Source organism: Malania oleifera, chromosome 7, assembly GCF_029873635.1.
Source record: "Malania oleifera isolate guangnan ecotype guangnan chromosome 7, ASM2987363v1, whole genome shotgun sequence".
Lineage (NCBI taxonomy): Eukaryota > Viridiplantae > Streptophyta > Magnoliopsida > Santalales > Ximeniaceae > Malania > Malania oleifera.
In genome coordinates this window covers 26529037-26601125 of record NC_080423.1, presented here as the reverse complement: position 1 = coordinate 26601125, position 72089 = coordinate 26529037, and the positions used below count along the sequence as shown (strand labels likewise).

Genomic DNA, 72089 nt, shown 5'->3' with positions numbered 1-72089 from the left:
CAAATCTAAAAGTACAAAAACGAGCTCTTAAAGACGACCGGGAATCTTCTACTGTATTCCTTGAATACGTTGTTGGCTTTTTGAGTCCGATCTTTATTTTGATGCTGAAAAACACAAGTGTCTTTTATGTGTGTGTTTTAGTGCGTGAACAAGTATAATTCAGGTCACACATAAGATAAAAAGTACATGGAAGCTAAGACAGGACTTAAAGCTCAAATTTGGCTTATTTCATGATGTCAAAGAGCAAAGGAAAAGAAGAAGACATAATATTTCCTTTGTAATTATATTTATTTTTATTATTTCGTTTGTAATAATGCATGCATTTACATGATATGGATGAATGTTCAGATCGACCGTAGATAGACCCTAGGGACCAGCACATTTCACCAAAAAACCTTTTTTCTAAAAAGATCAAAATTATACAAAGTTTTTAGAATAATTTTATGGTCAAAATTGGGGGCAAAAAGAAAGTCTTCGGTCTACTGACGCTAGGTTTTTGGGCTTAATTAAAAGTCTCGATCGATCAACCATCGCAAGGTCATTTGACCTTGGTCAACCGAACTGAAAAAGTTGACCAAAGTCAAAAATTCGGTCGACCGAACAGCTCAGAAGTCAACTTGTTGACTTCGCTTAGTCGATCGAACGTATTATGAACGTATTTTCCATAGTCGACCGAATTGACACTTGTCTGACCCCCAACAACTCAGTCGACCGAACTCATAGGTCATTTTAGATTGTGTCGACTGAACTTAATGAGTAACCAACCAAATCTATGTAAAGTCGACCGAACCTCAAAGGGTTCGTAAATCGCCCTAAGTTAGTTGACCGAACTTATAGTTCAAATTTGACACAATCGATCGAACTCCCAAATATAGTCAATTGAACTCAAAATACAGTCGACTGAACCTCTCGGGTTGAAAATTTTTTAAATGACTAAAACGTCATTAACTTTTAATTAAATTTTTTCAAAATACCGAGCGTGTTCCCAACAGTCATAACTTTCGTAAAATCTATAAATACCTCCTCATAACTCCTAATTAGCAACTTTGATTAACTTTAAAATTAAACTTTTATTAATTAAAGTTCCCCCAAACCAATTTTTATTGCTAAAATCTCTTTTTTGGGGCAAAATCTTTCAAACAAAACTCTCCAACTCTCTTCCACTCTTTCATTTCAAAATTACTCTTGAAGAGAACATATTTCTTTTTGGGCATTTATTTTTACATGCTTACTCTCACTTATTATTTATTTTTGAAAATCTTTTTGAGAGTATGACTTTGGTTTCTCTTGGTTATTTCCTTGATAAATATTTCTGGGAGAAAGTTATTTATTACACAAATATTTTCTTGAACTTAATTCCTAGATTCACCAAATATTCTTTATTTGCAAAAATATTTATAGGAAAACAACAATGCACATTTTTCACATATATTTTATTTGTGCAAATATTATTTAGAGAAGCATCTTTACTCTACTGAGCATTATTGCATATCATATTAGAGTGTATGTATTTGAGTTTAATGTGTGCATCTCTGCTTATATTTTCATAAGCATGTTTTATGTACGAAAAATATTTTTATTGTATTGATTGGGTTTAGCCTGAAAATTGAACTAGAGAATCTCTGACTCACTTTAAAATGAGCTGCTTGGAAGCTATCCCAAGTATAGGAGTTCAATCATGTAATATTTAACCCAAGGGTCAGATCGTCTCCTCGGGGAATGTAGTTTAGTTCCAAATTTTACGTAATTCCAACCAAAAATAAGAAACAAAAAAGTTACTGAACATAGTTCAAATTCAGGTTTTCTAGTTTGTTTGAGATTTTCTTTTGACGATTAAAAGAACATGCAATTTAAATTCTAAAACCTAACGCGCATGAAATTTATCAGCGAGAAACGAAAATCCTATGCTTAGTAGACAAGAACTAAATCCTACATTGAACTTCGGACAAGGTAAACCTAAAAATGACAACTTTCCTATGTAGCTTAAGGCGCGATTAAAAAAAACTCAATCAAACTTAGCTTCAACAAGAGCCAAATTTTTTTTACGTAATCAAGAACTTAAACAAAAATTAAAAACTTAACAACTAAACAAAAAAGGAAATACCATAAAAAAATTGAACTTTAATAAAACTAAACTTAAACTAAAGAAAACCCAACACAATTTAATTCTAAAACAAAAACAGCAAATTTAAATCCTAAAGAAAATATTTTTTTTCTTTTTTTATTTTATTCCTTTTTTTTTAAAAGAAATCAAATCGAACTTAAATTAAGTAGAAATTAACTCAAGCAAAAAAAAAATCTAGTGATAATTAATAAGCCTCAACGATAATACCCAAACAAGATTAAAAATTAACACTTTAACTAAAAGTCTACCAAAACAAATAACAATTATTCAAATTTTAAAAAACAATAACAAAAGAAAACTAAAGGAAAAGAAAAGAAAGAAAAGAGAGAGAGAGAGAGAGAGAGAGAGAGAGAACTGGCCGTGTGGGGTTGTGGAGCAGCTGCACATCAACGAGGTGGAGCCTTCGGGTCTTCCTCCACAAAGCAACAACAAGTGAGCAGCAAAGCAGGGAGGTCTTCTCGAGTTGCAGAGTTGAGGCAGCACGTAGGGTCTTCTTTGGTTGCTTGGAACAACAGTAAGGACAACAGGAGAGGGGGGAATAAAGGGCAGCCGTAGCAGCTGCAACAGAGGGAGTTCATGGGCAGCAAGGGATCAGCAGCAGCTATAGGTTCATGGGCTTGCAGACAGCAAGAAAAGACTCAACAGCAGCAACAGCTATGGAGGAAAAGAAGAGTAAGGAGAAAGGGGAGAGAAGAGGGAAGAGGAGAGAAGGCCAAGGAAAGGGGAGAGAAGAGAGATCAAGAGTGGGAAAGAAGAGAGGAGAGTGAGAGGGGAGCTGGAGAGGGCACTGTTGGGAGAGAAGGACGAGAGAGGAGAGGGGAGAGCAAAGGAAGAGAGAGTTGGAGAGGGGAGTGGGTGTTGTTTTTTGTGAAGAGAGAAAAAAAAAAACGATTTAAGGGTTTTTGGTTCAGCCCTACCTAGCGCATGGAGGGAGAGGATGCAGCAACATGGCCGGGTCAAATCAAGGTAGGTTGTATATTTTATTTTATTTTTCTTTTTCTTGTTTCTTCTTTTCTTCTTTTCTATTTCCGAAAGAGCAAGCCCAGTTTTAACCCTTCTAGAGCCCGTATCTCTCAAAGTTTAAAACATGAAAGTCATAGATAATTTCCTCAGATTTCCATAACATTTTTAATTGTCTCGATCGGAGCTCAAACGAGAAAGTTACGTACATATTACGAAATGGTGTCGATTTTAGCTTCCTATACTTGCCCTACAATAAAAATACCAAAAATTCATAAATTACTCAATGAAACCCAAATATTATAAATAAGACATAATGTTAAATTATTGAGAGTAATTAGGTATTTAATTAAAAATATACGCCTCAATGCATGAATTAAAACACCTAATTCTGCAATTTAAGCGCACAATCACACCCTGTAACTAATGTTTTACTAGTCTCTAGCAAATTACATGAATGAATTCTAGGGCGATACTCATAAATACTAATTCTAACAAACATGAAATGAACGTACATGCAACACAACCATGTCATTTCACATATAGGAATATAACCAAATTTTACACAAACTCATCATATACAACACACACAACTCCAAAGTAAGTCATTCATCGAAGTTTCATCGTTATATAGCAGTTAAGAACAGTATACTCACATGAAGTTAACCAACAGTACAATTCAAAGTTAATGTAGTCATATAAATTTGGGTATAAATAGGATAAATCTCGAGGTATGTGTAATGTATATGACTCGTTACACCCAGGATACCAGTGGACACCTACAGAACGGTCGTTTTGACTTAACCTCATTGGTATACCCTAAAAAACACTCAAAAAAGATGGGTTCACTTGTCATATGTGAGGAGGCGTGTCGCGATCAAACATCCCACATATTGCAAGGAACAAACGCTAAATGTATGGAGTGTACTAGTCTGAAAAGGATCTAACCTATTTGTGAGGTTTCAGGTCCTTCACCCTAACATCTTCTCACCTACTCGTCATATCCAACCAAGGCCACCCTAGATCAATTTATTCACAAACCTAACATGAATACATTTGAAGCATTAAGTGGTTGAAGTTTCTTCATATGTGGAGAACATGTGTCGCGTCCTTGACTTTTTGTGCGTTTCTATGGAGCATGTATTAACCTTTCATTTCACATGCATTATTGTTTTTCTTATTCTTTTTTTTTTTTTTTTTTTGCTTATTCTTCAATTTCTGTCTTTTCATTGTCAATTAGGACAATCATTACACTTCTTTTATTGTCTTCATACCACCAATGGGAATTAAGCTCGAACAGTAATCCATGAAATAAGTCTATTTCTAAGGGTGGCTTAGTTTTCACATCTTAAGTAGGCTACAAGACCTAGGTTTCTATCTCTCAACTAGATGCCACCTCTAGGCTAGCAAGTCAAAAACCATAGACTAGTGCACAAAGAATCGTCTAGAAGAAAAGAGAACTGAGTTTCGTGAATTCTGATTTGATGTTAACACTCAAAAGGACGATAAATAGTTCAAGGATACCTCACTAAGTGTCATAGTCGCCACGGGTGTTCTCTTAGTGCTCACAAGGAACCCTAAGTGCAATGAATCACGTGAATAAAACTATTGAGATACCATATAAATACAAGAGTTTATATAGCCAAATTAACACGAGTGTACTACCAATCAATTTTTCATGGAGTTACAAAGTCATATAAAGAGAAGCTATACATAAATGACTCGAGTGTGTAATTCTTAGGTTATATACAAGTATGTGAAAGGTATAAGTCAGTGTTAATCATGGTATAATCATCTATCCTCAATACTCTTTCTTTTTTATTTATTTATTTATTTATTTATTTTTAATAACTTAGCAAGTGGACGTGCATAGTGTTAGCTTTACTGTGATCCCAAGAGGGGGGTGAATTGGTATTTTTAAAATTTAATCCCTAAGTCAATCTCCTAGTACCAGTGTATTCACAGCCCTATGGTCAATCTAGTGCAAGTAAAGTAAATGTATAATAGAAAGTAAATAAAGCAGTTTAATCAATCACACAAGCACCAGAAAGCAGTAAAGAGAGTGACACGCAGATATGTTATCGAGGTTCGACCAACTGCCTACGTCCCCGCCTTGGCTAACTAGCACAAGGATTACCACAATAACTTACTCACTTAAATGGGTGGAGCAAAACCTATACAAACTAGATCAATTAGCACAGGGCTGACCTCAACCTTTATACCAATCCTTATCGGGCTAAATTACCGCCCCCTTAAGCCACACCTGGAATCACTCAAATTTACAATCAAATGGTACAATATGAAAGTGCTTTCACGTAAAGCAGATTTGTACCCAAATGCGTTCAATCACATACACCACAGATGATTTAATATGTAAGTTTAGTGTGGTCTAAATAGTTCAACTCTCAAATGTATTTTCTATCAGTGTAGTGAGTACATGAGAGTGTCAATAACAATCTGTGTATCTCAAAATATTCAATCAAACGAGTTCACATGGAATATCAAGAGAGTTTCAAGTATGTCAATCAGTAGGATGTCTCAATCACGAATATAGTGTATATGCTTGGTTTGCAAAAGTTATACAATCTTTGTATTCAGCAAATAATATATACTTGAATAAATATTGCCACAAAGATTAATGTAACAAACACAAATATTTTTTCACAAATATATCAATATAAATTCCACAAGATATTTGAGTAAGTTTGAAAATATTTTTGCAAGCCAAAAATAAATACAAACTTCCTAAGTTATTGCAACGAGAATGCAACACTCGAAAATTCAACACAAGTCTTCTTAGGGTAGGCTTATTAGCAAACCCTCCTAAGAATACTTAGGTTATGCTCTAAAAAAAAATTGATTCAAACACTTAACAAATAAGAGCAAACCTCTAAATACCAACACTCAATACACTTACGGATGATATAGAGAAGTGAAGAAGGTAAGTTTGAGTGATACTAGAGAGAGTATAAGCAGTAGGATATATTTTGCTTGAGAGAAAATTTTGGATTTTTGGTTTGCTAATCAAGTTACTAATTTTCTTAAATGAATGGGTATAAATAGACACCCCATGAATTATGACTGTTGGGGACCTATTAGGAATTATTAGGAAAGTTTAATGACATTTCAAATATTTTAACCTTGTTTAAAATATGTTTAACCGCGGTAAAAATCAGGGCAACCCGAGAGGTCCGGTCGACCAGAACCAGTTCGATCGACCAGAGTTCATATGGTTCGGTCGACCATGACACTTTTGAACCGAAGACTCGATCGATCAAAAGTGCCTGTCCAAAGGGCAATTTTCCATTTTACCGAGGTTCGGTCGACCAGGCCATTTTAAACTAAATGGTTCGGTTGACCAGACGGTTGGGATTTCTCCCAAGGACCCTCGGTCGACTAGGTAGTTGGTATACATTTTTTACTCGATCAACCAGATGGTCAATTTGTTGACCTCAGGAGGTTTCGGTTGACCAGGGGATTTGAACTACATTGGTTCGGTCGACCGGGACCTTGGTCAACTGTTGACCCAGGTCAGTTTCGGTCGACTGGGGCAGAATGAACTGCCTTGGTCGGTCGACCGAAAGTGCACAATGTGTGCATTTTGGTCCTATTTTGAATCACACAACCCTATTCAAGTGTCTAACATTCATAGGTGCAAAGGTGTGTGTCCTAGGGTCATTTATGTCCAATTAAAGACACCGAAAAAGTCTGGCGTCAATCAATCGAAGGGTAAACCCTAAGGTCATTCCAAGGTCACTTTTAGTTTATGGTTGGTTTGAGCTTACCTATTAGATCATGCATGTGATGTGTGTGAGTTTATTACAAACCAAACCCTATATACTATTACAGACCCTCTGCATATGAATTATATTACAACATGAAATAGAGTACAATATGAATTGGGTCTTCCAACTTCAAGCTTTCACGTGCCATTAATATATCTGCTAATATAGACCTGCACATGAACTAGATATTCATTAAATACATGAGTATTTGTCATTATCAAAACTGGGTGTGACCTATAAGGTCAACATTCTCCCCCTTTTTGATGATGACAAATACGATTAGCAAAAATATAAGGTTAAGCCTAAGAAGGCTCCCCCTCTCAATATGCATCCAATGTATTTTTAAACAAAGTCCTTTTTCCCATTATTTTTGCCCTTTTTCATCTCCCCTTTTTGGCAATAGCAAAAAGGGCCATATGACTTAATAACCTAGGCAATGGGTAAGTATTATAGTTATACACGAAGAATTTTGAAAAGATTTAGAAAAATTTCAGCAGAGTGTCGTTTGTAAATTGGGACTTTCCAAAATAAATCCTGTATAATTGTAACCTATTTGAATTTAAATATGTCCTAACAGTTTATCCACAACTACTCAAACAGTTCAGTATGGTCCAATCAAGCAAATAAAATGTCAATACAATCATGAAGTGGACAAGTTGTGCATCATAAACAATAATCAATATAATCATGCAATAGAAATATAGATTGTGCACACAATCAATAATCAACTTTCACAAAGTCTAAAGTAAGAGGATAAGTCAACAATAGAATTAGTTGCTAAGACTTGGAAAGTTCTCATTTGAGAGCTCTCCCTAAATTTATGTAAGTTATGAGACATTTAAGCCTAAGAAGCTTCTCTACTATGCATTAAACCTAATTCACGTCTAATTTGTATAAACCTATCCTTGAGTAGTGGTTTAGTGAATATGTTGGCCCACTGTTCATTAGTGCATACAAACTCAAAAGCCACATCTCTTTTTTGCACATGATCATGAAGAAAATGATGTCTAATCTCAATGTGTTTAGTTCATGAATGTGAGACAGGATTTTTAGAGATGTTGATTACACTAGTATTATCACATTTAATCGGTATGGTTTCATAGTGCAATCCAAAATCCACAAGCTGTTGTTTCATATAAAGAGTTTGGGCATAACAACTTCCAGCCGCAATATATTCAGCTTCGACTGTGGATAAGGCAACTAAGTTTTGTTTCTTGGAGAACCAGGAAACAAGATATTGTAATAAATAATGACAAGTGTCGCTAGTACTTTTTCTATCAACCTTACCACCGGCAAAGTTAGCATTAGTATAACTAACAATCTCAAAGGTAGTATGCTTAGAGTACCACAATCCTACTTCAATAGTCCCAACTAGACACCTAAGGATTCGTTTAACAGCTTTAGATGAGATTCCTTAGGGGCAGCCTGAAATCTAGCACACATACACACACTAAACATAATATCAGGCCGACTAGCAATGAGATATAGGAGACTCCTAATCATGCCACGATACAATTTTACGTCAACAGGGATTCCTTGCTCATCTTTACCAAGTTTAATGGAAGAGTTCATAGGTGTACCAAGAATTTTACAATCTTCCATATTAAATTTATTTAGCAAGTCCCTAATGTATTTAGATTGGCATATGAAAGTTCCATGATTAGCTTACTTAATTTGTTCACCCATCATGCTCATTTCAAATTCACTTTGCATGCATTTGGCAAACTCATTACACAACTTATCATTAGTTGCTCCAAAAATGATAGCGTCCACATAAATTTGAACAAGGAGCATTTCATCATTTTTGGATTTGATGAAGAGTGAAGTGTCAATCTTGCCACAGGTAAACCCATTTTCTAGTAAAAAACCACTAAATCTCTCATACCAAGCTCTAGGAGCTTGTTTCAATCCATACAAGGCTTTAGATAACCGGTAAACATGATCGGGATATTTATGATTTTCAAAACCGGGTGGTTGTTCTATGTATACCTCTTCATTAATGTAGCCATTTAGAAAAGCGCTTTTAACATCCATTTGAAACAATTTAAAATTTTTAAAAGCGGCAAAGGCAAGTAGCATATGAATGGCTTCTAATCTTGCAACAGGAGCATATGTTTCATCAAAGTCAATCCTTTCCTGTTGGTTATACCCTTGGGCAACTAGTCTAACTTTATTCCTAGTTACTACCCCATTCTCATCTTTCTTATTTATGTATACCCATTTAGTTCCAATGATGGTGTGCTCATTAGGCCTAGAAACTAAGGTCCACACTTTGCTTCTTTCAAATTGATTAAGCTCTTCTTGCATGGACATTACCCAAGACTCATCTTCTATGACTTCTTTAATATTTTTAGGTTCTTCTTGGGATAAGAAAGCGGAATGATTCACTATATTTCTTAAGGAGGATCTTGTGGCTACTCCATGGGACGGTTCACCTATGATTTGATCTATAGGATAACTTCTAATGAATTTCCAATCTCTAGGTAACACCTGATTTCCATTTTCATTATCTTCAAGTGATTTTTCATTTGCTTCTTGATTTTCACTTGCATTGTTTTCAATAGACATTTTCTCTAAACATTTTCTAATATCAATATCATCTTCATCATCTTTATTAGAAAAATGGATTAGACTCATCAACCACAACATGAATAGATTCAATGATAGTTAAAGTTCTTTTATTGAAAACTCTATATGTTTTGCTATTTAATGCATATCCTAGGAAAGTACCTTCATCAGATTTGGAGTCAAACTTTCCTAGATGTTCATTATCTTTAAGCACAAAGCATTTACAACCAAACACATGAAAATAGGAAATATTAGGCTTATGGTTGTTCCACAATTCATAAGGGGTTTTATTAATTGATGGTCTAATCAACACCCTATTCATAACATAGCATGTAGTATTAATAGCCTCGGCCCAAAAATATTTAGATAAGTTATGCTCATTCAACATGGTTCTACTCATTTCTTGTAGTAACCTATTCTTTCTTTCTACTACACCATTTTGTTGAGGTGTCCTAGGTGTAGAGAAATTATGTGATATGCCCTCTAAGTCATAATATTTTTCTATGCTTTCATTTTTGAATTTCGTGCCTCTATCACTTCTTATGTGAGTGATTTTATATCCTTTTTCATTCTGAATTCTCCTACAAAGTTTGGCGAATTGTTCACATGATTCATTTTTATGTGCAAGAAATAATACTCATGTGAATAAAAAAAAGTCATCCACAATTACAAAAGCATAAGATTTACCACCAAGACTTTGCACAGAATTAGGTCCAAATAGATCTAGGTGAAGCATCTCCAAAGGTCTAGTAGTAGATATAAATTTTATTTTCTTAAAACTAGATTTTGTTTGCTTACCCATTTGACATGCATCACAAAAGACATCTTAGACAAGCCTTTAACTAAAGAAACTTCATTTACAGCAGAAAAACATGTTACTTGTTATGAAGCTAGATTATCAAGAGAGGTAGTATAAACATTTTCATGTCTGTTAGCAAGAAAAAGCACTTTGTGATCTGTTTTATTTTCTACTATGCACTTGTCATTTTCAAAAGATACTTTATATCATAAGTCACACAATTGACTTATGTTAAGTAGATTATGCTTCAGTTCATCAACTAACAAAACATTATCAACAGTAAGAGAGGAATCCTTACCAACCTTACCTACCCCGATGATGCGTCCTTTGGCATTGTCGCCAAATGTCACAGAGCCTTCATCCTTGGGAATAATTGAAGTGAATTTTTCCTTGTCACCAGTCATGTGCCGTGAGCATCCACTATCTAAGTACCACCGGTCCTTGGAGGAGGACGATCTTAGGCATACCTACAGAATAAGCTAAGTAACTGATACTGGTCCCCAAATTTTGTTGGGTCCATGGGGGTTAGTGGCAGGATCTCCCTTAACTACCCATACCTTCCTAATTCTAGCATGCTTATTCCTAAGTGGACAATCAAATTGAATGTGACCAATTTGTTTACATTTAAAACATCTTAATCTACACTTAGGTTCTTTAGAAGGAATATGAAATTTTGACTCACGTGTAAAGCATCCTAAGTAAAGATTAGGTCGTCTAACATTTTCAATACCATTAAAACCAAGACCCTCTTTACTTAAGAAGTTTCTTTGGGCACCAAGTAATTTTTCAAAATTTTCTTTGCCCTTAGTGAATTTAAAAATGACTTTGGAGCTCTCCTCCAATTTCCTCTCAAGCTCAACAATAGTAACATCTTTTTCTTTTAAAATAGAGACATGAGAGGTTTTTTCCATATTAAATAATTTTGACCAATTTTCACATTTCTTTTTCAAATCATTATTCTCTTTGGTCATTTTGCCTAACAATTTTGAAACATGAATATATTCAAACTGTAATTCTCTAAATGTAGGCATGCTGTCAGAATCGCAATCATTAGATGAATAATAAAAAGATGATGAACTAGAATACAATACCTCATACTTGTGTGCCATCAAGCATAGATTAGCGACCTCCGTGTCACTATGATTTGAATCTGAGTCGCTGCTACTGAATTGGTCCCATGAAGTTCCAGCCTTCATGGTTTTCTTCTTTTTCTTAGCCTCCTTTTTCAGCAATGGGCAGTCGGGTTTGATGTGCCCCACTTTGTTGCAGTTATAGCATGTAGGAGTATTTGATTTTTCTTTTCTTTTACTGGACTCTCCCTTCTCATTAGTAAAGTCTCTATATTTTTTAAATGGCTTCTTGTTCTTCCTGAAAAATCTTCTAAACTTTCTGGTTAGCATGGTCATTTCATCATCAGTGTCAAACTCACTGCACTCACTAGATGTGTTATTAGATGCTTTCAGTGCAGTCACTTTCTTAGACCTATTATGCTCATTAAGTCTTTCATTTATGGACACTTCGTAAGTAATCAAGGAACCTATCAATTCATCTAAGGTCGTGGCTTTAAGATCGATGCCCTCAGCAATGGCCGTAGCTTTGGCTTCCCAAACAGGAGGTAAGCCTCTAAGGATCTTCCTAATCATCTTGTATGTGGGATAGGTCTTTCCTAATGCATGCGTACAGTGAGTTTATGATGTGTGTGAATCTAGTGTACATACTCTAAATGGACTCACCTACATTCATCCTAAAGGCCTCATACTCACTGGTCAACATATCTATCCTATTGTCTTTCACATCTCTAGTACCCTCATATGTGACTTCTAACTTATCCCATATTTCTTTTGCAGTAGAACATGCCATAATCCTGTTAAATTCATTTACGGCGAGACTACAGTATAAAATATTCATGGCAGTGGCATTAAGACTAACAACTTTCATATCATCATCATCATATTCATCCTCAGTCTTAGGAACCCTAGCTGCACCCTCAGTTTTCATAGGGACATAGTTTCCCTTAGAGACAATCTTCCACACCTTCCAATCAGTATTCTGAAGGTAGATGCGCATCCTCTATTTCCAGAAGATGTAATTAATACCACTGAAAATAGGAGGTCATGTGGAAAATGGTCCCTTAGGGAAAGGGGTCATGGAGTTATGAGTCATATGTGATCTTTTTGCAAAATAACAACTAGTCTATGCTACGTGGCTCTGATACCAATTGTTAGCTTTACCGTGATCCCAATAGGGGGGTGAATTGGTATTTTTAAAATTTAATCCCTAAGTCAATCTCTTAGCACCAGTGTATTCACAATCCTATGGTCAATCTAGTGCAAGTAAAGTAAATGTATACCAGAAAGTAAATAAAACAGTTTAATCAATCACACAAGCACCAGAAAGTAATAAAGAGAGTGACATGTAGATATGTTATCGAAGTTCGGCCAACTGCGTACATCCCCGCCTTGGCTAACTAGCACAAGAATTACCACAATAACTTGTTCATTTAAACTTACTCTTTGAAAAACTAACCTTTACTGTTCTAAGACTTGAGTCTGAACCTTTCTCCGAAGAGGGATCTGTCTTACTATGGATCCAGTGATATGGTAATATTGTAGTATGTTGTACTTTCATGCAATTACCTATGGTTTTCTTCAAGCTTAATAGTGTCAATAAGTAAACTGCAACTTGTATTTTTCAGTGTAGAATATTTATTTCATAATTAATGTTACGAGTCATCGTTTTGTGCTTAGCAACTTCTGCATTTTTTCATGCTGATGAAATAATGGTTGAAATTGGTATTGTTTCCATTCCATGGTTGCCTCAATCAATTCTATGTTTTGATCAAATTGTAAATTTTACAAGTTTGAATTTTTATTGATGATTTTATGATAATGTTATAAATGTTCAAGAAACATCAAGACAATTAATTAAATTTCAATTCAGATATAAATTTTTGGAGTCTTGATTTATAGAATTCTCAATTTTAATATGGACTACAATTTCATTTAAAAAGAAATGATGGAAACCTATACAAATGATGGCAACCTTGAAAGAACTTTGGGAGATGTTAATGGGCATGATTATGCATAATTTGGATAAAAGATAAACTTAAAAAAAAAAATGTATTCAAGACTAGTATATAGTATTTATGGTATATAAATGTTAAGTGTCTAGCACGTGAAGAAGTAAAGAACATCCAAATCATTACAATAACCATCTTACATTCATTTGATTGTCCAAAATCATCATTATAAAATGTCAATCCTACTGTATCTTCTTGGTTGTTCAAAATCATTGTTCTTATCCCATTAACTTAGATATTGGTTTAGGGAAAATATTCAAAGTTGAAACAAACAATCCAAAAATTAGGAAAGGTAAACAAAACAGATATTTGAGACTTTCAAAAGGTGGGGGGAAAAAATACAATTTAAGGAGCCTTTCTCATGCTACACATCTCGCTACAGGGCTCTTGTAGGCAAACGATCTTAGAAGATGCGATATGGCTTCCCCATTGTACTCTTTAGGTACAAACACCTCACCTGATTTGCATTTACATCCAAAGAAAATTTCAGTTAAGGAACAAACTACAGATAAGTGACAAACATCTCAAAAATTATTAGAAGTGTAGTGCATAACTAGAAAAGAATGCACAACTAAAGTACTTGGGGGCGTCCACATATATTTCAATGAAACCACTACAAAATTGTTAAGAAAGCACAAAACAATGTTAATAAAGACATGTCTTAGCCTATGGGTGTAGACAACAAACAAACTCCAGCCCCAAAAGAAAGCCTAAAGAACCTTCCCTCTTTCCTAAACCCATCTTCTATTTAATAAAAATACCCAACCAATGCAGGAGTGGGCAATCTGAGTAGGTAGCAAAGCTTACACAAACACGTGAATCTTATTAAACATGACAAAACCAACTTCTGAGACCTATAGTTTTAGAAAACTCAAGAGTTGAGTTTGAGAGCACAAATTCTAAGGCCTTAGATTCGGATATCGAGTATTTGTTTCATAATTGCATTTAGTCCAATTCCACAAAAAACACAAAACTGAGGCTTGAATTCCAAGGTCCCAAATACAGGGAAAGCTTCAAATGGTGGTACTTAATAAGTACATTGAACTGCTTTGCTGAGTGAGTTATGGTTCAGATAACTCACATTCTGCCAATTTTTCTTCAACAATGAAACAAGGAAATTCACATTTAGTTGCACGTTTTGAAAAATTTGTTGCTCCTCCATGCTACAGTTTCCCACAACAACACCCATACAAAGAACCTTCTTGAGCTGTATTAATTTTCTGAATGATTTGACTTTATATGCTGTGTAGCAAGAGCTGTCATCTTATTGCATATGAAGATATGTCCATATTGAAGTATGTACTATGTGCTAGAGAATTGACAAAATGAATTAAGCTACTCATTGGCCACAAGCTTACAATTGTTGGGAGTATAGATAATTTGTCATGGTACAGAAGTAGGATGTTTGAGCTCACTATATAAAATCCACACATATAGGACCTACTTAACTACATATAAATATATAATTGATTAGGTTGAGCATTGATTCTATGGTAAGTGTGTAACATCCAAATCCGAAGTTCAAAAGTTTGGAAATCTCTCCAAGTGTGGAGATAAGATTGCACACATGATGTCTTGTGCTAGGTGTTGCACAACATATAATACATATATAGGTGTATACACACACAAATGTTTTTTATTGATATCTATAATTTTTATCTATTTCTCACTTTTGTTTTTAGTCAAAATATTTATTTTCTTTTCTCTTAAGTTCACTTTCATGAATCAATACTTTTTTTTTTTTTACGCATCTCTGAACCTTACTATAGAGTTTTTAAGACTAGTGAAATGACATTTCAGCTTTAGTTGAGGATAGAACCCTTGACCAAAATAGACTGCATGTGAACTTTAGAATAAAAAATGAGGTATTGAGTTACCCCCATAGTATCATTGTTGGGGTTAGTGGCCTACTAGATAATAGTTCACTGCCAAGTGGTTAAGAGGATGGCAGGTTACAATTTTAGAGTCATTTACATCATGTATTGATGCAGCGCATGCACACACTCAGGGTGAGCAACCCTTATTCAAAAATAATAAACTTAAATTCTATGGGTTTATAATGCATATAGTAGGTAAGTAATTCCCTAAAAATAAGGATACACACCTGCTTGAAATAACTAATTTGAAATAAAACTAAAAGAAAATAAATTAAAATCAGTATCTTGTAATGAAGCATCTCTCTTTCCCGCCATCAGGTAATATACATTCTAAAAATGTGCATGTGTGTGCTTGTTTATTTCTATTCATATGTTGAATTGTGAATTGTTGGGAGATACTGGAACTATATTGCATGCTTTTGTGACTTGCAGGTTTGGGAAATGTTCTATTTATAGACGGCATGTTGCCAAAAATTTGTTAAATTTCTCTCAAAATAACCAAAGTCATATACCATATTGGTAAGAATGATTATAGTGTGCTGAATGTTAAAACATTTTTGAAATGATGAGTCAAGTTCAAATGAATTTTGAACTTCATCTCTAAATTTACTTTTACATATGCTAAGTGAAAATTCTATCAATAATAGACTCATTTGCATTATTTGATTATTATAGTTGTTTTTGAGTCCTAAAGAAGCCATGTAAATCTCGGCATCACATTTTATTTTTTTCATAGAATTATAGTCTGATATAGATTGTTTGTGGAATGCATAAACACATTATATTATTTAATGTTGATTATATAAAGATCTTGTACATTAATTAAATTCATTAATTATTGGTTAGATTATTGTGAACTGTTTGTGCAAACACACAAGTTTCAAGCATATCTCTATGGAAAATGTCCTATATACGGGGAAAATGCTGTCAAAATTTCTCAAAACTGATAAAATTTAGCAATTTAAAATAGTATCATTTTTTTTAAACTTTGCTCCAGTCATTGAATATCTTGTGAATATACTGGATTGAGTTGATACTGGTAGTATAAATGTCATCTACATGGCTAATGCAGATTTGTGTATTGCATACTGGTAGTGAATCTAGGATTCTCGCATGCCCTTCTATATATATGAACTCCTTTTCTGGAGAAATATTTTTGGAAAATTGTTCAAATTACAGTTGGCATGCTATTGAAATTTTGTTAAACCTTTCTCAAAAATGAATAAGAAACGATTTTGGTAAAACAGTTTTTGAAAGGATGAGTGAAAATCCTTTATAGAATGTTGCATGCTTGAAATGATACACTTGCTATACACCTCTTATTCTAACATATTGTTTTATTGTTTTATTTTTGAACTTCATCTCTAATGAACTAATGCTTAAGAACTTATTATATTGCATGCTAGTCACAACTATTGCTCCAGTCATTGAATATCTTGTGAATATACTTGATTGAGTTGATACTGGTAGTATAAATGTCATCTGTATAGCTGATGCAGATTTGTGTATTGCATGCTAATAGTGAATTTAGGATTCTTGCATGCCCTTCTATATATATATATATGAACTCCTTTTTAGGTCAAATTTTTTTAGGAAATTGTTCAAATTACAGTCGACATGCTGTCGAAATTTTGTAAAACCTTTCTCAAAACTGAAATTAGAAATGATTTTGCTAAAACTGTTTTTGAAAGAATGAGTGAAAATCCTTTATAGAATGTTGCATGCTAGTCACAACTATTGCTCCAATGAATGAATATCTTGTGAATATACTAGATTGAGTTGATACTGGTAGTATAAATGTCATCTCCATGACTGATGCAGATTTGTGTGTTGCATGCTGGTAGTGAATTTAGGATTCTCGCATGCCCTTCTCTATATATATATATATATATATGAACTCCTTTTCAAGTCAAATTTTTTAGGAAATTGTTCAAATTACAGTCGGCATGTTGTTAAAATTTTATTAAATCTTTCTCAAAAATGAAATCAGAAATGATTTTGCTAAAACTATTTTTAAAAGGATGAGTGAAAATCCTTTATAGAATGTTGCATGCTAGTCACAACTATTGCTCCAGTCATTGAATATCTAGTGAATATACTGGATTGAGTTTATACTGGTAGTATAAATGTCATCTGCATAACTGATGCAGATTTGTCTGTTGCATGCTGGTAGTGAATCTAGGATTCTCGCATGCCCTTCTTTATATATATATAAACTCATTTTCAGGTCAAATTTTTTTAGGAAATTGTTCAAATTACAGTCAGCATGCAGCCAGAATTTTGTTAAACCTTTCTCAAAAATGAAATCAGAAATGATTTTGCTAAAACTGTTTTTGAAAGGATGAGTGAAAATCCTTTACAGAATGTTGCATGTTAGTCACAACTATTGCTCCAATCATTGAATATCTTGTAACTATATTGTATTGACCTTATAGGTCACGTCCGGTTTTGATTGTGACAAATACTCATTTTGACTAATGAGTGTTTGAGACCTTGTGCAGGAACTTAAATTGACAGATCATAATGCACAAAAACAAAGTGAAGTTGAAGACTCAAGTGTTATGTGTATTGTATTTAATATTTATGCAAGGGGTTTGTAATAATAACTAGGGCTTTTACTTGCAACAATCACACACGTCACATGCATGATCTGATTTGTAAGCTCAAACCGAACTCTCCTGAAAATCATAATAACCATAGAAAGACCTTAGGGAACACCCTTCGATCGACCGACACCAGATTTTTTCGGTGTCTTGAAAAAGGCTTTGAAATGACCCTAAGACACTCACTCATGCATACATATGATTGATCATTTGATTTGAGTGATTGCATGCTTGAAAAATGACAGAAATGTACAAGTTATGTACTTTCAGTTAACCGACCTAAATAGGTCATTTTCTCCTAGTTGACCGAAACCGGTCCGGGTCAACTAGTTGACCACTGTCCGATCGACCGAGCCACTGCAGCTCATTTGACCCTGGTCGACCGAACCACCTGAGAGTCAACGTTTTGACCTCCCGGTCGACCAAGAGATTTTTATATTACACCAACCTGGTCGACCGAATCCCCACATGTGGGATCCAACGGTCTGGTCGACCGACCAGTCTAATTCATTCTAGTCCTGGTCGACCGAACCTCGGGGAGTCAAAAAATTGCCTCTTTCCGGTCGACCAAGACTTTAGTTCATATTTACCCTAGTTGACCGAATCTCGATAATTTGGAAAAATCGTCTCGGACATACTGATCTGGTCGACTGAATTTGAAGTTCATTTTTGGCCTAGTCAACCGAACCATATAAACTTGGGTCGACCGAAAATGTTTCTGGTCGACCGATGCTCTCGGGTTATTTTGAAAAGTTTCCATATTTAACTATATTAATTACTAAAAACGGTATTATTCTTTTCTAATAATTCCGATCGTGTCCCCATCGAGCATCATTTATGGTATACCTATATATACCTGCTATTTAGAGAAATTAGATACTGATTGAAAATATACGATTAAGAATATTTCTCTAGAGCTTTTACCTTGCGACTTTGAATATCCATCCACTTATACTTACCTGCCACTATCGTCTAAACACGCTGTAAGTTGATTGAGTGTTTTTCTTGGAAAGGTTTGCTCTCCTTGGTTTGTTTGATTGACACGATTTTTTTGAGAGTCAAACCATAAAGGATTCTTAGGGAACTTTGCTAATAAGTTCATGCTAAGAAGACTTTATTTGATCTTCTAAGAATCGCACTTTCACTGTAACATCTTAAGAAGATTGTATTTGTTTTTTATTGCAAAATATTTTCAAAATACTTTCAAATATCTAGTGTGCTTTGTTTTGATAAATCTTTGAATAGATTTTTGTTTGTGTGATAAAAATTTTTGTGACAAACATTCATTGAGTTATATCTTTTATTGGATACAAAGATTAAAACCTTTTTGCAAACCAAACTTATACGGAACTTCATATACTTATATTGAGAGAACTTGTTAATTGAAATATATGAAGTGTGATTGACATCTTTGTGTGAACACGATTGCTTGAATATCTTGAGATACAAAGATTGTTTGTTGATACTCTCACACACTCATTACATTGATAGTAAACATACTTGAGAGTTAAAATATAAGGTCACATTAAGCTTACATATTGAATCATATTGTGGTGTATTTGACTGAGCTTATTTGGGTACATATCCGTTTTACATGAAAGCATTTTGATTGTACCATTTGATTGTAATTTTGAGTGTTCCAGGCATGGCCTGAGGGGGCGGTAATCCAGCCCGGTAAGGATTGTGTAGGTTGAGGTCAGCCCTGTAATAATTGACCTAATTGTAAAGGTTGAGGTCAGTCCTGTACTAATTTGACCTATTTTGTATAAGTGCCGCTCCACCCATTTAAGTGAGCAAGTTATAGTGGTAATCATTGTGCTTGTTAGACAAGGTGGGGACGTAGGCAATTGGCCGAACCTCGATAACATTTTTGTGTGTCACTCTTACTTTACTGCTTTTTGGTGCATGTATGTTTGATTAAATTGTTTTATCTACTTTCTGGTATACATTTACATTACTTGCACTAGATTGACCATAGGGTTGTGAATAACCAGTATTAGGTGATTAAGCTAGAGCTTAAAATTTAAAAATACCAATTCACCCCCCCCCCCTCTTGTGATCATGGTAAAGCTAACATATTGGATTGAGTTGATATTGGTAGTATAAATGTCATCTGCATGGCTGATGCAGATTTTTGTATTGCATGCTAGTAGTGAATCTAGGATTCTCGCATGCCCTTCTCTCTCTCTCTCTCTCTCTCTCTCTCTCTCTCTCTCTCTCTCTCCTCTCTCTCTCTCTCTCTCTCTCTCTCTCTATATATATATATATATATATATATTGTTAGAATGTCAAGCTTGATTAGTTGGAAAATCCAGGCCGTCTGTTTCGTTGGAGAGATCCAATGGCTGTAGCTTTTTTTTTTTTTTTTTAAAGGAGAGCAGTGATGTAATTTACCTCTCTTTGTATTGTAAATAATAAAAACAGCAGGGGCGGGGGTTTGAATTGGGCTGGAAACTTCAGAACAGGGGGTCTTCTGAATTTTCTGTTTGCAGCTTACTAGAGAGAATAGCACCGCACGCTGGAGAGAGCCGTCAACCGCGTGGGAGAGAAGAGGGGTTTCTTCTTGCTTGGTCTTCAGGTTTACAGCAGCGCAGAAGAGAGGTTTTCTTCTTCACCAGCCGCGAGATCCCTTCCCCGCCGAGAGAGAGCACCTACAGTTGAGAGAGATCCTTCACCTGTGCACGGGAGAGAAAGAGACGACAGAAGGGAGGTCGGCGGTGGGGATCTCCAGCGGAGGTTCACGCACTGGTAAGGCAAGGTAAAAACACAGATTTAGTTTCTTGGGAGGGATTTCTTGTAAGGAAATCAGGGAGGAATATAAGGAGAAACCTAGGGTTCTTCGTAGGTGCGAAGAGGGGGTTTCTTGGATTATTCTTGGGCTGATTTTCAGAGGAGATTGGTAAGACAAGAAAGGGTAAATCTGTGTGTACTTGTATTTATTTCCGCCGATTTAATATAATGTCTCTGGAGGTGAGTTTTTGCCATGGATGTAGGCCAATTTTTGGGTCGAACCACGTAAATGTGTTCTTGTGGATTGTGATCGTGTGATTGGCATGTTTATGTGTTACTGAATATTATTTGGTGAACATATATTTTTCTTGATCAGGCTTAGCACACAGACGCGTCAAAATAAACAGGTTTAAGTTTAGGTGTAATTGTGGTTGATGCTTGGACAAATTCAGATTATTATCGTGGCTTGCTTATAATTGATTGAGGTTTGAAAATTGGAATTAGCAATCAGCTGGTTATACACACAACATATATATATATATATATATATATATAACAATTTCCAAAAAAAAATTATATATATATATATATATATATGAACTCCTTTTCAGGTCAATTTTTTTTTGGAAATTGTTCAAATTACAGTCAGCATGCTATCGAAATTTTGTTAAACTTTTCTAAAAAATGAAATCAGAAATGATTTTGCCAAAATTATTTTTGGAAGAATGAGTGAAAATCCTTTATAGAATGTTGCATGCTTGAAATGAAATAATTGCTTGTTTAATTCTATTCATATATATATATATATATATATATATATATATATATATATATATGTTGAATTGTAACTTGATGGGAGATACTGGAACTGTACTGCTTGTACTGTTAAGACTTGATTTATCTTTTCTATAATTTCATATATGCATAGAAAAACCCTAGTTTGTGTACTATTGCTGCTGACTTAGCTAAACCTAGGAAGAATTTTTGTGACTTGCAGGTTTAGGAAATGTTCTATTTACAGAAGGCATGCTGCCAAAAACTTGTTAAATTCCAATGTTTTCTTAACCTCCTCCCAAATAAATCTTCTAAACACTAGCCTACAAGTAATACAGGAGCCTCCCAACTCCTTAACTGAAGATCTAACAACATTAAACTCCCAACTTAAGTTAGGGAAACGAAAATCAAAACTTCTATAATTTTGGAAAATCAAATCCTATAGACTTTCATGCATATCGTTGTCTTTATTTTTGATTCATTAGGTTGTCTTGAGCACACTGAGCATCTATATGATGCAAAAATCTTCTGAATTACATGCTTTTGTAACTTGCAGGTTTGGGAAATGTTCTATTTATAGACGGCATGCTATCGAAAATTTGTTAAATTTCTCCCAAAATAATCAAAGTCATATACCATAAAACTATAGTCTGATATAGATTGTTTGTGGGATGCATAAACACATTACATTATTTAATGTTGATTATATGAAGATCTTGTACACTCATAAAATTCATTAATTACTGGTTGGATTATTGTGAACTGTTTGTGTAAACACCCAGGTTTCAAACATATCTCTATGGAAAATGTCATATTTACAGGGGAAACATTGACAAAATTTCTCAAAACTGATAAAACTTAGCAATTTAAAATAGTTTCATTTTTTTTTAACTTTGTCCGAATATCCGGTTATTTTCCTATCAAATCATTGATACTTATAGTAAGCATATGGTCAAAAATCATATACTATTTTTTTTTTTTTTTTATAATTCTTAATTTGTAGGATTTGCGGTTATCATACCATCAACACCATCCCATGCACTACAGAAGGATGCAACTTTTGATCTTTTTTGTTTTTGTTTTTGTTTTTGTTTTTTTTCTTTTTTTTTCTTTTTTCTTTTTTTTTTTTGTTATCTGAACATATAAGATTCATGTATAAAACATTCAGAATTTGTATAATATATTTGATTTTTAATTAGAATTTTTAATAATTTATGAATCTTTTTAATAATTATGGTTTAATGTTATCTATACAAAAATGTAATTACAAATTTTTACAAGAATTAATGATTTAAAAAAATATTAATTTCAAATTAATCAGTGATGGTTTCTATATATATTAGTGAAGGATCAAAACCGTCACTAATACTCTATTATTAATGATGAATATTAATCCTTCACTAAAGGCCATTAGTGACAGTTTTTTATCCTTCACTAAAGCCCAACTATTAGTGACGAATTAGAATCCTTCACTAAAGGCAAATAAGTATTAGTCACGGTTTTGATCCTTCAATAATACTACACTATTAGTGACGAATTTAAAACCGTCACTAATACTATACTATTAGTAACGAATTATGATCATTCACTAAATGCTTACACGTATTAGTGACGGTTTTGATCATTTACTAATACTTTACTATTAGTGACAGTTTCAAGATTTGTCACTAATAGTAGAATATTAGTGACAATTTTGATCCTTTATTAATACTAAATTATTAGTGACGGTTACCCTACTATTAGTGACGAATTTGTGCCGATCCAATATAGAATTTATAGTCACGGTATTGGGGTTTTAGTGACGGTTATAATTCGTCACTAATACGACATTATTAGTGACGGTTTCAATATTTGTCACTAATAATTAGTACTAACAGCAGATATAGCAACAAATTTATAACCGTCACTAATACTCATAAATTTGTCAATAATAGTTTTGATCCTTCACTAATAACCTTATTTTTTGTAGTGAAAGAAAGAACCACCTACATGCTATAATTGCTAAAATCGAATTGTCCAAAACTTAAGAAAGGTTCCAAAAAGAAAAAGAAGAAGGCAATGAAAGCCACTACTTGGGACAATATGAGTACAAGTAGTTTTGATAACGAATCAAGTGACCAAGAGGTTGCTTATACTTGCTATATGACTTGGGATGATGAGGAAAGCTCCTCATCCAAATCAATTAATGATTCTTGCAGTGAGTCATCTAATGATTCCGATGATGAAAGTATGCCTTCTTATGAAAAGCTTCAAAATGAATTATTCAAGGTTCATAAGATCTTAGTTAATGTGACTAAACGATACACATCATTGAGAAACAAGAATGAAGGTGTAATGAAAGAATTAGAATCTTTAAAACTTATTGAAAGAGAAAAAGATTCAAAAATCAATAAATTAGAAAACAAGAATGAAGAGGTGATAAAAGAACTAGAAGACCTAAGATCTCAAAATCATAAGAAAGACATATATATTCATGAATTAGAAAGTAAAATCAGCAAGGTGTCTCAAAACCAAGAAAAGGTGCAAGAAAAGGATAAAAATACTCGAGACATAGAAATCAGTGATCTTAAAGGAAAATTTGAAGATCAAGCAAAAATAATTTACAATTTCACAAGAGGAAAAGAAAACTTTGATTGAATTATAGGTGCACAAAAAATGTCTTTAAATAAAGAGGACATAGGATTCAATGGAATTGAAAATAAAAAGAAAAGAACCTCAATATGGAGTACTTTACGAAAGCATCCAAAAACTATGCTAACACCTTTTCTTATGCCTATACTCACACTATATGCCACCTATGTTAAAAGAATGGACATATAAAATTTGAATGTCCATTAAAGAGGAAAGATGTTAAAATTAAACAAGTTTGAAAAGTAAAAGAAACATCTCTTGTTAAATCATCCGTACCCAAGAAAGTATGGGTACCAAGATGAAAGACTAGTTCATAAATAAATGACTCCATGGATTAAGTCATTTCCCTTTAAAAATTATGAAAGTCACTTAATTCATTTTTCAACAAATGGACTAGTTGAAATAGAAAATCTTAAAGATGAATTTAAGAGCTTATTGATAACTGTAACATTGAAACAAATACAAACAAAAATGGCATTGTTGGACAAAATCATAGGATGATTTGTACAAGGCTTAACTTTCTAAGGTTTGGAAAGCAATATTCTTATAAAATCAAAAGAAAGAAAATTTGAAGAAAAATTGAGCATATTAGATGAGTATTTTGATTAAGAGAAGATATTTAAGAACAAAAAATATTTAAGAAACATGAGAAACAATTTGAACAAAATACAATGCAATAATATGTTCCATGCTTATATGACATTCTGATATACATATGTGATGAGATACTAATATGAACTATATGGTGATATACATACTCCTATGCTGACATATATGATATCTATATTTTGCCAAAGAAATGATATTGACTTGATGTATATGAATGATCTTAAGGATCACTATACATTGCAAATTTGAGCATAAAATTATTGAACATGGTTACAAAGCATGAATCTTGGTATGATGTGATATTAGTATTGGTATCTATGAGTATGATAATCGATACTGTATCTTTGAGCATGTAATGATATTGATATGATATTGATATAAGAGTTGCTTTCATATAATCCGCGTGATTGTGTTTTCTATATATTTCACTGTTGGTTGTTGCATTGTGTGATTCAGGTTTCCATTACACATTCATTTGCACAAAACACATTTAATTTGGGATTTACTATTCCTGGAATTGAGGATTTCCATAATACACTGACTCTAGTTTGTGAGGGGATGGAAGTGAGATAAACTCTTTTCGTGTGTGAGAAGAGATGGTGAATTTTAATTTGAAAAATTCGTGCTCAAGAAATACCAATACCAACAGTATCTAATTACTTTAGATGAAGAAATGAACCAAATTCAGGATACCCTGTAAGTGGATGCACTCAGATTGATGCCAATAACTAATTTCTGTCCACCCTCCATGCAATGAATTGTAGATTTGCACATTTTTATGAAATATACATATTCAAATGAAGGGGAAGAAGAAGAATTATTACATTTAAACCCCTTTTGCTTAGAAAAATCAGCCCTCGAAACACAAGCTAATCCACCCTTTCAGACTAATGAAACAATACATCTGAACCCATTTTGCTTAGAGAAATCAGCCCCATAGCTCATTAAGGAAACGGAATCGGGTAGAGGACAGGGAAGAAGGTCGCTTACTTTAAGTTCCCTTCAAAACAAAGCTCAATTTGGGTTGCAAAATCCGATGTTCTATTAGAGCGTGGCCATAAAAAATATATATATACGTCAAGAGCTTATGCATACTAGCAATTTCCCTGTTGATTGATATTCCAACCGTGGGTCAATCAATGATTGCCCTATCCATTTGCATCACATGTCGCCCAATGTTTTGTTGAAAAAAACAATAATAAAATTGAGACATGCGACTGAATTTCTGGACCTCTAAAGTTCAAATTTTGAATCACATGGATCATAATTCTGTGCTCAACAAAAAGCAACAGGCATTAAAACATAGATTAATTGATTTTAGGTGTGCAAATCCTAAAAACAGTCTTCATTATACCAGCTGAAAGTCAAAGTTTTCCCATTAAATAATATGATCAGATATTCTGAGTCTAATAATTGCAATCATCCATTCAATAACAAGTCTATGCAAACGGTAGAAGCCTAACCACTCAATATAGGGATGAACGTCATCTAAAAGGCAGATAATGGATTTGCAGCAAAACGAAATTTAAGTGAAAATAAATGAAGAGATAGAAGACTTGAGCATTCTACCATATCATCTGACGAGCACAAACAGCCCAACTCTACACCAAAATCAACAAATCCATAGAGATGCAGATGTAGGCTTCTCCATATCTAGTATCCTGCAAGTTAGTGAATGCAAAAGTTCGAGCATTAACAAGGGTGACTCATCAACAAAGTGTGCTATCTTTCAGAGAAAAGCAATGGGCATGAAATTTCTCAGGCTGTGGAGGCACCAGTATCCTTGATGGATTCACGCCAGGCATATTCCCTTGCACCATCCTTGTCAACAATCTTGATCACAAAATTTGGAGGAGCCACAACCAGCCTTGACCGAATCTCAAGTATGCACTTATCCACCAAATCAATTGCTTCTTCCAAAGACATTCCGCTGTGGTAGTGTCTGTCCATCATTGAGAGGGAGAAATAGGACCCATAACCAAATGCTCCCTTCTCAATCTTGTGAAGTGTGGCAATGTAGTCAATGTAGTACATACATGGGCCTGTCTCCTTGTCATAGCCTGCCAGAAGGATGTTGACGGTGTATGGATTCTGAAAAACAATAAATGGTTGAGCCAATTCTGACATACAACTAACAAAATAGCAGATGCATGTTCAAATAACGAAGCATATTCACTGTTTCAAATTGCATAAATCAGGTGCTTGGTATTATGAAAAATAATCTATTGACATCTGCAGAGATGGGAATTATTTTCTTGAACATTCGTAAGTCACTTCTGATAGGTATGAACCAAAATCTACTCACAAAAAAATGATAGAAAAAGAAAAGAGGAGATGTTTCAAGGATACAACAACAACAACAACAACAAGCCTTTAATCCCACTAGATGGGGTCGGCTATGTGAATCCTTTTCCACCAATTCACCCGATCGAGAGTGTTTTCCTCTATTAGATTAAAAGCAAATCACTCTTCACTACCTCATTCAAGTTATTTTAGGCCTACTCCTACCCCTTTTCATGCCAAAAATAATAATTAACTCACTCCTCATAGGTGCTCTACTAGGTTTGTGTTTCAATTGCCCAAACCATCTAAAATGCCCCTCCCTTATCTTGTCTTTAGTCGGTGCTAAACCTAAATTAGTGTGTATATAATCGTTTCTTATTTTATCTTTTAATATTGTACCACTCATCCACCTTAACATTCGCATGTTAGCAACTTTTACTTTTTGTGCATATTGTTTCTTAGTTGCGAAGGGGAGGCTAGGCTCAACAGTAAAGTTGTCATTGTGTGACCTGGAGGTCATGAGTTCGAGGCGTGGAAACAGCCTCTTGCAAAAATACAAGGTAAGACTGCATATTATAAACTCATCGTGATCTGCCCCTTCCCCAAACACCGCATATCCAGGAGGTTTGTGCACCAGGCTGTCCTCTCTTCTTTTTTTCTCGTTTCTTAGTTGTCCAACATTCAGAACCATTAAGCATAACCGGCCTTATAGCCGTATTATAAAACTTTCGTTTTAATTTTAAAAATATTCTACGATCACAAAACACACCTAACGCACTCTTCTATTTTACCCAACCTATTTTAATTCTATATATTACATCTTCTTCAATTTCCCCTTCTGCTTGCATAAAAGATCCAAGATATCTAAATGTATTAGTGCTACTAATTTTTTATTATCAAGTTTAATCTTCTCTTCAATAGTACTCCTTATATTACTGAAATTACATTTCATATATTCTATCTTATTCCTACTTGTCCTAAAATCTTTAGACTCTAATGTGATTCTCCAAAGTACTACCTAAGATTCCACTCCGTTCCTACCATCATCAATCAACACAACATCATCTGCACCAAGGGATTTCCTTTTGGATATTCCTAGTAAGCTCATCAATCACTAAAGTAAAACGATAAGGACTCAAAGTAGAACCTTGATGTAAACCTATTGCGATTAGAAAATCACTAATGTTTCAAGGATGCATAACCATAAGAAATAAACTATACATTCCCTCAGGATTTAGCAGCAATTAATACCAAGACTTTACACTGCAGGTCCATGAAAGGTGTATAAAAAGAATATTCAATACTTCGCAAGGTATTTCTAGCAAAAGTAGGAATTCCAAACTAATAAAAATGTAACCTTTCACAAATCTAGTGCCATTATCATGGTTTTGGTCCCACCTTAAGGTAAAGAAGTTCTACTAGTCTACTATCAGGAGTCCAACCACAGTGAAATGGAGGTTTCATAATTAAACTCTATCCAATCCTCCCCCATCCATACATTTAGCATACTTGATGCAAGGAATACAGTTTATATTGGCAAAGCTAGCAACCAGAACTTTAAACATTTGAAGGAAAAGATAGGCAGGAATTCAGACTGGCTCCAATGATTTCACCAAGGCATGGAGGTTTGATAAATCAAACAGCTTATACAATCGCTTAAATTAGTAGAAATTGAGTACTTGAACAAAAATCATGATGTGGGATTCTGCACCATCATACAAGGATTAGGACATTGTAGACACTATTTAATTGGAAATATTTTTTTTTTTATAACAAAAGAAGATATCATTATTGGAAAGAGAATTTACAAGAGGAGAATGAGAAATCTCCCGAGACAAACAAAGACTCCAATACTAAACATAAACATCAAACATAAGAAATGTCCAAGAAAAAATTGAGTCAACGTATTCCTCCAATCTCTTGCAGCTCCTGAAAACTTGCCTCTCTAAAAAATACATACCCAACACACAGCAAAGAGGCCAATTTTTTTTTTTTTTCCAAACTAACATCTGATTTATATTTTTTCCAAAGAAAATATCCTAGAATTACATTCCACCCATAGACCCCATAATACTAAGAAAAAGCCACACTTCCATAAAGTTGTTCTGTCCTTTCTTCTGCCAAAACCTGTGAAGGATATAACCAAAACGTCTTCCACCAGGGAGGATAAACCCAGCCATTTTCAATTGGAAATATTCAATTTTCATATCCTTTCTTACGAACAAGCATTCATTTTCATTCATTAAACAAGCTAACTGCAAACATGCAAAGAGCACAATTACGAGAATTAAGTTTAATGTGATACATGCCCTACAGCTTAGGTAATTTAGTTGGTAGGCTAGACCCTCTACTGAAGCTTTAATATCTTTTTCACTTGTTTCCCCTTGTGTGTAGTTGAACCACAAACACAGAGGCACACAATAGAAAAGGAGTTGATTCTTCAAAAAGAAAACAAAAAAATATTGTTGATTGTCCAGTGAGGATGATAGATATAGTTAATCAGAAGCAGATAAAAACTGATTTTTGGTCATAACAGTCATCTATATGGGTGGGTGACAATCTGAGTAAAAACGTTTCAACACATATTTGAAAATAGAGAATTATTTTGTGCAAGAAAAGATGAAGATAACAGTTGAAGTAGGCCATGGCAAAGAAATATGACTCAAATCATGTAACACTGTTGCATGTTCTTGCCAAGATAAGAACGTGCAACAATGATCTGTACATAATTGTCAATGCCACAAAAATATGGAAAATCTTTGTTTCCTATGTCTTTAGGTCACATATCTGCTAAATATGAGCAAATTTTGAACACCATACTCCATGTTTTTCAGCCTATCAAGTATCAACACCAAAACAGCCGGACAAACTGACATGGTTCTACATTGCTTGTCAGGTAATCACATGACAACATTGAACCAGATATGCTCCCCACCCCCCCCCCCCCCCCCCCCCCCTCCCCCACGCGCGCTTATAAGCTCAACAATACTAGTTCAATGTATGGGACCAATTATCCAATACCCTTAAAAGGCTTGGACTAGGATTGAGGAAGAAGAAAAAAGAGCTTGCTTATTGACAAGGACATAGCAGTGAGAAGAATGATACGTGATGCCAATGGGCAGAGAAAGTTATCAGAGTTTGATAAGGGCGGCAAGGTCATCGTGCACAAACTAATGATACTTCCAGAAGTTCTGGAAATTTTGTTTTCCAATAGAAGTATAATTATATTAAATGGAGCCTAAAACAGCTGCCACACTGCCCATTGTAGATTCCTCATTCCAGTCCACATTTTTTAACTCAAAATCATTTTGGTTATTATTTTCAAGCCTGTGTAAGACTCAATTAACTTTAGGGCCCATATTCAAACTTACCCAATTTAAGCCCAATTACCCTTGGACCCATTATGATAAATCAATTTTTTTTAAAAAAAACATTTGCAATTTCTTCATCATACAAGGGTAGAGTTTGGGTCTAAAAAATAAGAGATTTGGGCAAAAATATGTTTTTCAAAATTGACAATAATCACCTAAAAGGATGAAGTCACACAAATATCTGTTCTGATCGCCACTGCAGCACTCAGTTTGGCACTGTGCAATGCATAGATATGCTCCAATCAAATGCATTGACTGGCATCCACTCTTTCCATACATCAATAGTCTCTGGGTCCCAACGCTGTCCTACATCAATTTTCCTAAGGAAGCCTTCCCCTCTGGTATCTCACAAGATCTTACCGTGTTGGTATGATCCTCCACAAACACAAACCATGGACATTTGCCTTCATCACCAACCATACACAAAGGCCTCAGCAGTACAGCTATCTTAAAGACTAACTTCTCTTTTTCATGACAGAACAGCAATGGATTGAACACCTCGACTTCATGACTGGATTCCCTTCTCTTCTTGTCACATTTCACTTATAGGGTGAAATTCAGAATAACAAATGAGACAGGTTTGTTAACATTTTTCTAGTCTGTGAAAGGATCAGAAGTTTCAAGGAAAATCCCTTTGCTGACCCACACTTGTCGGCACGTGACTAGATTAATACTAGAAAAAGTCTTTGTTATATTAACCATGTTAATCCAGACAAGCTACCACAAAACCTGTTCAACCCAGTTCATTTCCAAGATGACGAAAGGGCCAAAAATACTCATTACCCCATACTGTTCCCGCATTTTTATAGCATATATCTCACGAACAGGCTGGCACTTTACTATGTGGAACAGACAGGCACCAATGGAGGCATTGATGACCTAGAGGTCCTGGTAGTTTATCCTGAAGAAGAGGAAGAAGACTACAAAGCCAAACACAAGCCATAATCCGACCCCTGACATGATCACATGGCCGTTTATCTTGAGCTTTTGCTTTATGTCTTTGTCAATGTGGACTTTTTTGCTTTATGTCTTTGTCAGTGTGCAAGTGTTTGCTTTATGTCTTTGTCGGTGTGTAAGCTTTTGCTTTATCCAATTGTGAGCTTTACTTTAGAAAAAGCAAAAGGTGTGGTGTATATTGTTTTGACTTTTGTAAAGGAGGTAAAGGAAAAAGAATATGCCAAGATGCCAAGTCATATTCCTTCTCTCCTCATCTATATAAGGATATGGTTAGGAAGTTGAGAGGCAGAACCAGTCGGAGCTTCTAAGTCCATTGTAAGAAGTTCTCTAGTCTCCTCCCTTATAATCTCTCTTTCTGGTAAAGAAATAACTCTCAATGTGTTTGTTCTAAAATACTTTCTCTTCTACTCTATCTTGTTCACGATCCTACACTGAGTGCCCAATTGGTATCAGAGCCATGGCAGCTTAGAGACTCCTTCGGAGCCTTTATCACTCCCTCCTTCAGAGCCTCTATCACTCCTGGAATGATAGATCTCTTTGTTCACCTATAGAGATTCTAGTTCTACACTACGTATGCTTTGTGGTTGCCACATTTATGTGGATCCTCCATACCAAAACAATAATGAACAAAGCACCGGACACTTTGGTTCTATCCTAATACCCTTGTCTTGTTGATAATCTATCAGGAAGAAAGTATTGATTCTGTATAATTGATTTTATTTTGTTGAAATTATTAGGGAGTAGACGTAAGGTGCCCTTGACCTGTTGAAGGCCGTGAAGAGGCTATGTTTGGTCAGGCTTAATCGGCTTCTTTGGTAGTGAAAACAAAAGAGGAACACTTAGACGGAATCATTGCTTCATTTCTTGATGATAGACGCAAGACATAGCTATTAGGACTAAATATGTCCATCATATATACACAAAGGTGAGCAAAAGGTCTATCATTCAAAGGTTGTGAGAAGGGGTTCTGAGTTTGTCATTTGAGTAACCATGTCTTCTAAAACCATGCTCAGTCGATCTTCATCCTCTAGTTCTTCCCCAAGATTTTCGTCTTCAACCTTATTCCCTTCTAATCATTATGATTCTATGTATGAAGTAGATTGCCAACCAGAAAATCCAAAAACCAACCTTGTTCCCCAAACCAAAAATCCCAAAATCACAAACCCATACTTTGTCTATGACAAGACCAAGTATCCTTTGAATCTCCTGAAAAAGTTCACAGCAAAGACTGCAATACCAAAGGGAGTAAAGGAGCTTATTGAAGCTTCAAACTTTGATTCTCACCAGCTTATGGCAATTAAAGCAGAACAATTTGTGACTCTGAAATTTCCTTATGACTTCCAACGAAAATATCTCAACCAAGGATATACTCATATACACATGGGGGCCTTCAAGCTCTATTTAACCTTTCACAGGAGGAAAGGTCTTCCAATCAGTTCCAGAATTGCTTTACTATATTCCAATTTCTGCAAGTATGAGCGTGCTTGCATCGCTACTATGCAAACAATATTAAATGCAAGAACAGTGAGCTTCACGATCTTTCCAAACTACTGCATACCTCTGACTAATCCAAGTATGAGAACAACTCTCAAGGTCCAAATTCAAATTGTTGGAGCTCCACAGATCTTTGACTCTTGTGTGGCCACTTTTTATCACCAGATGGTTTATAAACTACAAAATCATTCCTTTAACCTAGTTGCACCAAGAGAAAATCAAGATGCACTTATGGTTAACTATGATACCAATCTCATTCCTAGTCATATCCATATTCCCAGACAGATATCCAGAGAAGAGCTCATCAAACTCCTCCAAAAGCCTGGATAACCAAATATGAACAACTCCATCATATCCCCAAACCAATCATCCTTCATGATCCCATTTACAAAACCATGCCAAATGGAGATGTCCTTGTACACTTTCCAAAAACTCATGAATCCACAACTGATTCCCAACCAGTCTTCCCTACCATGATGATTCAACCTTACCACAAACCACCCATCCATCCAGAAGAGCAAAAGGCAAAAATCAAACTATCATCCCATAATGTCAACTTGGCAAATCCAAAAGCATTGGGATCTAATATCCCAATTCCTTATTTCCATGGCGCTCCTGTGTATCAGCCCTACATAAAGGACAGACATAAATGGTTCGATGTAGATTGCACATGCAATGACTGCCTAATAAACCCCATTTATGTTTCTGAAGATAATCAGAAAAGAAAAATGGGAAAAGAAAACAAAAGAAAGAGAATTCTCAACAGCGGCTCAAAGAAAGATATGAAGAATGAGATCCAACAGTAGGCTTGTTGGGGGAACCATCCGGGAAGTTCAACTACTATGTCAACTACAGAGCTAGATGGCCATATGGATATCCAAAAGAACAGCAAGGCGATGATAGTAGGTATCCCTACAAAGGTGATAATGTTCCTCAGATCAATATGATCAGGACCTCAAACTATGAAAATGATTTTCCACCATTGGAGTATAAAGACCCAAGACTCAAAACAAGACATTCGTGGAAGATTAGAGACCCTAGCATCATCAATCCAGATGGATCCTCTAAGCAAATTTCTGCAGCTGAAGCCACCCTCAACTGGCAATCTGAAATGCCCTTGCCCAGAACAAAATGCTCCAGCAAATTGTTGACAATCAAAGGGAATTGGCAAATAAAGTTGACAACGGATTTGACACCACAACCATTCTTATCGATAAGTGCCAAAGCCAGATCCAAAGATTCCATGAAGAACTCATGCAGATAATTCAGCACACTTCAACCCTCTCACTTGCTTTTAAGAAAAAAGAAGCAGAAATGCAACATATCATAGCTCAATTGAATTTTCTCAAGCAAAGTTAGCAACAACAACATAGACAGACCAGGATTGACCTGTTATTCCCACTTACCAGCTTGGCATTCAACTCTCCTCAACCAAAGTTCCAACCAATATCAATGCAAGACATAAAGCAAAAGATTCCACATTGACAAGAACATAAAGCAAAAGCTAAAGATAAACGACCATGTGATCATGTCAAGGGTCGGATAAGGGCTTGTGTTTGGCTCTGTAGTCTTCTTCCTTTTCTTCAGGATAAACTACCAGAACCTCCAGGTCATCAATGCCTCCATTGGTGCTAGTCTGTTCCATGTAGTAAAGTGCCAACCTGTTCATGAGATGTATGCAATAAAAATGCGAGAACAGTATGATGTAATGAGTATTTTTTGGCCCTTCCGTCATCTTGGAAATGAACTGGGTTGAATAGGTCTTGTGGTAACTTGTCTAGAATACCATGGTTAATATAACAAAGGCTTTTTCTAGTATTAATCCAGTCACGTTCCGACAAGTGTGGGTCAGCAAAGGGATTTTCCTTGAAATTTTTTATCCTTTCACAGATTGGAAAAATGTTAACAAACCTGTCCCATTTGTTATTCTGAATTTCACCCTATAAGTGGAATGTGACAAGAAGATAAGGGAATCCAGTCATGAAGTCGAAGTGTTCAACCCATTGTTGTTCTGTCATGAAAAAGAGAAGCCAATCTTTAAGATAGTTGTACTACTGAGGCCTTTGTGTATGGTTGGTGATGAAGGCAAATGTCCATGGTTTGTAGAGGATCATACCAACACGGTAAGATCTTGTGAGATACCAAAGGAGAAGGAAGGCTTCTTTAGGAAAATTGATGCAGGACAGCGTTGGGACCCAGAGACCGTTGATGTATGGAAAGAGTGAATGTCAGTCAATGCATTTGATTGGAGCATTAACAAGTCCATATTTAGAAAGTAGGATGGACTGCAGACTCTAGATCATTTTTTTGTTACTTTTTCCTATTGTATGACGAAGAAGGTCGTCTTGGACTTCATTTGGGAGAGTTTAGACAAGGCTAGAAAGAGATTGGTTGGATGAAGATGCCATAAGGGAAAGGACTTGAGGATTGAATGGTCTAAAGAGGAAGTCACTAAGAACATTGCGCTTTCCTTTGATGTGCTTTACCTCAAATTTATACTACGAGAACCAGTTTGCCCACCTAAGCAATTAGCCTTGTGGTAAGATTTTCTGCTTGAATTGGATCATCTTTGGAAAAGATGACATATCCATTTCAACTGTAAAAGTATGGCCGATTAGATGGAACTCAAACTTTTCAATTTGTCTTTTTACTACCAAAATCTCTTTGAAAGTTGAGTGATAATGTAATTCCGATTTTTTGAAGGCACCGCTCTTGTAACCACAAACATGTCTAGTCCCATTTTCTTTTCTTCTATTAAAGCTACACCCCAATAGTAGTCACTGGCATCAGACTGAAGGATTCTTTTTCCTTTATCAAGAATCTGGAGTGGTGACAGCTTCATAGCCATTGCTTTTAAAGCGTGAACTGCTGTGGTATGCTTAGATTCCCATGATGGTGCATCCTTCTTTTTCAAAAGCTAGTGCAGAGGTATTGTGTATGTTGCCAGCGCATCAAAGAGACCCAAAAAGACAAAAGATGCTACATCTACAATCAAAAGGGGCATTATGCAAAAGATTGCCCAAAGAAGCAAAAACGAGTAAGACTTGTTCAGATGTTGCACAAGAACACAGACTGGGACTCTAACGACGACATTGAATCGGTATTCTCTCGATGATGATGATCAAAATAATGAGTCAATACTCGCATTCCAACAGATTTATAAGACAGATGGATCAACTGATATTTCAGACGATGAAGATGACAAGCTCGAAAGTTTCCAGATCTATGAATGCTCCAACATTCGACCCATCAAATATGATGATTGTCCCAACATAACAAAGGAGGATGAAATCCTCAACCTTTGTTCCATCCAAGAGACAATGGCAACTGAGTTCAAAAGAGAAAACCATATTACTCCAGCAGCTTCAGTGTGGGTACTGAAAAGTACTCAAAGCCTATCAAGGTCATTGCTCTTTTTGATACAGGGTCGGCATGCAGCTTCTTGGATCCCAACTTCCTACCCAAAGACAAATGGAAATCGTGTTCCCAAGGTTTCAAAACTGCCAATGGAGGAAATTTTGGCGTTCAGAGACGAAGTGTTCCAATCTACATCAGACTCTATCTTGGTCACTTAATTAAAGCCACATTTTATGGATTCAATTTGCTTGGCAAAGAATTGTTTATTGGATTTCGATATTATCCAACACATGGGCAAGATCCAGTGGACCGAACAAGGACTCAAGTTTCGAAACTATCTGCTCCAGTGGACAAGGACTCCAATGGTTTTTCATATCACTTAAACAATGGAAGAAATCAAGGCCTAGCTCATCCAATTTAACAGTGCAGAAAATCACAGTGAATTCCTGAAGAAATGCCCAAAGCCATTATGGAAACGCCCAGAATTCTTTGTCAACCTTCTTTTCAAGAAAAATGAAGATATTAACCCATCAAAGGCAAGTCACAGAGGAATGAGATCATTATGCATTGGCCCAAGCCGAACTGGCACAATTACATGATGAAGGGCTAATTGAGCCCACCAAATCACAATGGGCTTGCGAAGCCTTTTATGTCAATAAACGGGCTAAGCAAACGAGCGGAAAACTCAGGTTAGTCATCAACTACCAGCCACTCAACCACTTTCTTGCTGATGATAAATTCCCATTGCCAAATCGAGCTAGTCTTTTTTCACAACTTTTGGAGGCCCAAGTCTTCTCAAAGTTTGATCTCAAAGCTGGATTTTGGCAACTAGGCATTAGCCCAGAAGATAGGCCCAAAACAACGTTCTGCATTCCAAACTACCACTACCAAGGGACTGTCATGCCATTTGGGCTTAAAGTTGCTCCATCTTTCTTTTAGAAGGCAATGATCAGAATATTCCAGCCCATACTCCATCATGCCCTGTTTTACATTGATGATATCTTATTATTCTCAAAAGATGAGGAGACACATGGCAAACTTTTGAATGATTTTAAGACGCTAATCACACAATATGGGATTATGCTGTCTGAAAAGAAGATGATCATTGGAGTTAATGCTGTGGATTTTCTTGGTATGAAAATTAGCCAAGGAAAGTACGAACTCCAACCACATATGGCAACACAGCTCAGCACTTTTATGGACAACCAGATGACAAAGCAACTGCAACAATTTCTTGGTATTGTCAATTACATGGCAACATACACAGCACCTATGCACCAGCTTTTGAAAAAGGATGCACCATCATGGGAATCTAAGCATACCACAACAATTCACGCTTTAAAAGCAATGGCTATGAAGATGCCACCACTCCAAATTCTGATAAAGGAAAAAGAATCCTTCAGACTAATGCCAGTGACTACTATTGGGGTGCAGCTTTAATAGAAGAAAAGAAAGATGGGACTAGACATGTCTGTGGTTACAAGAGCGGTGCCTTCAAAGAATCGGAATTACATTATCACTCCACTTTCAAAAAGATTCTGGCAGTAAAAAGAGGAATTGAAAAGTTTGAGTTCCATCTAATCGGCAAGACTTTTACAGTCGAAATGGATATGTCATCTTTTCCAAAGATGATCCAATTTAGGCAGAAGATCTTACCACAAGACCAATTGCTTAGGTGGGCAAACTGGTTCTAGCAATATAAATTTAAGGTAAGCACATCAAAGGAAAGCACAATGTTCTTAGTGACTTCCTCTCCAGACCAGTCAATCCTCAAGTCCTTTTCCTTATGGCATCTTCATCCAACCAATCTCTTTCTAGCCTTGTCCAAACTCTCCCAAATGAAGTCCAAGACAATCTTTTTCATCATACAATAGGGAAAAGTAACAAAAAAATGATTCAGTCTACAATCCATCCGCACTACCAGGGGTGTCTGGCACTTCAGCAAACTAACACACAATTTCCTTTTTCACACATTTCCTTTGCATTTTTCTCTTTTTCAGTGCCTCAAGCAAAATAATGCCCTAATCTTGGACCATAGATATTTGAGGGCAATTTTGGGCCCTTGGATAGCCACCACGTCTCCAAAACAAAACGCTAACCCTGTGGCTCCCTGTTTTGCTTGTATATAAGATCATAGGGTGCCTTTTTTGGGCAAAGACAGAGAAAGTTATACTTTGACAAGTGCAAGAATTCAAGTAAGCAGACACAGCCAAAATTGTCATCAAACTAGGATTCAGGTTCCTTGAAGATTATTTTCCTCAAATAATAAGAGGTATGTCCTAGGAAATTGGGGACCGATGGGTTGGAGCATGCTTAGGATTTTATGTTAATGTTTCTTATGATGCAAGAATTATTTTCTATATTTTTTTTAATGATGGGAGGATGGATGAGTGATTTGAAAATAATTAAAATTTTGATGTATTATTGACTGATTGGTTTATAAAAGCATGCTCTTTGACTGATGTATGTTTTTTCTTTTTTATGGTTTTGGGCACCCCTTTTATAGAAGCTTTTGACCTAGTAAGGGCTGATACCCTATTCAAGAAAAGGATAAGTAGGTAAGTCGGGATTTTAAACCAAGTGCAAACACAGCCAAATCTCTTTTTTGTGAGTCAAATTAATATTTTGGTTTCACTTTTATTTTGGTTATCATTTGAGTTCCCATGATATGCTCAGCTTAAGCCTTCCAAAGAGGCTTAACTGCTTAAGCATCGAATTATGATCCATAAAATTGTTAAATTTTAATAATTATTATTTTATTCATGATTTGTTTCAACTTATAACCTTCCACAAGAGCATAGGTATTGAGCTATGGTCAAATTATGGATATATGTTGAGCTCATTAAGAAGTGTTTCTTTCATTATTTCTTGGAAATGTCTCAAGTCTTTGGATTTAATTTTATGAAATGAATAAAAATATCAATATGTCAAAAAGAAGATGAAAAAAGTGAATTGAGGTTCTCATGGACCCTCTGCAAGGTTCATTAACATCCTCAAATGGCAACTCCCAAACTCTAGACTTCCATGCAGAATACCTTTCTAAGTAGTGAAGTCAATGTTTGATTTTTTTTTTTTTTTTCCTTATTTTTCTTAAAATAATAAGATGGTGACTCTATTTTAAATTAAGATTCCTATTATTAAAAATTATATTAATTTTGAATGATAGCTAATTAGCCATAATTAAGGCACCTATGATCAACTTACACACTAGAGAGGTAATGATCCATTAGAATTCCTATCAACTTAGTATATGCATAACTAGAGTAGTTGTCCATTGTTGGGCTTCTACTACTTGACTCTTACTAGCTAGAGGTAATGGCACTCCAAACAAGTGTTACTTAAGTTCCCACAATAGTTTCTTTGTTTTTTTTTTATCTGTATTTTCCAGACTGTTAAGGAAATATCTTATTCTCATGGCTGTATATTCTCAATCTATTAATGAAATTCTTCTTTTACTATTAGGGGGAAAAAAAATTAAATTCCCACCATTCAAGTTAAATAAGTTGGAGATGATGGACCTATTCTAGATTCCTATCACTTGGCTTCAAGGATTGTGACTATTATTGGCCAGAGTTGCAAAAGAATGACAACCACCTTACTCCAACTTTTATAAGAAATAATTTTCAATAAAAGAAAAGCTCTCTAGAAGGCATACCCCAAATTCATTCTTTTCCAAAGAAATAATTTAAAAGTAAAGAAAATCAAAAGATCAAAAATATTTTTTGGGGGGTCCTATTACTGATTACTTTAGTTATTAAGCATTATTGTTGTGTGTTGCTGGTGTGTTAGTAACCGTGAGTTAGCATGATGGTCATTGTTATGACTTGGCATATTATCAATTGAGGGAGAGACCTATCATTGTGATTAGGTCTTCCAATTTACATGATACTCTTAACAAAGAACCAGAGGTATGGTTGCTAGGAGGTCCTAGGTTCTAGTCATGTTGCCCACATTTATTGGGTACTGGCTAAAACTTATCTTATGCTTTGTAATGGGTGTCATTTATCATTTGTTCATATCTCCACATGCGATTGCGCTGCTCATGCAGGGGAGTGTTACTGCTTGAGATGCATGTCAGCCCACAATCTAACAGCTAAAGCTTTTAGGTGAAGTGGTAATCAAACACCATAGCCACCCACAAACAATACAAGTTTATCAACCCTAAAATCTCATCATCAGAGCGGCCCTTAGGCACTAGTTGAAGACTGGTAGTGCCAACTCCAAACAGCGACATGTGAGATATCATACAGCCACACTTTTTGCCCAAAATGCTCCAATATTGTTTGAATCCCTTAGTAAACCATATTAAGTTTTTGGTGATGTATTTTTGTCCAAAGATCTCAGTATCTCACATTAGTTGTTCACCCACTTGAAGATTGTTTCAGTGTTTACTGAATTCATTGGGGCTTGAAAATTTGTTATGTTACTATGTTTGTGATTCGTTCCAGTTGTTTATCTTGCTCGTTGTGTGTTCATTATTTGCTTATTTGATTGGGCTTGTTTGTGTGGGAATATGAATCTGTGAATTCCAAAAGCATGTTTTCCTCAAATCACCTGTTCAGCCATTGAACGGCTTACTATAACCGTTTCAGGCTGAAGCTCTTGCAATATTAGGCATCTCAAGAAGCATCTCACCACATTGCATCTTTTTCTCAAAAAGGTAACCTTAGAGCCTGCATATCATCCTCTCTTCTACTCCCACTAGTCCTTTGATCATCAATTATGCCGCCACTGACCACATGAAAGGTGTAAACCTTTTTTTTGCCCTCCAACATTTTAAAACCTACCTTAAGTTACCACTGGTGAGGGGATTGGAATGGTAAATCCTACTCCCTCTATCTCTCTTTTTTCGTTTTAATATTCCTAAATCTGCCTTCAATCTCATGTATGTTAGTAAGATTATGAGCTTGCCACATTGTTCTACAACCTTCTTTCCCAATTTTAGGACACGATGTGAGTGGATTTTACTACTTAGAGTCACTCTCTCCTCCTATTGACTACACTGTTGCTGCTATATCACTGCAAATCCATTGTCACCTTGGTCATCATTCATTGGACAAGTTAAAAACCAGTTCCCACTTCAAGTTCCGTGTCTAATCTTGACTGAGAATCTTGTTAGGAAAGCACCATCATGTTCCCTTTGCTTTCAAGTCCGACGGTCATCCCATGTTAGTTCATAACTTCATTCCAATGTTCAAGTCCTAGTCAGGTCGTGTCAAATTTGGGGTTTCCAATTTTTTGTTAAGCTTGTTGATGACTACTCTAGGATGACATGGCCCTATTTATATAAAATTTTTGAGTTGCTTAATATCTTTTGTGCCTTCTATTCTCAAATAAAAACACTCCATCTAATGTACGAGTCAAGATACTTCACCAATCATATTGTGCCCACACAACACAAAAAATGTAGTCCTTGTGCTATCAAATGTAATTTTCTAGGCTATTCTTGTACTCAAAATGGATATCGATGCCATAGCCCTACTTTACACTAATTCTTTGTTTCTGATGTTTCCTTTTTTGAGTTTACACAATACTAGTCTAATTCCTTAAGCCAAGACCTTGATGAGTCCCTTTCTCTACCCAACCGCATCTTCATCTAATTTGATTATTTCTTGTCACTTGGATCATCTTAATTTGCAAGTGTACACACAATAGCGATTAGCGAGTTAAAAGGAGGAGAGCCTCCTCCAGCATCTACTTCTATGCCTATGGTGTCCTATTTCCAAGACGTTGATCTTTCTATTGCTATTCAAAAAATAAATGCACCTCTATGCAACATCCAATACCTTATTTCGTTTGCTATGACTTCTAGTCACCCTTATACTATTGTTTTGTTACTACTATTGGTTGTTGCTCTTCATAATTTTTTCAAGGCCTCATCCCATTCTCAACGGAGAGTCTGGAAGCAGGCAATGGTTGAGAGAGACACATGCGTTACACAATAATGACACTTCGGAACCAGTATCTCTTCCAGCTAACAAGTCTATGGTTGGTTGTCGTTAGGTGTATACCATGAAGGTCAATCCTAATGCTTCCATGGCTCATTTGAAGGTCCACCTTGTTACTAAAGGATATACTTGGTGTACGGCAAGCACATTCTCCATGGTTGCAAAACCTTACCTTAGTTCATCTCCTTAGCAACCACCTATCATTGCCCTCTATATCAATTAGATATGAAGAATTCCTTCCTACATAGTGATCTTTAGGATGAGGTCTACATGGAGCAACCCACCTAAATTTGTTGCTCAAAAGGAGTCAAGATTAGGATGTTAGTTCAAGAAATCCTTGTATGGTCTAAAGCAATCTCCCAAAGCCATGGTTTGCGGTCACGGGTAAGGTTGCATAACGGTTGCGGGTGTAGCGGGCCGCAGGAGATGCGGGTGTTACGTAATGGGAAGTGGGCGTAACGGTCGTGAATTTTTTTCACGCATGCACAATCATGCCAAAATCGAAAAATAAGCACGAAATCTATTAATACATGATTTTTAATGAATTTTGAAGGCTTTCATTCAACCTACAAATGCTTTTTAATAGGCATTATGGTTTTTATATTAATTTTAGTGCGCTGTTTACAAAAAAAAAAACATATTTTTTTTATAATTTACATTACTTTAATGAATAAAAAGATGTAGAAATGTAAGAATCAATTAATTAAAGTCAAAAAATTACTAAAAATGAATCAATAGACTCAACACTCAATATACACATTACACATACATGAATTTAAAAAGTGATTAATATCAAATATCAATAAATAGTTGAAAATACATGAATATAATATTACAAATTTATAACATAACACATGTCACGACTAAAAAGAATGACGTGGAGGGTCTTCATAATTTGCATCTGCATCTTGAGATTGGGATGGGAAATTATCTCCCTATCCTTGTGGAAATACATAGTTGAATAAACCCAAGTTTGCACCATTTCGTTGTTGCTCTTGAAAATGTACTAGGGGCATGGTTTTAAATAACGGCCGTTACGTAGCGAAACGACCGATACGTAACGGAAATCGAAGGCTCTGAAACCGATACGGGTCGATAATGTGGTTCAGAAAAAATTCACAGCCATAACGACACGTAACGGCCGATACGCCAACGTTACACGTCGTAACGGTCCTTTACGAACCGTTACATGGCCGACAGCTTGCAGATTCCCTGAAGGCTTTCTGCTGCAGCGCTGCTTTCCCCCTCTCCCCACACCCATCTGCCATTCAATCTAAGTCTAACATTCAAAGAGTAAAATGGAAAATAAAAAACTTACCTTGAAAATTTGTTGGCCGAAGCAATAAGAAGGCTTCACTTCTTCAAAGCCTGAGAGTGAGCACATCGAGCAGATCTACTCATCTTCGCACTTCGTAGCCTTCCAGGGCTTGGGAATTGCAAACTTGCAGTTGCAACAGCTTGGCAAGTCACCGGCGACAAGTCTGCAGCAGCTGCGCCCCCTCTACGAGTCGCCGATAGCCCGTCGGCACCTTCCTCCGCCTATTGTCGCACTCGCCACCAGCCAGCCTCTTGATTTCAGTTTCGGAGCTTGGAGTCATCACTATCGTTTGTGCTTCGCAGCCTTCACTCCTTCAAGGCTCCACTGAGTCCCCTTCCCTCTCTTAGTCTCACTCGACTCCCCAGCATATAAGACACTCAACACTCAACACCCACAGCACTAGCCACTAAGTCTTATCATTATGTTTTTTTTTTTAAATTATATTTTGTTGTAAATTATGTTTGTTAAATTGAATTAAAAAAAAAAGAGTAATTTAATAGAGTAAAAAATTAGAAATCATTAATAATTATGTAAAATAAAATTTTCTTAATTTATAAATATTTAATTGTCTTATTTTTTTTGAAAGGTAATTATGAAAATCTAATTCCATGACAAATTTCCTGTTTATTAATATTTTTTAAGTTTTAAAACATCATTTTGACCTTAAATTTAAAATTAGGTAAAATAAATCTTTACATCTATTTTTTGTTTTTAGTTATCAAATAAAGTAAAAATTGATAACTTAATAAAAAAAAAAAATTTAACCTAATAGTTAATACATTAATAATTTTGATTTTTACTAATTACGACTGGAATTTGAAGAAAAATTTTATTTTAATCCATATACTGAGAAAATGCTTAAAAAGTTAAATAGTCAATTTGTAATGTATGGATTTCTATTACTGATGTTGTGATGTATATGAAAGTAGAGCAAAAGTCTTTTTCACCTTTAAAATTACAATGTTAATTTCTTATAGTTATAAATGAAAATAAAATCAAGTTATAAAAGTAATGAAAATATCTTTTTAAAGATAAAGGAATATATTTTTTTTGTAATAAAATATCTAATATTTTATAATTTTGTTTATTTAAATATAAAAATAATAAAAATTACTTATTATTTTTAATCAAATATTATATTTTATTTTTATGTAATAAGTATTTAAAATTAGGACTATTTAGTACTTATTATTTAATATTTACTAAATTACTAATTATATTATTCCTGTCATTGTAAAAAGGTTGTAACTTTGTATTTTCTCTATGTTTTGTGTAGAGATCATTAAATTAAGTCTATCAATATGTCACGTGATAGAGGTTAATGAGAACTTACCTAGTGAGGATATTGGATGACATTTTGGTACTGCGATGAACGGTAATAGACATGTTATTATATGTAAGTTATGTGGGAAGATAATTAAAGGGGGCATTACACGCTTGAAACAACACTTGGCACATAAAAAGGGTCAAGTAGCTGGATGCACAAATGTGACCACACAAGAAGGAGAACAAATGATAAAACATCTGCAACAGTATGCTGAGAAGAAAAGAGACAAACAAAAAAGGCAAGAAGAAGCAGAAGCCCAAATTAGAGGAGATTTTGAGAATTTCAGCGATGAAGAAGACTTGGAAGAAGAAAGTATGAGATTTGCTCAACAAGAAAGCATACGATCACAATAACAATGGGAAGAGAGACAAAGATTTCGAGCAAGAACAACTGGAAGGGGTAATATTTATTAAGAGGGAGGTGGCTCTGGCAGTGGTGCTGCAAGTGGTTTCAATAGAGCAGGAGCTCGATCTTATAGTGGTCGAGAAGCTGGAGGTAGTAGACGACAATGGATCAATCCTAATGTCCCTGAAGTTAAACTAAAGGTAATGGATCATATTTTAGAAAGAAGTAAGAGTGCGAAACAATTAAAAATCAACACTAAGTTACTGAAAGGTTTAAGAAGTAGATTAGGAAAAGCAATTGGAAAATTCCTAATTTATAATCGGATTCCAGCGAATGTAGCTGACTCTCCATTTATGCAGCCTATGTTTGATATTACTGCAGAGGTTGGAAAGGGGGTGAAGGGTCCATCACCCTATGAGATATCTGAAATTTATTTGAAGCAAGAGTATCAAGAAATGAAAAATTATATAACTTCTTTTGCTAGAATTTGGAAGGAGAGAGGTGTAACACTTATGTGTGATGGTTGGTCAGGACCAACTAGAAAACACATTATAAACTTTTTAGTTTATTGCGATAGAGGCACCGTGTTTCATAAATCAGTTAATGCCTCAGATGTGTCAAACAGAACAGTTGAATATTATTTCAGGTAATTCTCTAATTTTAATTGTATATTCAAATAGTATTATGGACTTGCATGTTTTTAATTAAATAGTTGAAATTATTGAATCTATAATTTTATTTCAAATTAATGGACGAGTTGGTTGAAGAAATTGGAGAGGAGAATGTTGTCCAAGTAGTGACTGATAATGAAGTTGCAATGAAGGCAGGAGGAAAAATTATTAATGCAGAAGAGGCACAATCTCTATTAGACAGCATGTGCAGCTCATTGCATAGACCTTATTCTTGAAGATATTGGTAAGAAAGTAGCGTGAAAAAGGTCTTAGAAGATGCAAGAATAACCTCATTTATTTATAACCACACATGGACAATGAATTTCATGAAGAAATTCACAAATAATAGAGAGTTACTTCGCCCTGCCATCACTCGATTTGTTACAAATTTTATTGCTTTGGAAACTATTGTCAGGTATAAACAAGCATTTAGAGAAATATTTACATCTAATGCATGGAAAAACTCAAGGTTTGGGATGGCAAAATAAAGCCCGACATATGATTCAAAGAAAATTATCTTAGGCAAAGTGTTTTGGTAAAAGGCCTCTGATATAATTAAAGTGCAAGAACCCTTGGTGAAAGTTCTTAAATTAGTTGATGGTGATGAAAAACCAACCATGGGCTTCATATACGAGGCAATTAATAGAGCGAAGTTGGCCATTCAAAAAGATTGCCGATTTTACAAAAACTATTGGAAAATTATTTGCAACTGGTGGAGTTTTCAGTTGTACCAAGATTTGCACGCTGCTGGTAAGTATAAATCAAATACAATTTCTTATTATTTTAACTTTTAAATTATGCATAGTTGCATTATAAAACTATTGATTAATATATTTCTAAATTTAATTGTAAGGTATTTTTTGAACCTACAATTTCTTTATGGTGCCTCACCCTCTCCTGAAGTTACTAGAGAAGTCATGGATGGGGTTAAAAAAGTGATAACCAAGTTGGTACCGGACATAGATACTCAAATTCGGGCTATTAATCAAGTAAGTATTGGTTCCATTAAATTGAATAATGAATTGTTCTAGTATTCTGTAATATTTTCAAGAATAATTATTAATACATCTAATTAATTAATTATATTTCACAATCATCTTTTTTTAGTTGTTGCTATATCGAGATAGGCAGGAGACTTTTGGAACCTCGTTGGCTTAAAGGGCAGTGAAACAAACAAATCTTGGTAAATATGGCTATATAGCTAAATAACGGATGAATGACTCTATTTTCTCTCTTTATGTTCAAATTTGACTTTTGAAATATACGCTATACTAACATAAAACTCTTTTTAATTATTCATGCAACTGAACGGTGGATTCATTATGGCTTGTGTGCTCCTGAGCTCCAAAGAATAGCAATCAGAGTTCTTAGCCAGACCACATCAGCTTCGAACTGTGAGCGTAATTGGAGCACCTTTAGCCTCATCCATACAAAAACAAGAAATAGATTAAAGTACATGAGACTACAAAAACTTGTTTTCGTACATTACAACATGAGGTTAAAGTTAAGACGTACAATGAGAAGAAGCCAACGAGAAATTGAAGAGCGTTACAATCCTATCAATTTGGACTACATTTTCGAAAAAGATGATCCTTTAAGTCAATAATTAGAGGAGAGAGAGACACCATTACTCGACGGTCAAGACAATTCAAATTGGTTAAATGAAGAAGTTGGTGGTACTACAGAAGGAGGTGATCAACCACCAATAAACGCGCATGATGATTCAAGTTCAAGCCCTGAACGTACACAAAGTGATGATAATCTTGGTTTGAGCCCACCAAGTAATGATGATGGTAATAGTGCTGCTGGAGCTGGAGTTGAAGGGGGGGTGGTAGTGGTGGTGGTGGAGGCGGCGGTGTAGAATATGATTATGGATGTGACACAGGGACATCATTTGTAAGGGATATACATCCTTCTGATCCTTATGGACTACATAACATACCTGAAAATTATGACTTGGGTATTCCTCCAAGGAACCAATCTTCGCAACCCAGGAGAAGGAGTGCTCGTGGTGACCCTAGTGATTCTACTGAAGATTCATATTGTGTGGTTCGTTGTTTTGGCGACTTTGGTTTTGATGGTTCATCATCACAATCATATGGATTTCATCCAGCATATCCACATTATGCATCTCGTGACTCACATTTTTATCTTAGTGGATCAAGAATCTCAGGATCTAGTGAGTCTTCTTCTACACACTACCCAGAGCCAGCCCTTACCCCAACTTATGGACATTATTCAGGAGGATTTTCACCACCAGTCATGGTTCGAAATCGCGGTCGCGGGTAACGTCGCGTAATGGTCGCAGGTGTCGCGGGCCGCGGGAGACGCAGGTGTTACGTAACGGGAAGCGGGCGTATACATGTATTTTCAACTATTTATTGATATTTGATATTAATCACTTTTTAAATTCATGTATGTGTAATGTGTATAATGAGTATTGAGTCTATTGAATCATTTTTAGTAATTTTTTGACTTTAATTAATTGATTCTTACATTTCTACATTTTTTTACTCATTAAAGTAATGTAAATTATAAAAAAAATATGCTTTTTTTTTTTAAACAGCGCACAAAATTTAATATAAAAATCATAATGTCTATTAAAAAGCATTTGTAGGTTGAATGAAAGCCTTCAAAATTCATTAAAAATCATGTATTAATAGATTTCATGCTTATTTTTTGATTTTGGCATGATTGTGCATGCGTGAAAAAAATTCACGACCGTTATGCCCGCTTCTCGTTACGTAAGACCCGCGTCTCCCGCAGCCCGCGACACCTGCGACCGTTACGCAACGTTGCCCGCGACCGCAATTTCGAACCATAACCGATGGTGAAAATCCTCCTGAATGATGTCCATAAGTTGGGATAAGGACTGGCTCTGGGTAGTGTGTAGAAGACTCACTAGATCCTGAGATTCTTGATTCACTAGGAAAAAAATGTAAGTCATGAGATGCATAATGTGGATATGCTGGATGAGATCCATATGATTGTGATGATGAACCATCGAAACCAAAGTCGCCAAAACTACGAACCACACAATATGAATCTTCAGTAGAATCACTAGGGTCACCACGAGCACTCCTTCTCCTGGGTTGCGAAGATTGGTTCCTTGGAGGAATACCCAAGTCATAATTTTCAGGTATGTCATGTAGTCCATAAGGATCAGAAGGATGTATATCCCTTACAAATGATGTCCCTGTGTCATATCCATAATTATATTCTACACCGCCACCTCCACCACCACCACTACCACCCCCCCCAACCCCAGCTCCAGCACTACTATTACCATCCTCATCACTTGGTGGGATCAAACCAAGATTGTCATCACTTTGTGTACATTCAGGGCTTGAACTTAAATCATCATATGCGTTTATTAGTGGTTGATCACCTCCTTCTGTAGTACCACCAACTTCTTCATTTAACAAATTTGAATTGTCCTGACCGTCGAGTAGTGGTGTCTCTCTCTCCTCTAACCATTGACTTAAAGGATCATCTTCTTCGAAAATGTAGTCCAAATTGATAGGATTGAAACCCTCTTCAATTTCTCGTTGGCTTCTTCTCATTGTACGTCTTAACTTTAACCTCATGTTGTAATGTACGAAAACAAGTTTTTGTAGTCTCATGTACTTTAATCTATTTCTTGTTTTTGTATGGATGAGGCTAAAGGTGCTCCAATTACGCTCACAGTTCAAAGCTGATGTGGTCTGGCTAAGAACTCTGATTGCTATTCTTTGGAGCTCAAGAGCACACAAGCCATAATGAATCCACCATTTAGCTACATGAATAATTAAAAAGATTTTTATGTTAGTATAGCGTATATTTCAAAAGTCAAATTTGAACATAAAGAGAGAAAATAGAGTCATTCATCCATTATTTAGCTATATAGCCATATTTACCAAGATTTGTTTGTTTCACTGCCCTTTGAGCCAACGGGGCTCCAAAAGTCTCCTGCCTATCTCGATATAGCAACAACTAAAAAAAGATGATTGTGAAATATAATTAATTAATTAGATGTATTAATAATTATTCTTGAAAGTATTACAGAATACTAGAACAATTCATTATTCAATTTAATGGAACCAATACTTACTTGATTAATAGCCCGAATTTGAATATCTATATCGGGTACCAACTTGGTTATCACTTTTTTTACCCCATCCATGATTTCTCTAGCAACTTCAGGAGAGGGTGAGGTACCATAAAGAAATTGTGGGTTCAAAAAATACCCTACAATTAAATTTAGAAACATATTAATCAATAGTTTTATAATGCAACTATGCATAATTTAAAAGTTAAAATAATAAGAAATTGTATTTGATTTATACTTACCAGCAACGTGCAAATCTTGGTGCAACTGAAAACTCTACCGGTTGTCAATAATTTTCCAATAGTCTTTGTAAAATCGGCAATCTTTTTGAATGGCCAACTTCGCCCTATCAATTGCCTCGTATATGAAGCACATGGTTGGTTTTTCATCACCATCAATCAATTTAAGAACTTTCACCAAGGGTTCTTACACTTTAATTATATCAGAGGCCTTTTACCAAAACTCTTTACCTAAGATAATTTTCTTTGAATTATATGTTAGGTCTGATTTTGCTATCCCAAACCTTGAATATTTCCAAACATCAGATGTAAACATTTCCCTTAATGCTTGTTTATGCCTGACAATAGACTCCAAAGCAATGAAATTTGTAGCAAATCGAGTGATGGTAGGGTGAAGTAACTCTCTATTATTTGTGAATTTCTTCATGAAATTCATTGTCCATGTGTGGTTGTAAATAAATGAGGTTATTGTTCTTGCATCTTCTAAGACCTTTTTCACGTTACTTTTCTTACCAATATCTTCAAGAATAAGGTCTATGTAATGAGCTGCACATGCTGTCTAATACAGATTGTGCCTCGTCTGCATTAATAATTTTTCTCCTGCCTTCATTGCAATTTCATTATCAGTCACTACTTGGACAACATTCTCCTCTCCAATTTCTTCAACCACCTCGTCCATTAATCTGAAATGAAATTATAGATTCAATAATTACTACTATTTAATAAAAAACATCCAAGTCCATAATACTATTTGAATATACAATGAAAATTAGAAAATTACTTGAAATAATATTCAGCTGTTCTGCTTGGCACATTAGAGGCATCAACTGATTTATGAAACATGGTACCTCTATTGCAATAAACTAAAAAGTTTATAATGTGTTTTCTAGTTGGTCCTGACCAACCATCACACATAAGTGTTACACATCTCTCCTTCCAAATTTCAGCAAAAAAAGCTATATAATTTTTCATTTCTTGATACTCTTGCTCCAAATAAATTTTAGATATCTCATAAGGTGATGGACCCTTTACCCCCTTTCCAACCTCTGCAGCAATATCAAGCATAGGCTGCATAAATGGAGAGTCAACTACATTTGCTGAAATCTGATTATAAATTAGAGATTTTTCAACTACTTTTCCTAATCTACTTCTTAAACCTTTCAGTAACTTAGTGTTGATTTTTGGTTGTTTCGCACTCTTGCTTCTTTCTAAAATAGGATCCATTGCCTTTAATCTAGCTTCCGGGGCATCAGAATTGATCCATTGTCGTCCACTACCTCCAACTTCTCAACCACTATAAGATCGAGCTCCTACTCTATTGAAACCACTGGTAGCACCACTGCCAGAGTCACCTCCCTCTTCATAAATATTACCCCTTCCAGTTGTTCTTGCTCGAAATCTTTGTCTCTCTTCCCTTTGTTGTTGTGATCATATGCTTTCTTGTCGAGCAAATCTCATACTTTCTTCTTCCAAGTCTTCTTCATCGCTGAAATTCTCAAAATCTCCTCTAATTTGGGCTTCTGCTTCTTCTTGCCTTTTTTGTTTATCTCTTTTCTTCTCAGCATACTGTTATAAATGTTTCATCATTTGTTCTCTTACTTGTGTGATCACATTTGAGCATCCAGCTACTTGACCCTTTTTATGTGCCAAGTGTTGTTTCAAGCGTGTAATGCCCCCTTTAATTACTTTTCCACATAACTTACACATAATAACATGTCTATTAACGTCCACCGCAGTACCAAAATATCATCCAATATCCTCACGAGGTAAGTTCTCATTTCCTCTATCACCTGACATATTGATGGACTTAATTTGATGATCTCTACACAAAACATAGAGAAAATACAAAGTTACAACCTTTCTACAATGATAAGAATAATATAATTAATAATTTAGTAAATATTATATAATAAATACTTAAAAGTCCTAATTTTAAACACTTATTACGTAAAAATAAAATATAATATTTGATTAAAAATAATAAGTAATGTTTATTATTTTTATATTTAAATAAACAAAATTATAAAATATTAGATATTTTGTTACAAAAAAAATATATTCCTTTATCTTTAAAAAGATATTTTCATTATTTTTTATAACTTGATTTTATTTTCATTTATAACTATAAGAAATTAATATTGTAATTTTAAAGGTGAAAAAAACTTTTGCTCTACTTTCATATACATCATAGCATCACTAATAGAGATCCATACCTTACAAATTGACTATTTAACTTTTTAAGCATTTTCTCAGTATATGGATTAAAATAAAATTTTTCTACAAATTCCAGTAATAATTAGTAAAAATCAGAATTATTAATGTATTAACTATTAGGTTAAATTTTTTTTTTATTAAGTTATCAATTTTTACTTTATTTGATAACTAAAAACAAAAAATAAATGTAAAGATTTATTTTACCTAATTTTAAATTTAAGGTCAAAATGATGCTTTAAAACTTAAAAAATATTAATAAACAGGAAATATGTCATGGAATTAGATTTTCATAATTACCTTTCAAAAAACATAAGACAATTAAAATATTTATAAATTAAGAAAATTTTATTTTATTTAATTATTAATGATTTCTAATTTTTTACTCTATTAAATTACTTTTTTTTTTAATTCAATTTAACAAACATAATTTACAACAAAATATAATTTAAAAAAAAAAACATAATGATAAGACTTAGTGGCTAATGCTGTGGGTGTTGAGTGTTGAGTGTTGAGTGTTGAGTGTTGAGTATCTCATACGCTGGGGAGTCGAGTGAGACCGAGCGAGGGGAGGGGACTCGAAGGAGCCTCGAAGGAGCGAAGGCTGCGAAGCACAAACGGCGGCAATGACTCCAAGCTCCAAAGCTGAAATCGAGAGGCTGGCTGGTGGCAAGTGCGACGACTAGCAAACGAAGGTGCCAACGGGCTATCGACGACTCGCAGAGGCGGCGGAGCTGCTGCAGACCTGTCGCCGGTGACTCGCCAAGCTGCTGCAACTGCAAGTCTGCAATTCCCAAGCCCTGGAAGGCTGCGAAGTGCGAAGATGAGTAGATCTGCTCGATGTGCTCACTCTCAGGCTTCGAAGAAGTGAAGCCTTCTTATTACTTCGGCCAACAAATTTTCAAGGTAAGCTTTTTACTTTCCATTTTACTCTTTGAATGTTAGACTTAGATTGAATGGCAGATGGGTGTGGGGAGAGGGGGAAAGCAGCGCTGCAGCCTACAACAGAAAGCCTTCAAGGAATCTGCAAGCTGTCGGCCATGTAACGGTCCGTAATGGACCGTTACGACGTGTAACATTGGGGTATCGGCCGTTACATGCCGTTACATTTCCGTAACGGCCGTTACATCTGTGAATTTTTTCCGAACCGCATTATCGGCCCGTATCGGTTTCGGAGCCTTCGATTTCCGTTACGTATCGGCCGTTACGCTAAGTAACGACCGTTATTTAAAACCATGCCCAAAGCATGGTTTGGTCATGGTTCTTGTTTTGGTCTTCAATGACGTGCAATCACTCCATGTTATATCGACATAGTGCTTTTCCTACTCGTTTTTGTAGATGACATCATGATTAGTTATGATGATGATGAGGCATCCGAATTTTGAAACATTTTCCATAGACTAAATTTCAAACAAAAGATACTGGCCCTTAAAATGCTTCTTGGTATGTAAGTATACAAATCTCGTACTAGACCAAGTTTTCACAAAGGAAGTATGTTCTAGGCCTTTTAGATAAGACTCATATTGGGATCCAAACTTGACAATACACCTATGGATCCTAATAGCAAATTAGTACTAGATGTGGGTGATTTTTTGGCTAACCTTAGATGATAGCCGAGACTTTTAGAAAGTTGAATTTTTTTTTGTAAAAAAAGAAATTCATTAGATAAAGATAAAATTTTCAAGCAAGAGAGAGGACATCTCCTTAACAAAGTATGATAATCCTCAGGAAAACCAAAAAGAAAATTTCAAAAATAAACAATGACAAAAAACTCACAATGCCCTTATAAGAGACTTCCAAGTTCCAATCGCACTAAACTTTTGAAACACGCATTCCTTTGAAATTTCCATAGCCCGTACACCATAAAGAAGCCATAAAAGGAATATTTTCCCACACCAACCAATATGGTAACTTCTTCCTTGCAAATATACACACATTACATTCCTTCCACAAGCCCCAAAACACTGCAAATATAGCACACTTCCATAATGCAATTCCTTCCTTCTTCCTCTCAAACCCCACAAAATAGATTGCCAAGAACTCCACTATTCTAGGACAAGCCCAGCTTTCTTCAAAGTAATTGAATAACTTGTTCCAAACCTTCCATGCATATTTCACAGTCATTTGACCAAATATATCTTTCACAAGTGTTGTGAACCAGATTCTTGATTCTCATAGAAGATGGCACTAGGATACAGTCCTTCGTATCTTAAGATACCTCAAAGGTGCAATTAGGAGAGGTCTTTTATGTCAAGATCAGGTTCACACTAATCTTCAAGGATACATAGATGCAAATTAGGCTAGGTCACCTTGAAAATCCACAACCATATACTGTTTTTGTTGGTGGTAAGCTGATACCCTGGAAGAGTAAAACAAATTGTGTGGCTTTGTCAAGTTCTAAGTCAACATATTGCCTCCGGCTATGGTCCATACTACACATGAGCTTGTTTGGCTAAATAACATGTGGGAAGAACTTGATTTTCCACATTCTCGTTAAATGGAGTTGATGTGTGATAATCAAGCTGCCATTGTTATTGCCTCAAATCCAACTTCCATGAGTGGACAAAATACATTGAGGTTGATTGTCACTTTGTTTAGGAAAAACTTGTGTAGAAGCTCATTACAACCACTCATATGAAGTATGAATTCCATCTTAATGATTTATTCACCAAGCCCTAGGGTGCTCATGTTAAATCCATTTGTAACACAAACCATGAGCATATAAAACCTATGCTCCAGCTTGAAGTGTTACTTGTCAATTTAATTATTTAGCATTATTGCTCTATGTTATTGTTGTGTTAGTGAGCTTGACTTAGTAAGCGTGGGTTAGTGCACAAGTAGTACAGGTATTTATGGACATTATTAGGTACTTGGCATGCATTTTATATAGAGGAAGAGACCTACGACTATGATTAGGTATTCCAATTTACACAATACTCTCAAAAGGTCCTATGGTGGTGCTTATAAACTTGAGACTACACTGGGATATTGAGAATTAGACTTTGATTATGAAAATTTAATATCTTTAAATTGATTCTTTAATTCTTATTGCATGCACTCACCACACCATCATTTGAATGATTCTGTTTGTGTGTATGGCACATGCATGCACTTCATCCAATGATACATAGCTTGTTGCGTTGATGTCGAGTGGTCTCCTAGGTCCAAGTCAATAGCATGGACATTAGCCCAAAATCCTAGCACCAGTGTGAGTTAGTATATCACTTTGATGCATGTACTACATCAACATAAACTAACACAATCCTCTAGAAGTCACATGTGGTAATTATGTGCCCTAAGGATGGGAAACCATAAAACCCACCCTAAACCTTGTGTGTGGTAAATCCTAGAACCTACTCTTTTAGATTAGCTGTTAACCTAATAGAAGGGGCATTTTTTCACATATTGCATAGGTTTAATTGTATCCCTACCCAAACTTTAAAAATTATAACATTGTAATCATAAAATTTATCATTAAAAAACATTAACTTAAACAAGACAAAAGTATAAAGGAAAAAATTGTTAAAGGAAAAATGATGCGGAAATTTCAGATGAAGGATTAAAAATTGAGCTCTCTTTGATTGATTTGGAAGACGAAGTTTTGGATCATAGAATAATGACAGGAAAGAGTAAATCAGGTCAATGAACAACTGTCGTTATAAATACAGATCTTGGTCTCTCCTTGTTGGAGGTGAATGCAACAAAAGCTAGAGATTTCTGCCCTCCAAAGATTATTAATCGAATCTCAGAGGGGTGTTTTCCTGGACTGGACCTGGTGGTAAAGAAGCAAGGGAGTGCCTTTAGGCTGAAGCGACCTATAAAAATCAATTATCAGAACTACCTAGCACAATTAAAACATTTGTTAGCATGATATGAAGATATTTAATCTCTCTTTTCTCTTGTTAGCCTTAGTTACATTAATTTTCTAGTAAGGCTGAATACAACTTTAACTCCGTGTACCTCTAACAAGATCTGTAAACAAGTTCAAAATTTTAAATGTCCTAGAATTGAAGTTTTTTTATTTTTAAAATTCAATTCATTTTCCTTCAGCCCATGTAAACTTTCAGCCTTCAAAGAAAAACTCCAAATTTTCAAGAAACCTAGAATCTCAAACTCCAATTCCCACTCATATAACATCAACAAATTTCCCAAATGCCATCCTTATTTGTGTCATCAGCATGGCACGTAAGGAGGTCAGACTATCTGGATGCCAGAGGTTTCCCTAACCTTTTTTTTTTTTTAACAAACTATACAATGATATTGAAGACAATAATTCATTTTTAATAGAGACACTTGAAAAACACATTTCCTTCTCCATTTTCACCATCACTCACCAAAGCCCATCATCCCCATTGCATAAAGAAGGAAATTCCGGTAGATACAATATTACAATCAAAATCTTTCCCCATGTCAAGTATCATATTACACCTGTTTTTCCATTTTTAACCAAGGCTGCTCCCTACCAAAGTTAATTTCTTTGGAAAGCAGCTTGGGAGAAATTTTAACTAGTAATCCTCTTCGTGGGGGAAATCCTTATGAACATCATTATCTTTCTAAAGATGAAGCTGAAAATGTTAACCATTTCATCTTGGCTGTAAGCGTATCCAGGAGCTGTAGCATGTGGTTTTCTCCATGTTGGGTGTCCCATGAATTATAGCTCATTCAGTTTCTAGAGAATTGTGGACTTGGATGGGTGTTACAACTTGCACAGGAAAGAGAGAAGTTAAAAGCTCAATTATTCTTTTACTGTTTTTGAGTCATGTAAGGGAAGTAAACCAAAGAGCATTTGACTTTTGAAAGAGGAAGAGTCTGTTCTAAGATTGAAAGATAGATGGCTGAAAGCTTTAGATTTCTAGCACAAGAGGGCCTACATTGTTGATGTGCAGACCCCTATAGAGTTAGGGTTGGCACCCATGGAGCCATATAATGATATTTTCATGTCTTTGTTGCTAAAAAGACATGAAAATATCACCAGGCTATCAAGCTTGCTGAGGAAATACTTTTCTTCTACACAACTGGATGAAAGAATGCAAGCAATTACCCACCAAGTGCTTGCCTCAGTGCCACAATTTAGGGTGTTTGAAAGATACTGCACATCTCAGCTAATAATTCTTTTTCAACGATATCAACCCCATAGGCAATTGCTTCTAAATATACAGGATATTTTGTGGTCTCACTTCTCAGTAAGTTATTTAGGCATGTAAGAATATTGTTATGTGCATGCACTCAACATAAAATTTACTATGGAAAATATGCTTAACTACCTTAATTTCTCTGTTAGAGAGTTAAAAACTTCTTAGTAAGTCATTTATGCATGTAAGAATATTGCTATGTGCATACACTCAACATGAAATTTGCAAAAGAAAAATATGCTTAACTATCTTAATTTCTCTGTTAGAGAGCTAAAAAAGGTAGTTTCAATTTCCTTATTTAAACATAAGCACTTGAAGTAAAACTTGGTTTGGTTTGTCAGCATGTGAGCTTGAATTCTTCTCAAACAAAAACATAACTTCGGGTTGTCATACACAGAGAAAAAAAAATCTAATATTATTGAATTGAATCAGTACCATTGCTCTTTGATGGGAGCCATATTTGAAATTATAAACCCCACGAGCAAAAAAAAAAATCATTAGTTAAAATTTTATGTTGCCTTAGGCATCCATTCTAATCTACAGACAAATTCCATAATAGGATTGTTTACCATTTTCAGTCCATTATCTAAAAGTTATGACTAGGCTAATTTCAAAGTTATATTCAATAAAAAAATCTGATTTTTTCTCTCATTAACACACTATATATAAGCTATGGCATTGCTTGAAATAATGGCGACTTATGGTACTTGGGGATGGGTGGAGAAGGTGCAATCCTATTGATTCTTGCTATGCTTCAGCTCTTGCTGCTTTTTTAAAAAATATATATATTTTTGGGTACATACAATGCTTCTTTTTTTTTTTTTTTTGGTTCACAGACCCATTCGACCTAGACAATTTATTTGATACATAGGAGCATTTAATTAGGAAATTTTGCACCACATTTAAATTTCAGACATGTATTATAACTTGGAGCAACAAAACACTGCTTATTCCATTGGTACTTAAAATCAGTGCTTCTTCTTTATACACTCAAACAGTACTTTTTTGCTTCAGTATTTATAACTAGTAGTACTGTTCAATTCAGATTTTTCAAACTAAGTATTGATCAATAGGTAGTACCAAATGAAACCTAAATCTTCCTCACATGGTTAGTTAAGTGAAATACTCTTCTTGCTTTTGCAAGCAGGACAAATACTTCAATTGTACAGTTAAAACATGAATTTGAAGAAAAATCACCTTACGCAATGCAGTGGCTAGCTCTCCCCGGGTGAAATTAGCAGCAGCTGCAGTTGTCAATGGAATGTTGTTACGGAACTGATACAAGGCCACATTCTTCTGTATGTATTCTGTGAACTGTACTCTGCAACAACACAATTAAAATCAGATCAGTAGATAAAGAAATCAGAGAGAGAGAGAGAGAGAGAGAGAGACAAGAGGGAGGTAGAGACCGGTCACCGCTTTCGCCACTAGCCCCCAAGAGTTTGTGAGAATCAAGGACCATGATCTTGTCTTCATTTGATTTGTGAACCAATATGCTGTGCACAGCAGATGTATCAGCCACCACTAGGGCAAAGCCGTCACCAACTAGGCCAAAAACACACTCCATCAATAGCAGATGGGGGATTTATGCCTGTTGGGGGAGAGGGAATTATGAGAATATGTCATATCAAAAATTTCGACAAAAACATAACTTAAAGTATTCACAAAAATTATATACTAATAATACATCCATATACAAGTCAACATTAATATTCATAGTTAGAGAAGACACCCTATATCCTAAATGCAGCTACATGAATATATCCTCCATTAATATATAAAATCAACTGCTTTGTTTACCCAAAAACAAGTGTGTCAACATGGCAACAAACTTTTTCCTAACATTCAAAATGAGATCCAACCAGTATAAACCAAAAAAACAAAAACAAAAATCACTAAACGACTTGTTGCAAAACCAACAACGCAAAATTAGAGTTTAGTTCTTTTAAAAGAAGACAAATTTGAATGCACTTGAATCGATGATGACAAGTTTCCAACAAGGAGGTTGGCACTGGGCAGTGGCTTGCAATGATTTAGCCACAAGTCTCTAGTTTTTTTGGGCTTTTGAACCCTTTGTGGGTGTGTGTGTGTGTGTGTGTGCGCGCGCGCGCGCGCGTGCATGCGTGTGCGTGTGTGTGCATGAGAGAGAGAGAGAGATTTCCTACAACAAGATTAAATTCAATGCTCCTCACAATCATATAAAAAATAAAATCAAGCCAACAAACAAAATAAAAAATACATTCACACATTTGTGATTCCACAAGTTGATTCCTCCTACCATCCTATGTAACTAAAAATCAAAATCAAACGACATAAAACAAATGTTTAAAATATTCAATAATAACATTAAGCCCTATCAAAATCAACAGTGAACACATATCAAATACTCATCTCCCCAAAATCAACATAAACCTCATGAATAAGATGGGATGATAGAGAGATAGAGAGGAAGGCCTCATCAATCCAAGTTCACTCCCAATCACATGCTTGCAGTGTTTATATTGGAATTGGAATTATTCCCATTCCAGTGTTAGGTGCAACATGGATTGCAAATAAAAAAAATATCCACATGCAGTTCTTATTCTTTTATATCCAATGCAATGTTGGGCACAAAGTCAAAATTTTGAACATTTTAATTAATATGTTAATTCATGGGTTTACTTCACATGATGGCTATTTAAAAAAAATTGAGGAAAACCCACTTTAAGAAATAATTAAAAAGCCTAGAAAATCCCAAAAGAAAAATATCACAATCCTCACAGGAAAGTCATCTAAGGGAAAAAATGGGTTCATCGATGATGCATCCTTGATTTTTTTCCCCCCTCTTAACTAAAACAGCATATGAATAGATAATATTCAATATATATATATATGGTGACTTCATGTGACAATTCCAGTAATGCAACACTGTTATGATAATAAACATAGCCTCACAAGTCATCATAAGGGCATAAGAAGGCATATATAATCTCAATTATCATGTATGAGCATCATCTTCTTGTGATAAGTTATGAATGAGCCACACCCAACCAAAGAGAAAGCAACTTAATCCACTCATGTAGCCAGCAAACAGAAAAGATAGATATCTTAGATATTTTTTGGTTTCTTACACAGAATGCAAACAAATAGTACAAGAATACCTAGGGGGAGAAGCATAATAGAAAGAGTACAAACAATAGATGTACAACATATAAGCAATTGAACTCCACTTACCTTTTCATATTTTTTATAACATTAGATCATTTTTAACTTTGATACCCAAAAAAAAGTTTGTCTCTATTCAACTCAAGCAAAAAGATACAGAGGCTTCAGATACCCGGTAATGTGCAGACACTAATCATTCCCAACCAACAACGCACAGGGAAGAATAACAGGCGAGAAAGAAAAAAAAACGTAGTCAAGCATGAAAACCAAGCAAAAAAGAGAACATTTCTGACTCTTCGGATAACAAGCAAGAAAAATCCTTAAGCTTCGGATAGATTCATATAACAGAATAAGGAAAAGAGCAATCCTCAAAAGCTCCAAATTTGTGAAAATGCAATATCGAATATCAACAGTTGGACTACGTCAAGCTCATAAGATCCAGTTTTTTGGCTTTGACGCCTAAGATAATTGAATGGTGTCATGCTTACTCCCTGAATGAATTTGCTTCACTCTTGTAATTCACATACAATTTCCTCTTATGCATGCTGGAATTCCTAGTACCAAAGAATTTCAAAGCCTCCAAACAGAGAGAAGATATATGAAGCACACCTGGGACAAAATTGTTGCCCGGCAGGTGAGAGAGAGAAAGGAGTTGGATAACGACGGTCGGGGAGAGAGACAACTTGGTGGCCGCCGCTGCGAAGGAGAGAGAAGACACAGGAAATGATGGCAACTGGGAAGCGAACGTTGAAGCAACAGTTCACAAACCCCAAACAGGTGAAAGAGGGAAAAAGGCTCTGGTGTGGTATTTTTTGTTCGTATGAAAAATTATTCCACCAAATTTAATTTTGCCTAACAAAAACTCACTCTTTATACCCTCCTTAATTAAAATATATTGATCCAATCACAAAATTTTTTTAATTGCTTAATTGGGATTGCAAATTTTAAGATCCCTAGTTGTAGAAAATATCTTTATTTTTAAATTTTTAATTTTGAAAAAAAAGAGTTATAGAAATTTTGTCTTATTTTTTATTGTTTTTGAGACTAGTATAAAAATATAGAAAATAAAGAGTTCATTTAAATATATAAAAAAAAATTATATTTTTATCTTTCAAAATAATCACAAAAAAAAATTTATTTTTCAACTTTCAAAATTTGTTAACCTCATACTTAGAGAATTATGAATTTTGGAATTTAAACTTGGATCTTGTGTGTACTAGGAAGAAATTCTATACGTAATTCACACAAATTAGAGTTCAATATCTGAATTTCATACTCTCAAATGAAAAGTAAGAGTTATAAATCTAGAAAAATAATAAAATAATATTTTTTAATTTTTAAAATTTTTCAATAAATACAAATTAAATTATTTTCACAAGCAAATAGTGTCAAAATTGTTTATTATTGTTCATTTATTTCATACAAACGTTTTAAAAAGAAAAAATAATTAAACTATTTTTTTGTATTTTTAAAAAATATTGAAATGAACAAAAAAATTTATTTTCCAAAAATCAATGTATCCTAAAGTTAGTCTTTAAATTTAGAGACTTCAAATATAAGTATATTATTAGACTTTAACCTTTGGAGTGCGAATTAAAATTCAAATTTCAATAAAATAAAATAAATGTATTTCATATTACCCCTTAACTCATCTTTTTGTATTCAAATTTGTCACCCAAAATAAAACCACAAAAGGTCAAGCAAGCATCCCATCCACTCCTAAGGTCTCTTCCCAATCTTCATAGTTTGTTTAAAGCTTTACATATGAATCATTCTTCTTCTTTGGTCACAACTAATGTTGACCATCCCTCATTATTAGTATGTTATTCATTCATCCGAGGGCATATCTTTCATAATGGCCAAAGGAACAAGTCCTCAAAGCATTAAACTACTTTTCTCCTCAATGAAGAATCATGCCATGGAAGAGGAAGAGCTATACGTTCTGTTGTGTTCAAGCCCCAAATAAAGAATAGTGTGTATCATAGATTTGCATTTAGAGTTCTCTTGGGTGGAATGGTTTTCTTTCTATATTAGTACCATAACCGACACAATGGTTGATGTTAAACAATGATATGCCACTGTAAGGACTTGTTCGTGGATGGTTGATGGAACTTTGTAGCCACTTCGGAGAGAGAGAGAGAGAGAGAGAGAGTGAGAGAGAGAGAGAGGAGAGAGAGAGAGAGAGAGAGAGAGAGAGAGAGAGAGAGAGAGAGAAGTTTTCTTTGTTAAAATTCTACAGTTGCCCATTGTGACTTTGTTGACTTTTTGAGTTTGATCTCTGTTTTGATACTAATAAACACAAGTGTCTTTTATGTGTGTGTTTTAGTGCTGAACAGGTATAATTTAAGTCACACATAAGATCAATGGCACATGGAAGCCAAGGCAGGTCTTAAAGCTCATATCTGGCATATTCCATAGAGTTAAAGAGTAAAGAAAAAAGAAGAAGACATTTGTATTTTATTTGTATTACATTTATTTTTATATTTTGGCATGTAATAAATGCATACATCTGCATGATATAAACTATTTGCTCAGGCATGACCGTAGACAGACCTTAAGGTTGTTCAATCGACCGACGCCAGGTTTTTTAAGGTAAATTAATATGTCTAGACCTTAGATAGACCCTATGTCTCTGCACTTAATTTTTAACTGAAACACAACTTAGGCTTAAATTTTTGAGGTTTCAGGCAACCGAACTCAGGCAAGTCAAATTGCCTTGGTCGACCGAATGGTTAACTGGTCAACAAGTTTGACTTGATTTGAGCAACCGAACCAAATTGAACTGAGTGTCCTCGGGCGACCAAACCTTAGAGCGATAACTTTTCACCTTCTTCGGGTGCCCGAACTCCATGTTCAAAATACCGTCGGGTGACCAAATTGAGAAGTTCAGGAGACCGAACTTGAGACTGGGCAACCAAATCTTGGACATTTTGAGAATCACCTAGTTCAGCCACTCAAACCATTTTTCAGGCACCCGAACTTCAAAATTGACTTTTTCTATTGTGTCCATTCGGGTGACCAAACCTATGGCTCGGTCGACCGAAACTCTCGGGTTGTAATTTTTTAACTAAGGTAATTAGGGTTAAAAATTAATTAAACTTTTTTAATAATACCCAACGTATCCCCAACGGTCAAAATTTCCCTTAGTCTATATATATCCCTTTCATAACTCAAATTAATAACTTTGATTAGCCCATTTTCTCTCTAATTTTTATCCTAATCAAAGTTCCCCTAAAAATATTTTTTATTGCAAAAACTCTTTCATTTGGGCAAATCTTTTACTCTCCAAATCTTTCTTTATTATTATTTAGAAAATCTTTTCAAAGAGAGCATATATTTAATTTAGGGTTTTACTTGTTTTGATTTGCACATATATTTTCAAATGCATGTATTTTTGTCTTGTGCAAAATCATTTGAAACCAAAACCCTAGGTTCTCCGGTTTGTTCTTGAAAAATATTTTTTGGAGAATATATTTACACACCCTTACTCCCTGAAGATATTTCATATAATTGGAGTGTGTATATTTGAGCTTTATTGTGTACATTTATACTTGTATGTTTTAGAAGCATTTTCATGTACAAAAATATTTTTCATGTACTGGTTGGGTTCAGCCCGTTAATTGAACTAGGGAGTATTAGTTCCATAAGTGAGACTAGTTCGGTTCAGCCTATTAATTAAGCTGGGGTTTTTCTTGCCCCATAAGGAAAGGATGCAAACAACTTTTGCTCCGCTCGTTTAAGTGAACAATAATAGTGGAATCCATAGAGGGTATGCCCAAGGTGGGGACGTAGGCTGGTTTGATCGAACCGCGATAACAAATATCTTGTGTCACTCTCTCTCTATCTCATTTTAATTCTTGCACTTTAAATTCGGTTGTATGTCTATTTATTTACTATTATATTAGTTACTTGCACACCTTTATTTTAAATGAGATATACTACACTTGTGTATGCCTGCACTCACAGTTCTACTATTTTACATACACGTTCACATTATGAATGTGATATGATTAATGGTGAATCAGCAAAATGCTTAATTAGCCGAAAAGTTTTTAAAACCGAATTCACCCCCCCCCCTCCCCCCTCTTGAGATCACACCATAGCTAACAAACTCCACTCCTCTTATGCTCATTTCCCCCACAAATATTGCCAAGTGGTTGGCCTTGACTAGGAGTGTGTGCAAGTATCCCCTATGTGCATGGTTTCCCCACATTCCATATGAGCAGTTGTATTAGTTATGGATAGAACTACCCTATCTTGTTGTGTTTTATGTGTAGGTATACTTAATTAGGTGGAACTAACCTATTCATGCTTTTTATAAGGTTTCTCTATGTTCTAATGTGATTCAACATGATTTGCACATGGTAGACCTAACTTGTCCTTCGTAGTGGGAAGGTCTCTATGCAGTCTCATGTGGAAAACCTAACCGGCCTCTAGGTATGATCTATATATACGACAACTAGACCCACCTTTCTCTAGAAAGGTCTTTTTGATCACATGGTTTATATCTGTCAAACCTCACCTACCTCGTTATTGAGGAGGTCTCTTTGGTGGTTTACATATGGTAGACCTAACCTACCTCCTACTCTTGGGAGGTCTCCTTAGTCACGTGGTTTACACATAGTCGATTGACTTCCCTTGTAATACATAAATTCATAATATTATTTAAAGTGTTTCTGCACCTTCTCTCATGGACTTTTTGAATTGTGGGTATAATATATTAGAGATGTTTCAAATTCTAACAATTTTTCCTTTTTTTATTTTCTAGTTAATGACTGCAACTTTTCTTAATGTTATTTTAGCAGTTTTTATTTTTAAATTTCCTACAATGGCTAGATGTTAATGGTGGTTTTGCACCAATAACTAGGGCTGAAAAGTTACTCTTCTCTGCAACCTATAAATCTTTTGTCTTTCTTACATATTTATTTTCTCCATCATTTAGTAGAAACATTTGTTCTCTAGTAGATATCTTGTTATCTTTCCATCATCTTATCTTTATTTTCTTTCCCTTTCTCTACATTGAGTAACCAAATACTATAGCTCGTAAAACTATAGAGCTTGTGAGTGCACACAAACCTGGGCCTTGTCGAGTAATCCTAGAGACTGTGTATTGTGATTATTTGCATCGAGAGATTTTCTTGGTGGGCGCAAAATAGATTTTAAGGACAGTGGTCCTACCACGCCTCAGCTACTCTATAATAATTGTTTTTACTATTTTAATTTAGTTATTATGTGATAATATCTTAATTTCTTACAATCTTAAAACCAATATGGTTGTTTTAATCTTATACTAAATAAACTACTAGCTAATCTCACCCATATGTAATTTATTGATCGGACCATTGCAAGCGTTGGAAAGAAAAATTTATTTTTCCTTGAAAACACTATTAGTTGTCTATTTTCTAAAGACTTCTCGACCTCAAGTAGAAGGAAATAATAACCAAATTATACTAAAGTGTGAGGAAGATACAAGAGGTGCAAGAACTACATCCTCAATACTTTGGCAAATAAGGTCTATGATGATTACTGTAACTATGACACCACCAAGAAAAATATGAAATTTTCAATAAGAACTATATCATGGAAGACATTGTAACCAAGAAATTTGCGTGTAATAAATTCCTTTACTATGAAATTATAGATAAAAAAAATAGTAGATCTCCAAATTCAGGAGTATTGACTTTTTGAGTCCGATCCTGGGTTTTGATAATGACAAACTACAAGTTACTTATGTGTGTATTCAGTACTTGAACAGGACTCTAATTCAAACACACACATAAGGCAAGGAAATGGAAGCCAGAAAGGACGTACACATATATTTTGTGGCATTTCTATGAAGCTTCAAAAGAGCAAAGAAGAAGAAGACTTCTTGTTTATTTTGTATAATGCATTTTTTTCGTTATTTGGTCTATAATATTACGGTCTATAATATTTGCATCTGCATGCATGATATGAATGAGCTCAAATGACCATAAAAAAAGGTCGACCGATGCCAGGTTTTTAGGCTAAATTGAAAAGCCTTGGCCTTAGATAGACCCTAAGTCCCCGCATGTAACTTTTGCTAAAAAACACGACCTAATCTTAAGTTTGAAAGGGGTTTGGGTGATTGAACCTTGTGCATTGAAAACGTTTTGGTCAACCAAACAGTTGAAAAGTCAAACTGTTCACTATGGCTCAGGCGACCAAACAAATTTGAACTAAACGTCCACGGTCAACCAAACCCAAGTCTTGATTTTTTCCAACGTCTCTGGCCGCCCGAACTTGACGAATGTCCTGTATTCGTCGACAAGTGTTCTTCTAAGCTCGTCGACGAACTCAGTTTCTCATCGACGAAGGAATCCCGAGAGAGTATATTTGTGGAACTTTGAATTTCATTGATGAAGGTATCTTCTCGTCAACTAAGTCTCTATAGCACCTCGTCGACGAATCGACATGTCTCGTCGATGAAGCCTTACCTATAAATTAAAATTCTTTCATTTTTCAATGTGAAACTAGGGAAAATTCTCCCTCTCTTTCTAGAAAATGATCTCCCAGCCTTCTCTCTTCAATTTAGGGTTGGATTTGACCCGGTTTGATGATCTGGAACCGCCACAAGGTTCGTAGGATCATTCTCTTCAATGTTGTAGGAGCTGATTGTTGGGTTGTGAAGTTTGGGAAACATCCCAAAATTAGGGTAAGTTAGTTATTTTGAGATTTTCTTAAGGAATGTTGTTATTTGGAGCCTAGGAAGTAGTAAATAAGAATTTTCCTTAAGATTTAAGTTAATTGAAATTTATTTTAATTAAGTTAAGATTTTTGATTCAGGGTCCAGGTGAACACTGTGGGTATCAGTTTGGGGATCCTCCAGGCGTAATTTGAAAGTCAAGTAAGGGAGAAATTTATGTATTAAATCAGGTTTTTAATGAATTAAAATGAATTATATGTTATTTAAATATATATATATATATATATATATATATATGTTTATATATGGGTTTAAAATGCCAGCCATGAAATTTATGTTTTCTGAGTCTAGGATTGCTTATATAGTTATGTATATGTGAAAGTAAACAAATGAAAGTGAAAAGGAATTTTCTGAGGAATTATATAAGGAATGAAATGTATTTTCAACATATAAATGTTAAATGTGGGTTGACTTATTTTATAAGGAATGTATATGAATTTTACTGTTAAAATTGTGTGGCATGAGATTCTGTGCAAATATATGTTAAATGTATGAGATACAGGTTAAGTAAGTAATGCTTTATGAATAAAATATGATATGGACAATGTTGCTTGTGTATGTTAAATGCAACCATGTAAATGTAAGACAGTTGAAAGACAACCATGTTAGCAGATTTTAGCGCATTTCTGTGTGGACTAACTGTAGCAGATTCTAGCGTATTTCTATGTGGAAACTAACAAATGATGGCTAAAGACCAGCTGTAGTACGAAAGAATGAAATGAAATATTATGCAATGAAATGACAATGAAATGAAATGACAAATGTGAACGATGTAAATGGGAAAGAGTCACTTAAAGTGAAACGAAATGCAATGTTTAAGCTATGAACATGAATGAATGTGTATGAATGTATAATGACAGAAAGGAATGATGTATTATAATATTAGAAGTATGTATGTACGTAGAAACATGTTACAATTGGGTGTGGCGTACTTTTTACCTAAGGGCTTGCTGAGTAAGGTGAGTGCGCTAGTAGCTTCAGATGTGGCAGTAGCTACATAATGTACTAAGGCAGAGGGAACCTACTTGTATGGGTGGGTAGAATTCCCTATCCTTAGGGCCTTTATTAGTAAACTATTATTGAATATGTGAGTACGAGATCAAGTTAACACTTTAGGGTTTACTGAGTAAGGTGAGTGCCCTGGTATGCTTTAGTTGTGACCTTAGGGTTACCTAAGTATCAGAGCAGAGGAGTGCTACTTGTACAGGCGGGTAATCACTCCTATCCTTGAGTAATCTTGTGGACTAAATATCTGCATGTGTTTGATTAGGTTTAGAAAACAATTTCAATGTTATGTGATGATTTGCAAATGTAATTAAAATGATATCTATTTACCTCATGTTAGTCACACGCTGTTTTAGTATGTATGTTTCTTCCCTTACTGAGATGTGTCTCATCCGAATATGAATGTTTCTTTTTTAGGACATCCTCAAGATCGGGCTTATGGAGCTCAAGGGTATTTAGCGTTTTTGAGGACTTTAGAAACAGGGTATATGTTGATAGTATTTTGGGAATGAAAATGTTTATGTTTTATGCCTTTATGTTTTAAGTTTGTGGAGAAAAAAATGTTTGTGAACATGGTGGAATGTTATGGAGTATATATTTATGGAAATGCAGGTGATGGTTGGTTTTTATGGATTTATAGGTAGAAAATAGAAAACTCTAGTATTACGGTATTATGGTATTACAATATTATGGTATTACGGTATTATGGTATATGTTGTATAGAGATTAAGTTTATGTTTTTCGTTGTGTACGTATGTTATGGATTATGATTTATCAAGATATTATCAGGTATACTGCACCGGACCCGGGTTTAAGGATTCAGGGCGTTACAGATATAAGCTACGTGGATGTTTTAATATTTTTAATCATAAAGTAATGCATATTGGAAATTAAGTAAATCCAAAGTCTAATTTGTTTTTGGGCTTGCGGAAACCTAAAGGGAGTACGTTGGTTAATCAATCTTTTGTGGAAATCGAAAGGAAGTACGTTGATTGGTTAACATCCCAAAACCTATTAGTTGAAGGTTTATTTAAATTCTGATATTAAAAAGGTGCTTGGATGTCATTTTGATATTCAAATTCAAAAGCCAACTACAGGAACTTCACATTCATATACAGGGTCGCTAAATATTCCAAATTGATTTCTTGGTGTATGGTTGTCTTGCTTGAATAGTTGATTAATTGATTGTGGTTGTTGTGATTGTGGATTAATTAGAGGAAATAGGAGTTTGTGTGGATTGTCCAGTTAACAATAATACAAGAAAGCCTTAAAAGATTGTAAAGAGGAACAATAAGGATCTAAGGAATTTTTAAAAAGACCAATATCACCCCCCCTCTTGGGACTACACCTTAGGTTTCAATTGGTATCAAAGCCCGGTTATAGAAAAACCTAACAAGTAGCTATATAAAGATCAAAATGGCACAAATAGGAGTAGCGTCCTTTGGTGAGGGTCAATCCTCAACTAGGCCACCCATTTTTTGTGGATTAAATTACACCTTTTGGAAGCAACGAATGAGAATCTACCTTCAAACAATGGACTGGAAGACATGAAATGTTGTCACAAATGGAAATTTAATCCCCACTGAACTAGTTGATGGAAAATAAGTACCTAAAGAAGATAAAGAACTAAACGACTTAGATTACAAAATGTTGAAAATTAACTCAAGTGTAATAAACGCCTTATACTGTGCACTTGATGCAAATGAATTCAATAGAGTAATGACGTGTAAAACAACCAAAGAGATTTGGGATAAATTGGAAGTAACCTATAAAGACACGGTAGATGTTAGGGAAAGTAGAATCGATACGTTAACTAGTGAATACGAAACTTTTAGGATGAATTCTGATGAAAGTATAACAAGCATGTACACTAGGTTCACACATCATAAACTCACTAAGTGCCTTAGGAAAAAAATTATTCTACCCATGAGATGATCCGCAAAATTCTAAGAGCACTTCCATCTATTTGGGAACCAAAAGCCATAGCCATTACAGAAGGGAGAAATTTTAAAACAACTTCCTTAGATGAACTCATAAGATCTCTTCTAACCTATGAAATGATGTTGAAAGAAAGAAGCACTGAAAACAAAAATAAGAAGTCTATAGCTCTAAAAGCTTTGAAAGAATATTCAAATGAGGAAGATAATGAATCTAGTGAATTAGAAGATGAGGACTTAGCTCTCATAACTAAATGACTTGGAAAATTCTTAAGAAGAAACAGAAAATTCTCTAGAAAATTTAATAGATCAAAAGATGAAAAAGGAGAAAGTAATAAAAAAGAATACAAAAACAAAAATGATCCTCTCACTTGCTATCATTGTAAAAAGGTCAGGCACATCAAACCAGAATGCCCACAACTCAAGAAGGAAAAGAAAAAAAAGAAGTCCGCAATGAAGGCAACTTGGGATGACACTAGTTCGAGTGAATCGGAAAGTGAGTCAAGTGATCGAAAAGTAGCAAACATGTGCTTCATGGCGCATAACGAAGAGGTAAACTCTATTATTCTCTCTCTGAAGATTTGTGTAATGAATCTTGTAGTAATTCGTGTGAAAGTATGCCCTCTTACAAAGAACTTCAAGTTGAATTACTCTTTCTACATAACAAGTTTATTAAAGTTTCAAAGAGAAACACAAGCTTGAAATAACAAAACGAAGCACTTAGAAATCAACTAGAATCTACAAAACTTGTTGAAGAAGAAAAAGGCTTAAAGATTGAAGAACTTAAGAAGAAAGTAGATAACTTTTCTAAAAAATTAGTTATGTCTCAAGTAAATGAAGATAGTAAAAAAGTGCAAGAAATAAATGATCTCAAAAACCAATTTCAAGATAAAGAAAAAGTCATCTACAACTTTACCAAAGGTAAAGATAACTTCGAAAAAATGGTAGGACAACAAATGATGGCAAATAACAAAGAAGGAATTGGTTATAATGGAGCACCAAACAAAAGAAAGAAAAAAAAAACTTGTTTATGAGATATTTTGTAAATCAATCTAAATATTATGCAAGCACTTCATCAAATAATATTTATGAGCACACCACTTGCTACATGTGCAAAAATAAAGGACACATAATGTTTAATTGTCCACTTAAGAAAAAGTATATTAAAGTAAAGAATAAGTGGAAGATAAAATGAAAATAAACTAGGCAAAATTTAAAGAAAGTTAAGAAGGGTTGGGTTCCAAAAGTAACAACTTAAATCCTTTCTTGTAGGTTTGTTTTAAGACCACTCCGCCTAAGGATAAATGGTACTTGAACAACGGATGTTCAAGGCATATGACGGGAGATAAATCTAAGTTCACCTCTCTCACTCAAAAGGATGAAGGATTTGTAACCTTCAGTGACAATGCAAAAGACAAGATCATCAGAATTGGTAAAATAGGTAAAGACTCTTCACTTACTATAGATGATGTCTTGTTAGTAGATGGTCTAAAGCATAATTTACTAAGCATTAGTCAACTTAGTGACAAAGGATTTGAAATAATGTTTAAGAGAGAAAAATGCATAATTCAAGATTCTAAGGATCAAGAGACATTATTCACTGCACTTGTAATGAACGATGAATATTGCATAAACCTTGATAGTTTGATCTCTCAAGACATAACCTGCTTAGTAGCCATGAGTGAGAATAGTTGGCTTTGGCATAGGAGGTTAGGACATGTAAGCATGGATCTTATATCCAACTTCTGTAAAAAGAATTTAGTTAAAAGCTTGCCTGACATCAAATTTGTCAATGATAAAGTGTGTGATGCCTGTCAACTAGGAAAACAAATCAAGAAAAGTTTCAAAAAGAAGAAACATATATCAACTAGTAGAGCCCTAGAACTCATACACTTAGATTTGTTTGGCCCTACTAGAACTCAAAGTTTAGGAGGAAAACAATATGCCTTCGTAATTGTTGATGATTACTCTAGATACACATACGTGTTATTCTTAGCTA

General features: G+C 34.9%; 1 protein-coding gene across 1 annotated transcript; it reads right to left on the bottom strand.

Moving 5' to 3' along the window:
- Nucleotides 1–25891: 25891 nt before the first annotated feature.
- LOC131159818 (proteasome subunit beta type-2-A) lies at nt 25892–61285 on the bottom strand. The gene is made up of 4 exons (XM_058114990.1): nt 61034–61285; nt 58690–58871; nt 58478–58601; nt 25892–26631 (listed from the first exon to the last, which is right to left on the bottom strand). The coding sequence occupies exons 2-4, from the start codon at nt 58845–58847 to the stop codon at nt 26299–26301; spliced, it is 615 nt and encodes a 204-aa protein (XP_057970973.1). The 5' UTR covers nt 58848–58871; nt 61034–61285; the 3' UTR covers nt 25892–26298.
- Nucleotides 61286–72089: the final 10804 nt, after the last annotated feature.

Bases quoted from the DNA above. Each gene is read 5' to 3' on its own strand.
- LOC131159818 (XM_058114990.1), bottom strand. From the start codon at position 58,847: ATGGAGTGTGTTTTTGGCCTAGTTGGTGACGGCTTTGCCCTAGTGGTG. The intron at 58,602-58,689 runs GTCTCTACCTCC...GTGTTGTTGCAG, and splicing joins AGTGGCGAAAGCGGTGACCG to AGTACAGTTCACAGAATACA. The intron at 26,632-58,477 runs GTGATTTTTCTT...ATTGTTTTTCAG, and splicing joins TAGCCACTGCATTGCGTAAG to AATCCATACACCGTCAACAT.